This window comes from Tachysurus vachellii, chromosome 2, assembly GCF_030014155.1.
Source record: "Tachysurus vachellii isolate PV-2020 chromosome 2, HZAU_Pvac_v1, whole genome shotgun sequence".
In the NCBI taxonomy this organism is placed as follows: domain Eukaryota; kingdom Metazoa; phylum Chordata; class Actinopteri; order Siluriformes; family Bagridae; genus Tachysurus; species Tachysurus vachellii.
This window is the reverse complement of record NC_083461.1, coordinates 26,475,497-26,543,492: the sequence shown is the minus strand read 5'-3', so window position 1 is coordinate 26,543,492 and position 67,996 is coordinate 26,475,497. Positions and strand designations below refer to the sequence as shown.

The window sequence follows — 67,996 nt, the reverse complement described above, 5'->3', positions numbered from 1 at the left end:
ACTCGCACACTTGCTCACACTCGCACACTCATTCACATACTCACAAACACCTTCACTGACTCACACACTCACACTCACTCACAGACACTCACACACACACTCACTCACACACACACACACATACACACACTTACACACACACTTACACAAACACTTACACACACACTCACACTTACACACACACTCACACTTACACACACACTCACACACTCACACTTACATACACACTCACACACACACTCACACTTACACACACTCACTTACACACACACACCTACACACACACATTTTGAATTTTCACGTCAAGTTCAGTATTTTACCAATACAATGCCATATAGCTACGAAGCTATATTTATTATTATTATTCTTCCGTCTTCTGCCATTGAAGTCAATGGCAGCCCATAGAACTGTACATAGGAAAGTTATGAAATTTAGCACAAATGTAGAGGCCAGTCTTAGAAGTTACTGTAGTTGTAACTTTGGTGTGTCTAGCTCAAGCCGTCTAGCGCCACCAACAGTCCAAAAACCCAATTTTGTGCTGAATCGTAAGGCCTAGAGGCAAAATTCTTGCAACATCAGAATCAGAATCACAAAGGTCTTTATTGCCAAGTATGTTTAGGCAAAATTCTTGCAAAATCAGAATCAGAACCAGAATCAGAAAGGTCTTTATGAGGAACACACACACACTTACACACACATTTACTCACACACACTTACTCACACACACACACTCTCACACACACACACACACACAGACACACACAGACACTCACACACACACTCACACACATGCACTCACACTCACACACAGACACACACAGACACTCACACACACTCACACTCACACACACTCTCTCACACAAACACACACACACTCTCACACACACTCTCTCACACACACACACTCACACACACACACACACATACTCACACACACACACACACACACACACACACACACACACACACGGGGTCAAGCCGATCAGATGCGCTCAGAACATGTCGCTGATGAAACATACCAAGTTTCCACACTCGCACACTCACATACTCACTCGCACACTTACATTCTCACACACATACTCACACACACACAGACACACACACACACACATACACACTCACACAGACACAGTCACACACACACTTTATTGCCAAGTATGTTTTCACATACGAGGAACACACACACACTTACACACACATTTACACACAAACACACTCATTCACACTCGCACACTCACATACTCACTCGCACACGCACATACACACTCACACTCACATACACACACTCACAGTTACACACTCACTCACACTCGCACACACTCACACTTTCACACACTCACACTCGCACACTTGCTCACACTCGCACACTCATTCACATACTCACAAACACCTTCACTGACTCTCACACTCACTCACAGACACTCACACACACTCACTCACACACACACACACTCACACTTACACACACACTCACACTTACACACACTCACACTTACACACACTCACACACTTACACACAGACTCACACACTCACACTTACACACACACTTATTATTATTATTATTATTATTATTATTATGTTGGCTTTGTAGAAGCCAACATTCTGTTTTCCTTTATAAGCTTATTAATGGTGCTTGCAAAGCAACATTATTACTATTGTATTGTATTTTCTATTAAAGCATCATTATTGTTATTCTGCATACTTATTATCATTCTTCCGGACACTTTTTCGGCACGTAACTTTTGTCCTAGACCCATGAATGAGGTGTCAAATCGACCGGCTCATTGAGGACAGGTGTGCTATGACTTTTGTAAGCGATCGGAATTCCGGAATTCCCGCTACGGAAGCTCAAACGGTTTTTTTTTTCCCATAGACTTGAATGGGGAATTCTTAAAATTCTTTTGTTCTCTCTGTAGATGTAAAGCACACTCTCAATACATGTAACTATCAACTCCACACTATCAATCCAATGTTTCCACAAGTAAAATACAATACACTTTTGTCCAAAAGTATTAGCACCCCACCGGGTATTCACGTGACATCACGTGACATCACGTGACACCCGCCCCCAAAATACTGTTCTATGCAGTATAATAATAAGTAGAATTCCATAATGACTGGATGAGGGGAACTGCCTCACGCGTGTTTTGGTCACGTCACGTGACGTCACGTGTAGCCCCGCCCCCAAAATAAGCGAAATCAAAAAGTTAGCACAACATGGACATGTCATATATCAAAACACTCAGCCCGATGAGGGGAACTGCCTCACGCCCAATGAGGGGAAATGCCTCACGTGTGTTTTGGTCACGTCACGTGTCGTCACGTGAAAATAAAAAATTAGCACAACATGGACATGTGACATATCAAAACACTCAGCACAATGAGGGGAACTGCCCCACGTGTATTTTGGTCACGTCACGTGACGTCACGTGTAGCCCCGCCCCCAAAATAAGCGAAATCAAAAATTTGCACAACATGGACATTTTTTGCCAAAAGTATTGGCACCCCACCGGGTATACTGGTGACGTCACGTGTAGCCCTGCCCCCAGAATAAGCGAAATCAAAAATGAGCACAATATGGACATGTCATATATCAAAACACTCAGCCCAATGAGGGGAAGTGCCTCACGTGTATTTTGGTCACGTCACGTGACGTCACGTGTATAGCCTCGCCCCAAAATAAGCGAAATCAAAAATTTGCACAACATGGACATGTGACATATCAAAACACTCAGCACAATGAGGGGAACTGCCCCACGTGTATTTTGTTCACGTCACGTGACGTCACGTGTAGCCCCGCCCCCAAAATAAGCGAAATCAAAAATTAGCACAACATGGACATGTCATATATCAAAACACTCAGCCCAATGAGGGGAAGTGCCTCACGTGTGTTATGGTCACGTCACGTCACGTGTATAGCCCCGCCCCCAAAATAAGCGAAATCAAAAATTTGCACAACATGGACATTTTTTGCCAAAAGTATTGGCACCCCACCGGGTATACTGGTGACGTCACGTGTAGCCCCGCCCCCAGAATAAGCGACATCAAAAATGAGCACAATATGGACATGTCATCTATCAAAACACTCAGCCCAATGAGGGGAAGTGCCTCACGTGTATTTTGGTCACGTCACGTGACGTCACGTGTATAGCCCCGCCCCAAAATAAGCGAAATCAAAAATTTGCACAACATGGACATGTGACATATCAAAACACTCAGCACAATGAGGGGAACTGCCCCACGTGTATTTTGGTCACGTCACGTGACGTCACATGTAGCCCCGCCCCCAAAATAAGCGAAATCAAAAATTAGCACAACATGGACATGTCATATATCAAAACACTCAGCCCAATGAGGGGAAGTGCCTCACGTGTGTTATGGTCACGTCACGTCACGTGTCGTCACGTGTCGTCACATGAAAATAAAAGATTAGCACAACATGGACATATGACATATCAAAACACTCAGCACAATGAGGGGAACTGCCCCACGTGTATTTTGGTCACGTCACGTGACGTCACGTGTAGCCCCGCCCCCAGAATAAGCGAAATCAAAAATTTGCACAACATGGACATGTGACATATCAAAATACTCAGCACAATGAGAGGAACTGCCTCATGGGTATTCGGATCACGTCACATGCTCATGTCCGCTTGCCTCCAAACGTATTGGCACCCTAGCGGTCCAGTAGCTTTCACAATCTTTCTGTCCACTTGCCTCCAAAAGTAACACTGACCCTTATGTCCACTCGCCTCCAAAAAGCACCGGCCTTTGCGAATACTTGCACCGTCAAAGCCAACATCAAAGTTTGTCTCGACAAACTTTACAAATCTAGTTATTATTATTATTCTTAGCCAAAAATTTATCAAGAGTAACTCCTCCTAGGGCTTTCGAGTCACATGCACCAAAGTCGGATATGTCGTAGAACTTGGTCTGAAGTTTGTTGCTATTACTTTTCTAAGCGATCAGAATTCCGGCATTCCCGGTACGGAAGCTCAAAGTGGCCTTTTTTCGTATCCACTTCCATTATAAATTTTGGAGGTTTATAACTTGGCAAGTTTTCGAGCGATTTACACCAAACTCGGACAGGTTCTTTAGGACGTTACCCTGGACGAAGTTTTTGTTTCGGCGTTCCGACTGAACTTTCGGTTTTCCCGTAGTCGACGATTTAACATACCATAGACTTGAATAGGGAATTCCTAAAATTCCTCTAAGCTCTCACACACGCAGCATGCGCAGAGCTCAGGCACGGCTTCTCTCCTGTGTTCTATCCAGTATAATAATAAGTAGAATCCCATAATGACTGCAGTATTGACATGAAATGTTCAAACCCTCAGTAGCCACTTTTTGCCAAAAGTATTGGCACCCTACCGGGTATTCTGGTGACATCACGTGACGTCACGTGTAGCCCCGCCCCCAAAATAAGCGAAATAAAAAATTTGCACAACATGGACATGTGACATATCAAAACACTCAGCACAATAAGGGGAACTGCCTCACGTGTATTCTGGTGACATCACGTGACGTCACGTGACGTCACGTGTAGCCCCGCCCCCAGAATAAGCGAAATCAAAAATTAGCACAATATGGACATGTCATATATCAAAATACTCAGCCCAATGAGGGGAAGTGCCTCACGTGTATTTTGGTCACGTCACGTGACGTCACGTGTAGCCCCGCCCCCAAAATAAGCGAAATAAAAAATTTGCACAACATGAACATGTGACATATCAAAACACTCAGCACAATAAGGGGAACTGCCTCACGTGTATTCTGGCCACGTCACATGCTCATGTCCGCTTGCCTCCAAAAGTATTGGCACCCTAGCGGTCCAGTAGCTTTCACAATCTTTCTGTCCACTTGCTTCCAAAAGTAACGCTGACCCTTATGTCCACTCGTCTCCAAAAAGCACCGGCCTTTACGAATACTTGCACCTTCAAAGCCAACATCAAAGTTTGTCTCGACGAACTTTACAAATCTAGTTATTATTAGGGTTCAAGCGCGAAGCACTGGAAACCTATTGTTTTTGTTAGGATTTTTATTATCATTATTATTATTATTAGGGTTCAAGCGCGAAGCGCTGGAAACCTATTGTTTTTGTTAGGATTTTTATTATTATTGGGGTTCAAGTTCGAAGCACTGGAAACCTATTGTTTTTGTTAGGATTTTTATTATAATTAGGGTTCAAGCACGAAGCGCTGGAACACTATTGTATTTGCTCTGATTTTTATTAGGGTTCAAGCGCGAAGCGCTGGAAACCTAATGTTTTTGTTAGGATTTTTATTATTATTAGGGTTCAAGCGCGAAGCGCTGGAACACTATTGTATTTGCTCTGATTTTTATTATTAGGGTTCAAGCGCGAAGCGCTGGAACACTATTGTATTTGATTTGTTTTGTATTTCTGATTTTTTTTATCATTAGGGTTCAAGCGCGAAGCGCTGGAACACTTGACTTTGCTCAGATTTTTAGGGTTCAAGCGCGAAGCGCTGGAAACCTATTGTTTTTGTTAGGATTATTAGGGTTCAAGCGCGAAGCGCTGGAAACCTATTGTTTTTGTTAGGATTTTTATTATTATTATTATTATTATTATTACTATTATTATTATTATTATTATTCCGCCCTAGAAACGATCGTGCAGCCCAAACCATAAGGCCTAGAGAGCTCAAACTTGGTCAGATGGTAGTACTGGTCACAGTTACTTAGGGCCAAGGTCTCAGCGGAATCGGACAATTTGGGGCGCGTCAGCGTTTGTCCCCATAACCCCTAAACCACTAAAACCCCTATGTTCAAATCTTAAGTGCTTTATATCATTGGAATCCTTAGCTCATGACTTAAAAAACGTATATCTCCAATTTCATTCCCGCATTTAAATTTTTTCGCTATAGCGCATTTTATCCGAAATCTACTTTTGCTAACTAGTCCTAGGTTTTTCGCCTGATCGAGACCAATCCAGTGCAGTAATATTCTTTGGAGTCTCAATGACAATAATTTTCGAAAAAAAGTCGAAATTGTGATTCAGGGTCCTTAAGGGGCCCCAAAACGTTTGGACTGTGAGGAGCCAGTTTTACTAAATTGTCAATAACTCAAGAACTAAATGAGCTATCAACACCAAACTTGGGATAGATGTGAAAGAGGTCTAACTGAGGTCACAGTTTAAAAACCGCGGTGATTGTTTGTTCTTGTTCTCTCTCTCTCTCTCTTTGCTCCACTATCTATCTTTTCAGATCCCTACCATTGGACATCTCCTGTCAATCTTCATTATCCTGTGTGACATCACAGTCCGAACACAGTTCTAGAATCAGTGCTCTCAGTGTTCTAGAATTAGTGCTCTCCTCCAAGCACATTCAGCTTCAATTAGAGGGCTCTATTGTTGTTCATTCGGTTTTAGTATGTCAGACTGTTCATGTATCCCAATTTCTTAGTTATTTTGTGTATGTGACTTGTGGGTCACTTTGTGTACGTGACTTGCGGGTCACTTTGTGTATGTGACTTGCCGGTCACTTTGTGTATGTGACTTGAGGGTCACTTTGTGTATGTGACTTGAGGGTCACTTTGTGTACGTGACTTGCGGGTCACTTTGTGTATGTGACTTGCCGGTCACTTTGTGTATGTGACTTGAGGGTCACTTTGTGTATGTGACTTGAGGGTCACTTTGTGTATGTGACTTGCCGGTCACTTTGTGTATGTGACTTGCGGGTCACTCGTTCTGCATCTGGATGCTTGTGTTTCTTCGCTTTATGGATATGGCTTTGTTTATTTTAGGGAAAACTGGACAGGTGAGTACTTCACATGACATATATTGTGGCACCCTCTGTAGCATGACATATGTAACATGACATGACATATATTGTGGCACCCTCTGTAACTTGCGGGTCACTTTGTGTATGTGAAAATCCTTTAAGGCCTTAAACTCCCTAAAGGCCTTAAACGCTTGAACCCGGGAAATGCTGCTTGCAGCTTTAATTTTTTTTGTTATTTAATGTCTAAACAATCCAATCTCGAAACGAATTTTGATTAGCATTTGCATTGAACTGATAACACTTTGCTGGATAATACTTAGCGCTCTCTTTCAGTTAGTCTATTCTTTCAGTTTACTGCAATTATGGATACACAAACACACTGTGTAGCAAGTGCAATGTTCGCCTGTGCTTCTCAGTAGAAAACAACTGTCTTAGGGACTATCACTGCAATTAATCACAGCCACACTTCTAGCCACACTATAAGCGACAGAATTTTTTTTTAATATATATCTTCTTCCACTACTTATATTAATAAATGCTTATTTATACAAAATATGATTATGTGATTATTACTTATGATATATACTGTTATGGGGCAAAGTAAGCAATCAACCCTGCAAATGAATGCTTAAATGCTCTGTATATCTGATCAGACAAAGTGAGTACAAATACAGAAATTCTGCCCAACGTTGCAATATTACACCATTTCCCTAAAAACATACTAAAATTAAAAAAAATAACAGCAACTACTTTGTTTTCACAAGACAAAAAATCAAATGAACCACAAACTGATCCACAACTCTAGAGGTTTTTGCATAGAGTTTACTTGTACTTTAGAGGTATCAAACTTCACAATGCTAATGTTAAATTCAACAGAATTATAAATACCTACAATTTCAGGAATTAATGTCACTATATTCTGTAGTAATATAGATTACCAACATAATCCCTCATACATTGTATGTTGATTTAAATGTATAAATAGGATTTGTCTTCCAACTAAAATGAAAATCAGACTACATCTGGAAATGCAGAACAGGTTTGCTGAAGAGATTATGTACTATAAAAGTTCAGGAGCTAATGAAAAAAAGCAGCCTTCCAATTTAACATTGTGGGGTATTGTACAGCTCCCTCTCAGGAAAATCCATGGCCAATGAGTATAGACATGCCACATGTGGCCACGCCTATTCTTAATTGCCTCACTTTGTGTGCCAACTTCATTTGTCTGCAGTGGTGCTTTTGTGTTTAGCTGCAGGCAAAGAAACCCTGTGCTTTTCTGCAGATAAAGCTGAAACTGGTGGAAAATGGTCTGTTGAAGAACACCACAGTGACCTAGAGGGTGAAGCTCTGTAACATCTCAAAGCTCACCTTTATGCCAACAAGATTAAAAAGTGACCAAATCATTTTTTTAACCTACAACATTTAAACTCGGTATAGCAGTGGAACTGACGATACTTTGTGTTGAAAAACTGCGTGTGACACTTAAATGTCCATAAACCCGGTAGTGGTTTCTAGATGTCTATGGGTTAGACATCCAAATATCTGGTAGAGATATTACAACAAACATAATGTGGACCACATTATGGCTGGATGCAATCAACAGGGGTCATTTGTGCATATTTATTACCTACATCGTTAGTGGTTTGTGACTGTTAGATGCAGGCCATTTTATTTCCTGTGGGAATTCACCACGGTTTTTGTTATCTGAGTGTACATTTCCCCCAACGCTAATGCTAATGGGGCTCTATGTGAACTCTATGGAGCTATTAGTGAGCTGCAGAATGTTCACCCTGACTGACTGTTTATCATCACCGGAGATTTCAATCAGGCAAATCTCAAATCAGTGCTCCCTAAATTCCATATTCCATCAGTATGAGGACTTTGCAATGAGAGGGGAAAACACGCTGGTTTAAACATCCTGTTTAAACAAACATTCCCGGCGCATATCATGCGGAACAACATAATGGCAAGGAAGACTATCCATCCCCACAACGATCAGGTACTGTGCATATACACGGCCGATGTGAGGAGAACTCTATGCAGAGTTAACCAACGGAAGGTTGATGTACCAGACAAAATTCCTGGCAGGGTGCTCAGTGAATGCACAGAACAGCTAGCGGATGTCTTCACTGACATCTTAAACATTTCCCTGAGCAGCGCTGTTGTTCCTACTGTATGTGCCTCAAGACAACCACCATTGTCCCCGTCCAAAATGTTTATGAGCTGTTCAGTTTCACATCATTTGAGGTTTCCTCAGCCACTTTTCTGGTTCAGTGTAGTGTTGAGGATTTCCTGTGATAAGTCCTAATATGTGATAAGTATAATAATTACAAAAATCTACAATAATTACAAACATTACAGGAGTCAGTAGACTTAACTTACATGTGAATCCAATGCTGGTTAATCCAACACTGCTGCTTTGTATTTGGCCAGAGATTGTATTCAAATTATTCAAATAATCACAACACAATTTTTAACCTTTAATATATCAAACATATGTCACTTTATAATTACAATACTCTGTAGCTCCTATCGTAGTTTCATCATTTTAAAAAATATTATGATTAAGATTGTGCTACAGGCCTTCACTTAAAAATGTAAACTTTTGTTTAAATAAATTATGTAATATTTTGGCTAACTAGTGACACTAGTTCCCCTGCATACACTTTAGGATAGGAAAGCTGATGCAGATATTTAATTCACATAAATAGCAATATAATTACTTAATACAATATAAATACAGGATAAGGCTGATATGGCCCAAATGATAATTTTCTAACAGCAGTTCATAATTTAATACATAGACAACATTTCATTCATTCATTCATCTTCTACCGCTTATCCAAACTACCTCGGGTCACGGGGAGCCTGTGCCTATCTCTGGCGTCATTGGGCATCAAGGCAGGATACACCCTGGACGGACTGCCAACCCATCGCAGGGCACACACACACTCTCATTCACTCACGCAATCACACACTAGGGACAATTTTCCAGAGATGCCAATCAACCTACCATGCATGTCTTTGGACCGGGGGAGGAAACCCCCGAGGCACGGGGAGAACATGCAAACTCCACACACACAAGGTGGAGGCGGGAATCGAACCCCGACCCTGGAGGTGTGAGGCGAACGTGCTAACCACTAAACCACCGTGCCCCCTAGACAACATTTATTAATTATAAAGAATTTAAAAAACCTTTTACAGACAATTTCAAACCATCCCACATTCCTGCCCACTCAAGTACTTTACATTGTGGAAGTTTACTTAGCAAAGTTCGTTTGGTTTCAAAACTCACTCAAAATGTTGTCTTGAGCTTTCATTACTCTTTATATATACACATCAGAGATGGGGGACTCGAGTCATATGACTTGACTCGAGTCGGACTTAAGTCGCAAATTTGAGACTTGAGACTTGCTTGACAAATATTAAAAAAAGACTCGACTTGACTTTGACTTGACATTCATGACTTGAGACTTGACTCGGACTTGAGTTAAATGACTTGAAATAACTTGTTTTTCGTTTTTGTTTTATCTTTTTTGTCTATTTTGTTTTTAAATCTGTTTTTAAACGCACACAAGAGCGTAATCTAACCACGTGACGCAGCAGGCCTTAACAAACCTTAATAAACCTTAACAGTCGTGACGAAACATGGAAGGCGCTACACCAAAAATAATTAAGTTCGGATACCGGGATTTTGTGCAAGATGAGAAGAGAAGAACAGCAGTATGCGACCTCATCGCTCACAATTGAATGGCAAAGTTCTATTAAATAAATTTTTTTGCAAGCGCAATGTAGTGTAAATGGTTGGTCACTGTTTATGTGGAAATGTCAGCTTTTTTGCAATAGCACTTCTAATTGGTCTTCAGTGTTAGGCTTTGAGTGAAAAGCGTATGGATCGTTTATGGGGATGCACATATATATAAAAAACATAAATATAAATATAAAAATAAAAAACTTCAGAGTTGCAAGCAGAGCCATATTCTTGTCTCGCATGCACATGCACACACATTCAATTTAAAGGGATAGTTCACCCAAAAAGAAAAACATGTGAAACTGACAAACAGTCCTCAAAATGTCTACATGTGTGTTCATCAAAACAAAGAAATTTATTCAGGTTTGTAACATCACGAGGGTGAGAAAAAGATAACAGAATTTTCATTTTTAGGTGAACTATCCCTTTAATTAATAAATTACACTCACTCCAATCATCTCTCTCTCTCTCTCTCTCTCTCTCTCTCTCTCTCTCTCTCTCTCTCTCCATTAGTTAATTCACTTCAAGGTTTGTGGGATTCAATAATTTACATTTTTTGATTGACGTTTGATTGATTGTTGTTGTTATTCTGTTGTTAAAAAGGAAGGATCTAATTTAAGGATGTATTCATGTCCCATTAAAACGGAATGCCTGTTCAAAAAATGCCATTTGGTTGCATAGAAACCATTGAACTTTTTTCATAAATATATATACTTTTCCATGGTCTTCCGTCATGTTTGAGGCATATTGAAACTTTTCATGCTTTTATGTTGGCCTTATTTCAGTTACATTTACATCTTATTCTTTGTAGTTTTGATTTTTATTCATTTTTAGATTTTTATTATATTTACAACTCACCTGTATGTGGACACCTTTTAAAAATAAATGCATATAATCATTTTTGTTGCAAATAAAACTCATAGTCCATAAATACTGTAGATTTAACTTTGTTTAATATATACATTTAGTTAAATCATCAAACATCTGTATGACTTGCCAGTGACTTGCTTGACTCATGCTACGACTTGACTTGACTTGCTTGACATAAAGCAGTGACTTGACTTGACTTGACTTGACTCACAAAAAATGACTCGGACTTGCTTGAGACTTGAAGGTTAAGACTTGAGACTTACTTGTGACTTGCACATGTGTGACTTACTCCCACTTCTGATACACATAGTTTAGCTTTAGGACTAAAGTTCTTTTTAAATACCAGGTATGTCTTTGATGATCATCAATGTAACATCTACGTCAAAGGACCATTTGCATTCAATTGATTTACCTCAGAACCTTCAAGTCCTGGACAAACACGATGCAAATAAAAGTTTCAACAGAGATGTGGAAAATTCAAGAAATGACTAAGCATTTACAGATTCTCTTCTACTGAATATTAAAAACAAAAAACTAATTAGGGTAAAAGAACTTTGCAGGCAAATTTTAGAACTCTTTCTAAATGAATTTCATACATTGTCATTTTTCCACAGTATCTGTTTCTGTCCTAATTTTATATTTATTACTCTGTATTTGTTTTGAGATGTGTGTTAATTTATTATATTCTATTATAAAATGGGATGTCATTCTGTGTAATATCTTTTGTTAAGATTTGCTAATTAACTAAGTGCCCAAAAATGAGTCTACACAATGATGTACTACTTGTTGGGCATGCTACTGTATATTGTACAAAACAAAATCTGCACCTTTTGAACAGCAAACATATTAATGATGAACTACATTTCTATGAACATTTATGTCATCAAGAAACTTTCTCAAGCAAATTAAACTTTCTCAAGAATTTACCAGGAAGAGAGTTCTAAGAAGATAAACATAATTTTGTCATGGGATAAAGCTTTTTTTTTTTAGATATATCAGGTCACCATCGTCCCAAACAATGACATCCCACAGTGCACCAGTAAATCCATCATTTAAAAAAATATAAAAATAGCTCAGGCTTGACCATGACTATGACAGGAGAAAGCTGTCCACTTAAAGACTATGATCAGGTAAAGAGAATATTAGACAGAGTCAAAGCCATAAGGCCAAGGGTAATTCTGAAGGTACTGGAGAGATCCACATCTCTGAGGGAAGCTGCTGTTCACAGGACAAGCATAGCTTTTAAAAAAGTTCCAAAATGGGAGAATACTTACCCAAGGGTTAAATTAAATGAAATTAAATTTCTGCAAGATTTTCCGTAAACATTCCATTTAAAGGAAAGGTTTTAGCAGCCAGGAGGAGGAGACATTTTATGTCCTTTTGCATTTATTCTACTGTATATATCCTTCATTCGTTTTCTTTATTAAGTCACCTAAACTCAAAGCAGCCTATATTTTGATTCAAATGCATACACACACTCAAAGTTACCTTATAATATCTTCCTTACCGATTAAAGGGGATCCCATACACATTAGGTCAGACACATGCTCAGTTAGCTGAGTGCAAAAGATGAGCAGTAAACTTTAAGGGGGTTACAGAACATCTAATGCAGAATTCAGAAGTTTAGAAATGCAGGATGAGGTCATGGAACTAAAATCAAGACTCAAACATCAGTATAAAACCTGTCATTCACATTTTCATAGTCACTCTCCTGTCATAGCCCTTATACCTACAGGGCCTGCTTGTCTGATGATATCAAAGGTAGGCTAAGGACAATCAATGGGTATTTCCATGTTCTACTTTTGTTTAAATAAGCAGACTCATACCCTATGCAAATAGGTTTTCCACACTGTAAATTCCTGCCATTCTTTCATCTCTGTGGATGCTCAAGAAAGGTTTGCATAAGAAATCAGAAATTTCAAGAGTGCACGCCCAAGTCAAGACTTATACAAAGTCGGATGCTGACAGCAAAGATCAGAAACAAAAAGAAGCAACAGACTTAAAATCTTCCCTTCACAGGTATGAGAACTCATCATTTAAAAATCTCATTTTGGTTATTTGCTAGTTTTTAACCTATTTACAGTTTAATCATATGTAAAAAAAAAAAAAATAAGAATGGGGGGGGCGCAAATTTCCTACTGGCACCTTTAAAAATATTAATGGTAAATGTTAAAAACTGTAAGGCAGATGCCATTAATTACTAAAGGAAAATCAGGTTATTTACAATAATTGTACTGTGTTCTCAATTTATACTATTAATAGGTAGTTGTACTTTAAATATATACTTTATATTATATTTCACTCTTAATTTTATATTGCTGGCAAATTAAGATACACATATTTATGGAAAAACTCAGACTTTTTTAAAAGCTATTTATTCTGTTTTCTGCATTACCGTAAACTGCAAACCTGTTTTTTTTTTTTACTCTCACAGTTACTTGTCCATCATGAAGCTAAATCTTTTCATTTTGTGTCTCACGGGTGAGTTGATTTTTATCCCCATCATTTAAAAAAATATCTTCAAAATATCAAATTCAGTTCAAAATATCGTGAGCATCTTGAAAGTTATCTTTCTAATTCTGATATTAAAACAAATAAGACCATGAAGCCTATTTCAGCACACACATATAGTACCTTTCAGCTTAAAATGGGCTTCTGAATTGTGGTTCGTTTTAAAAATATAAATATTTAAAATAAGCTAAATTATGTCACAATAAAATAATTTGAATGTAATACAAAAAATATTTTCTGAATTGCCACGAATGAAAAGACATTTGTCCTTGCTGAGATATGTTAACAGTGCTATTTTGATGATTTTAAATATATATATATATATATATATATATATATATATATATATATATAAACATCTGTATGACTTGCCAGTATAATTTATATATATATATATATATATATATATATATATATATATATATATATATATACATATATATATATATATGTATATATATATATATATATATATATATATGTATATATATATATACTCAAGGTATCATTAAGCATTCATTTGACATAGGGATTAAAATAGAAAAATTAAAATAGAAAAAAGGGTTTTTAAGTCCACAGAGTTTCATTCATTTATGTCATGAGCTGCTTGGTCAATCATTACAGATCAACAAATCTCTGATTGAACATTCTTGGTTATTTGCCTGTCTAGAGGCAGCGACATGCCAGCGCAGGTTGATTGAGTCTTGTGATGACAAGAGTTTATCATTTTTGTCTATTCTCTGCTCATCCTGTTTAAAAATGGAACTGTCTGTAGGGAAGTGTAGGGCATCATTGTGACGCAAGCGCTCTGTCTGAATAAAATAATACACTACTGCCAACAGGTATTGTGCCAATCACCCTGTCCACTGTCCCTCACGCGTACCATCTGATCCAGACACCAATGACCTATTCAGGGGCACAGAATTACTGCAGAACTACATATAATGACCTGGCTGCAATTGAAAGTGTAAATGACTGGTTAAGAATAGCAGCAGAAGCACTGAGAAATTTTATGATTTTTCCTGCCTGGATCGGACTGTATAACAACGTTGACAACTGGCTTTGGTCTTATACTGACCTCCCACTGAAGAATACAACCCTGATCAACTGGCACTCTGAGCCTGCTAGTGGGATTGCAAAATGCGCTGCAATTGAATGGACTGGATACTGGGTGGATCTTCCGTGCACAGATCTGAAATCATTTATCTGCTACGATTGTGAGTAACAATTATTTACATTTCCTTTGTTTCATTTTACTGACTAGATTTGCAACAATTTATTAAATTTAGGATTTAAGCTAGTTTATTAAAATTTCCCAGGTGCATTAATATGCCTGGGACACATAAGGTGTAATGTTCCCTTCTTATTAACATTATTATTAACATAGAATTTAAGTATTTTTCAATTTCATGCATGTTTTTCTATAAGACATTATTAATATAAATGTCTAAATTTTCACAATGTCCATTTTAACTGTTTATGGGAGTTTTATAGTGTTTTATGGCAGCTTTATAGTGTTTTATGGCAGTTTTATAGTGTTTCCCATGTGACTTGCTATGATATAGCTGTCTATCTGTTAATCTGGGAAGTGTACAAATGTTTAGCAGGTGTTCAGTTTTTGTTTATTTATTCAAAGTCCTTGTGTGTTCTAGGAAACTTAATATATAAAATAATTTATACATATTGTCATATAAGTAATCTATTTTATTATTATTACTATTTCACAGCTAGAATCAGTGGTTCAGGCAGATTCATCTCCTATCCCCTTCCTATTCTGAACTGGTTTGGAGCTCAGGCTTTCTGCAGAACATTTCACACTGATTTGGCCAGTGCAACCAACTCAATGGACAACAATGCTTTAAAGAACCAAGTGATAATGTTTACCAGTTTTTGGTTTGGCCTATATAGGGGCACTTGGACTTGGATAGATGGGACCATAGCTTCAAACATTCCATGGGTGCCTTTCCAGCCAGATAATCTATTAGGCACACAGAATTGCGGAGTGTTTGCTCTCGGAATGATCAGTGACGAAACCTGCACCAGTCAATATGCTTTCTATTGTCACTCCAGTGAGTACTTTGTAGTTGCTATTCCTAATACAAAAAATATTTATCAGGAAAAGCAGTACCATCATTACGGCTTTAGCTTTCATGCTTTAATTTTTTTTCATGCTTCCATCACATAGTTCACAGCAGAAAATGAACAACAGGAAAAAGGAGAGTTCTGTTGTTTTATTTCTCAAATGTGTCACACAAATAAGCTTTATGCATTATAGATTGAACTTTATTATAAATAAAAAATATATACATTTACATTTACAGCTTTTAGCAGACATTCTTATCCAGAGCAACGTACAAAAGTGCGTTTAAGTGTTCCTCTCAAGGTTTCTTCCTTTACCATCTAAGGGAGTTTTTCCTCCCCACAGTCACCTGTGTCACCTCAGACCTCATTGGGGATAAATACAAACACATTTAAATATATCTAATATTAATCTTGAATTTTGTATTATATTAATCTTTATATTACTCTTTATATTAACCTTTTGTTTCATGTTTATGTTCCATAAAGCATGCTTGAGACAATGTCAATTGTTTAAAGCGCTATACAAATAAACTTGAATTAAATTTAATATTACATCAGCTACTGTAATATGATTAAAATAAACCTGTAATCTGTGTGTGTGTAAACCTGTGTGTGTGTGTGTGTGTGTGTGTGTGTGTGTGTGTGTGTGTGTGTGTGTGTGTGTGTGTGTGTGTGCGCGCTCCAAAGCTCCACCAGTGAAGCATCAGCAGATAGTGAGGCTGCAGGTGAAGACTGATGGGAGTGTGTTAGATCAGTCATCCATTTTGGAGAAGGTGAGTCTCACAGTAACAAATCCATAACAAATAATAATAATAATAAGAGACTGCAGGCTTTTATTATGAAGTGTCTTCTCTCTAAATCACATACTACTACCACCACTACTGAGATTTACTACTCAGAAATTTGATGATGAAGAAAAAAAAACTTTTTAATTATATCACTAAATACTATAACAACACAAATACTAATCTAAAAAAATAATAATACTCAATAAAATCCTAATTGTTCACTGAATATAGAACAACAATATTCTGCAATAAAAACCTGTTGTTTGTTTGTTTTTTTCAGGTGAAACAGACGATGAAAGAAAATGGCATGACAATGGAGAACATCACAGTTAACTGGAGGGTGCAATCAGATGGAAACTTATTCAACAAGGAAAACAAAGATGGTCTGTAATGACTAAATGCTCACTCTCTAACATAACCTTTACTCTAAAAATATAATTATGTCAACTAGAATCTAAATGAAGCTAGAAAATAATTAGTTCTGTGTACGTGGTTATGAGTGTCTAATTGCTTTATTTGAATAGATGAATTATAACTACATTATTGTGTTGTGATGTTTTTGTAGGTCGATAGATTTTTTTTTTTATATTCTGGAAGAGGGACCTGTACATTCTGAGAACTAATGCAGTAATTATCATTAAATAAAATACAATTACATTTTATGTCACTTTTTAATAATATGCTAAATGTTATTATTTATTTGTAGCTGGTTATGTCAATAAATAAAACATATTTTAACTGAGCATTGTTTTAAGAGTGATTCGATTAATTTACTTAGGAAATGTAATCATTTCTGTCTGTGGTGAAATCACATCTGTATCATTTTAAATGCTTTATGTGCAATACACACTTTAATTACATGTTGGGAGCAGAACACAAACCAAGAACTGGTTGGTCAAGAATTGTGCTATAGTCGTTTGTTTCTTTGTTTTTTATTGTTGAAAATGAATTATTAATTATTTAATATTTGCACCCAGTAACTGTCACTGGTTCCCTTTCGCCCGGTCTCTGCTATGAAAATATATAAGACTCTCTACTTCATAGCTCACAGATAAACTGTAATATACATCCCGAATGATCATTTTCTAATAGGAACAGTTCATAAATTACAGAAATTTCTTTCGTACAGTTTTGTCATAGAGCTAATATTCATTTCCAGATGAAAAAACTTAAGGAGATGATATTTAATTAATGTTCAGATGATACTGTTCATAGTTCTTATTACATTAACTAACTAAAATACTACAAATCAGATGTATAATCAGACTTACCATCAGCACCAGTTTTACACACTACTAAAAAATTTTTAATTAATTGCACAACACTGCAGACACAAAGCTGAATGTGTTTCTAAAATTCTATTTGTATTACGTGTAGATGAGACAACACAAGATGAAATAACACAAGAAACAAACAAACCAAACCAAATGATCCATAAATTTAGAATGTTGACATTATCATTGCAGTCATTCCATAATTCCACTGAACAAATGTTGCCCTTTCACAATGATGGATTGTAGAAGCAACACTGAACTGAATTACAATAGGGGGGCACGGTGGCTTAGTGATTAGCACGTTCGCCTCACACCTCCAGGGTTGGGGGTTTAATTCCCGCCTCTGCCTTGTGTGTGTGGAGTTTGCATGTTCTCCCCGTGCCTCGGGTGTTTCCTCCGGGTACTCCGGTTTCCTCCCCCGGTCCAAAGACATGCATGGTAGGTTGATTGGCATCTCTGTTTGTCTGTAGTGTGTGATTGCTTGAGTGAATGAGAGTGTGTGTGCCCTGTGATGGGTTGGCAATCCGTCCAGGGTGTATCCTGCCTTGATGCCCAATGACGCCTGAGATGCACAGGGGGCACAGGAGACGGAGGCACAGGCTCCCTGTGACTCGAGGTAGTTCGGATAAGCGGTAGAAAATGAATGAATGAATGAATGAATTACAATAACTGCTTACAGCGTTATTGTGTGACGTCATTTCCGCACAATGGTAAGTGACATAAGTGAAGGACCTTCGCTGACCAATCAGAGCGCCCAAAAATATTCAAATAAGTTTCTTATAGCAACCGACAGCTAAAAATATGAAACTGAATTATTTTATTATCTGAGTGTTAATGTTAAACTAAAACAATAATAATTTATCATTCTCAATTAAAGCATGTGAAAAACAACCCGTAAACAAAAGGAGACACTATTAGTGTTAACATTATTAAATATATATTAATGTCCACTTTACCAGAGAGACAGTTGTGGACTAGCGGTTAGCTTTCTGACAGGAAAACTCAACATAATATAACTATAAATCTATACATTTTATTTCAGTGTTTCTCTCATCAAACTGTTCTATATTAAGTAGAAGATTTGTTATAAATTATGCTGTTAAATGTAAATGTACCTGTAGACCAACACATCCTGACATTTTACTCAGGCTGGTCCTGTCACAATCTTCTAGATCTTTCTAGTCACGCGCTGTGTAACCGGAAACTAAAAAAAACTGTGACACTAGTGTTAGTGAGAAGGTACAAAAACATGTCCAAACTCAGGGATATATATATATATTTTTTTTTTTTTTTTTTTTTTTTTTTTTTCATAATGACAAACACAAAATACATATATTGTTTAATGTCACATGAACAAGAGGTATCAGTCACATAGGTTACCAGAGAAGAAAGGAAAAGAAAGAAAAAATTACAAAAAATTGAATTCTTTTAAAATATTGCATGTTTTCTGAGCTTTTTTGTTTTTTTACTTTTTCCAAAAGAGTACTGCATAACTTAAAATCATTTATAAAATTGGACAGATTTGGTTTACAAAAGGCCCACTTTGTTTTGTGTATATGGTACTTTGCTAATACAATAAATAGCTGTATAAAATATTGTTCATTATTTTCCAAATTATCTCTCTCAAAATAAAAAAAAAATCACATGAAATACACCAGTTTCTACCACACAACCCAATTTTCCAAACTCAGGGATCATAAACAGACACAATTTAGGTCAGGTACCAACTCCTTTCAAGAGAGCAAGGGTTATTCCCATCCTGAAGAAACCTGCTCTGGATCCATCAGACATCAGTAACTACAGACCGGTATCACTTCTCTCGTTTCTTTCAAAAATTCTTGAACGCATTGTCTTTAATCAACTGTCTGACTATCTCTCACAGAACAACCTCCAAGACCCCAACCAGTCTGGCTTTAAAGCAGCTCATTCCACAGAGACAGCCCTTTTGGATGTCTCTGAGAAACTACATGCTGCTAGATCAGCCAAACTCTCATCCGTCCTTATCCTCCTTGACCTTTCAGCAGCGTTTGATACGGTCAACCATAAGACTCTCTTAGCCACCCTCAGGAGTCTTGGGATTTGCGGATCAGCTTGGGAATGGTTCGCTTCCTACCTGGAAGGACGCTCATATCAGGTAACATGGAGGGGAGTGACATCTGCGCCACGCGCACTTGGTCCTCTTCTTTTCTCAGTGTATACTCACTCTCTTGGTGAAGTCATTTCCTCACATGGGTTCTCTTTCCACTGCTATGCTGATGATACACAACTTACAGTATCTTCTCTTTCCCACCCGCAGATGCCACAGCTTCTGACCGGATCTCTGCATGTCTGGCAGAAATTTCATCATGGATGACTGCTCATCAGTTAAAGCTTAATCCTAGCAAAACTGAGCTGCTCTTCATCCCAGGTGATTCATCCCCAGGTCATGATCTTGCTATATCCTTGCACAACGATCTGATCTCCCCTTCAGCCACAGCTCGCAACCTTGGGGTTACCATGGACAATCAACTGTCCTTTTCCTCTCATGTTGCTAATGTGACTCGCTCATGTCGGTTTCTTCTCTACAACATTAGAAGGATTCAGCCATTTCTGTCCACACAGGCTGCTCAGGTACTTGTTCAGTCTCTTGTCATTTCTAGACTGGATTACTGCAATGCACTGCTGGCAGGTCTACCTATGAATGCAATCCGTCCTCTGCAAATGATCCAAAATGCAGCTGCCCGGCTTGTTTTCAACCTGCCAAAGTTCTCGCATACCACCCCGCTGCTGCGATCCCTCCACTGGCTTCCGGTAGCTGCACGCATCAGATTCAAAACACTGATGCTGGCCTACAAAGCCAAAAATGGACCAGCTCCCGCTTACCTCAAAGCCCTCATCACTCCTTGCACTGCACCTACTTATCCTCGCACTGCACCTACTTACCTCCTTGAAGACCTACTTATTCAGGAAACACTTCAACTAGCACTTCTTTCCTTATCTTTCGCATTTAAAAAAAAAAAAAAAAAAAAACACACCTTTGACACTTTTTCATTGTAACTTTGAACAAATGTTTTAAACTCATGGTATCTTAAGTATGTAACTTAGTGAGCCAGCATTAATGTATTCAATGTTAGAGATTTAAGCACTTATGTACGTCGCTCTGGATAAGGGCATCTGCCAAATGCTGTAAATGTAAATGTAAATGTAAATTTATCAACATCATCAATGTGGCAGGAATATATATGGAATTTATATATAGGGGAATATCTTCTTCTAATACTCCTGACACTTTTCTTCACCTACTCCACTCCTCACACTTTTCCAAACTTCTGCACCTTCTTGACCTCAGAATCCTGTAACCTTACTGTTCGTCTTCCCTCCCTCCCATTCATACACATGTATTCTGTCTTAAAACAACTGACTTTCATTCATTTTAGTGTGTTTTCAGTAATTATAATATCAAACTTCTTCAAAGGAATTCCCATCCAGATTTAGCAAGTTTGTTAAAGACTTTAGCCAGAAGAGGGCGCACACAGCAAATTAACACCAATTCACTTTAGACAAAACACAGAAGGCTTTAGTTTATTGAAATAATAATAACTTGTTACTTTAATTTTTTTCTCTAGGCAATTTAATTAAACAGCTAATATTCATTCTATCTGAAGCTATGAATTCTAGATTAATAAACATTGTGTATTTGACATTTGGTATACACAGTAAACTATATTAGATAACAATCACCAGCACACAGGTTTGTCTTGTGTACAGAACCATTTGTAAATCTACACCTCAGTTCAAAAGAATGGAAAAAATGCTGAATGTCAGTTTTAGACACCTGAGACCTGATTTTCTTCTTCAAAACAATCAGTGCAGACGTTAATGGTTATGGCTGAAACCTGTCGTTGATTTATTTAATAGTCGTCTGGAGCTCAGTGGATATAAAGTGGGTTTAACTTTTAATATGTAAATTTAACTTTAAATCAGTTCTTCATACAGTTCTCTATTAAATTTAGAGTGATTAAATTAAATAATGTCCACACACATTGTTGTCATTTATTAGGTTTAAATAATTTAACCAGCATGTGGTCACTAAAGACTTCCTGTGATAGTGTTCACACTTCTCTTATTTTGTGTTTTATACACACACTGTTACTGGAAGTCAAATCTCACAGTGAACAGGCTCCAAATGACAACATTTACTCTCTCCTGTAATGTGGAGATTAAGTTAAAGTTGATTCCTTATTATACAGAAATCAACAACTTTTACCCTGGAAGATAAAATACTTCCATTTAAACATGAATAAAAGCCAAAAGCCAGAGGACAAGAATGGGAATATTAGATTTCCTGAATGAATGAATGAATGAATGAATGAATGAATGAATGAATGAAAAGATTTTAACAGATGTTTAAAGATAATGTTCTTTATCTTCTGCACCTGTCCACACTGGTTATCATATAAAAGATCATGAAACCCATCAGTGATATAAAACTCTCTCCATTGTGAAAGTGTTAAATGTGAGAATGGAGAAGTGAATAAGACATTGTTTTACTGAATGTCAGTTTTATCCCTCACGTGATCTACTACACAAATTTATGGAAATGGATCAGGATAGTGACCTTTTCTCATCAGTTCTGAGCTCAGGACTGTCTGTCTCACTGCTTAATCTGTACTTTAATCCTTTTCCATCCTGAAATTCCATCTTTATATTCAGAATATCTGATCCTTTTAAATGTCCAGGATGTTTCCTGTGTGATGTGATGAAATATCTTCCTGGTTTTACACTCAGGCTTCTGAAAGAGAACCGATTTACCTGCAGGAACTTTCTAGACTCACATCGATGATGTCTAGTGTTTTCGGTCTGTAAAGAATTTAGATATCTATATCTACATGTAAATCAGCTCGAAAGCGTCAGTGTCATCGTCACGTCTTCGTCACGTTGTAGCACCGCCCCACGTAGAGACAAAAACTATTCACTTCCTTCATGTCCACCATTAGAAGAATGCAGGCGGCGGCTCCTGAAGGTCAAATAGAATTAAGGTAATGTTGATAAACAATTAGAAACATTCCTGTAACCTGAGAACAATGCTAATTGTTGACCATGTCAATATATTTGTCCTCATGTGGATGTGTTTTAAAAGGACATCGTCATCATCAGACCCGGACACTTTACTGAGCACTTTACGGTAAGAGAAACTTTCCATCAACTTTCTTTTCTCACTGAAAATCACATTATTCACCTTCTTTAAACTGTTTAATGCTCTATTTAAATGTACAGAGATGAAAAGGAAAATCCTGATAATAATATACATGTTTAGTAGCTGATATGTGAATAGATTCTTATTTATTGAGATTATTTTATTATCCTGACACTTTATCACATCTCTTTATGATTCTGTGATTAAAATACAAAACTAGTAAACATTAATATCTTTTATAAATGACATGTCACATTACTAGTGGTTTTGTGTTTAACTATATTAAGAAAAGAAAAGTTAGATCCTGTTAAAAGCTCTTGGAGATCAGTTCTTGTCTTATGGTTTGGTAAAAACAGTTTATATAAAAAAAATATTTATTCAGGTGACAGTAAAAGAACATGATTGTTGTTGGCTGATTGTTTTAAATGATCAGATTTGATATTTATTCTTTTAGTAACACTAATAGACTACAGTATTGTGCAAAAGGCTTCAAATATAATAAAATGTTTAATAAATTAATTATAATAATAAAATAACAGAATCTACACACTGAAAATGTGGAACATGAAACACAAACTGTGGAGATTTGAGAACAGAAGTATGTAAAAGAAATGATATAATAAGAAGGACATAGTGATGTGTTGAATTTTTTGGATCTCCTCACGTCTGAATACACCACAGGGTCTCTCTCTACTTCAACATCCGTTACTGTGGAGTTTTCTTCCTGTAACACAGCAGTATATTTCACTATCTGAATCAGGAGGAGACTTTATCACTCCTGTGATTTTATACCAAATCATTTTCCCCACAACTTTACCTCTTTCTCTCTGCACTGTGAACTTCAGCGTAAGTCAGTACATCAGGATTTTCTGAAAATAAAGAAAAAATAATCAGATTAAATGTTACTGAACTGAACAAATATAAAAACTGAACTAAACACATGAACAGAAAGATTCATTACTTGCCTTGTGTTTTTTTCTTTTTCAGCCAAAGTAAATAATATTATAATTAATAACACAAAAAGTCCAGCAGATATCAGAGCAGGATGCGGTGAAAGGCGAGGATCAGTTTTAACTGTAAAGATTAAGATATAATCATAAATGTAGAGAAATAATAATTAATGACAGAAATATTATATGATCATATCAGCAGATCTACATCAGACACAAAGTTCATGTTATTTCGATTTTCCCTCAAATCCATGAGAAACCTGTAACATGACGCTACACTGGATTAATATTCCATTAATATTCCAGTGCAGTTAGTGAAATGTGAATCCTCAATGTATTTTAAATGACTTTTCATTAACCAGACAGATGATCAGTAATGAGTTTAGACTCAGTGACGTACCTGAGACGTCACAGTGCTGTGTGATGTTCAGAGAAGTTAACACAGATGTAAGTGTTAGTGTCATTGTGTTGTATTTGAAGTGAGAGTAAACACTAAGAATGAGGGGAACACTGAGATCTGTGTTATTGGTGATGGAGATTTTCTCATTCTCTCTGAACCAGGATAACTTCACATCTTCTCCATTCTCCACAGAACACAGGAGGAAACATGACTCTGGAGAACACACTTCGCTTTCCTCTTTCATTTATTATTACTGGAGTTGATACTGGAGCTAAAAACACAAACACATTATAGGAGGATTAAAAACAACAAGTATCCTCTGTACAAGTCCCAGTGAATGAGCTGTTATGATAGAAACATTAATGTATTAGAGTAAAGTTTTACTGAAATGTTACAGCTGAAGCCTCCAGAGTTCTTCAGTGACAGACACCAGAAGCTGGTTTCAGACAACTCATGTTAATGTGCGTAGAATCTCAGTGGCTGATAGTTTCAGGATATTTCAGGCTTGTTCTCATGTCCAGTTTTTTTCTTTGATTGGATTAAATATATAATGACTTGTTTCTTAATGGTGAATATTTATCCTGATAATCAGGAAAATAAAAGTTTAATTATTTCTGAGCAGATTTATTTTAAATGATTTAATGATGCAGTTTGACTTGACTGAGCTCTGATTGGACGTTTTATTTTGAAATTTAGAATAAACACAGACATGAAGGAGACATGAAACACTTTTACTCACCATAAACACTGACACTGAAAGTCTTAAATGAGACACGTTCAGTGACGACTTGTAATAAATAAACTCCAGAATCATTTCTGCTGATGTTCCTGATGGTTAAAGCTCCACTGCTTCTGTCCAGCTGCAGTCGCTCTTTAAATCTCTCTCTGATTTTTGTAACAATTTTTCCTTCAAACACAAAACTGTACAATATCATTCTCTTTGCTTTCTCAGGTAGCAAAGAGCATCACTCTGAATCCCAGTTATCCCAGGATGAAGAGTTATAGTGGTTCCTTCCACTTCCTGCAGTGTGACCGTCTCGTCTCCAGCTTCACACAGTAAACCTGCATCACAGCTTCAGCTTCATCATTTCACTCACAAACATCATCACATCCTCATCACATGAAGTCCATTAAAACTACACTGTGATACAGATCTGTGAGTGCAGATGATGCTGCATTTAGACCTGAAAATGCATTTACATTTAAACTTTACATTTCATAGAATCAGATTTGTTCTGTAGAAAATATATTATTATTTACTACAGTAGTGCATCTAAGACCAGATATGGTATATTATGATATACATTGCCTTGCAAAAGTATTCACTCCCTTAAACCTCATGAGATTTTAATGATAAAGTACATTTTAATTTAAAAAATCATTTATTGTTTTGGGACATTTGTTCTGCTAAAAGGAGAAATGTCCAAATATCTGGGTTTTTCTTAGCAGATTGAAGGTTTTTATTCTAAAAATTCATTCTTTCTTCAGTTTTGACATCCTAACTCCTTCAGGGTGACTTTGGCCTCACTGTGGCCTCCATCACAGTCCTTGTCTAGTTAATGCTTGTGTATGTGGTGTGGATGTAGCTTCCACTTCCTCACTACTAATGTCAGTGGGATGTCCAACCAATTGGATATAATTTTACACCCTGTTCCATCCTATTAACTGATCTTTTGTTCTTCCTTAGAAAGCTCCTTCATTTTCACTTCTTTCACTCAGACTGACTGTGTCTTCAATGGAAACTCAATAAAAGTGGTTTTTATTCTGTTTTTATTCTGATTTTATTCAGAAGTGTTGTTGTGTCATGAAAACCTCGAAATAAAAAGAATCTACAAGAGCTGTGACCCAGATCACTCACACCACACAGATGAAACAATTAAAAGAACCGGGTTTGAGCTTTTCCTGTAACGCTCATTTACACAAAGTCAGAAGTCTTTATCAGATCAATCAACAATTAAACCAAGACTTTAAAGTGATAACTCAGTTCATTTGAATATGTTAGTTATGAACTGAACAAACAGATGTTCTGGTTCCATTGAATTTCTGCTTTTGATGTGAATCAGCAGCATTAATGTGTCAGTGTGTAGAACAGACCTTTATCTTTGTATTTTAAATAAATGTGTGGTGTTTATTAGGATTTATCGATTGTCAGTAATTATTTATGGAGTCTGTTGTACAGTAGGAAGTTCAACACTGGACTGGATTAGACATTACATTATATTCAGGTAATGTGTCATTTTCACTTCAGTCTGTAATATAACATGAACTGTCAGGCTGACGAGTGTAAACATTTAATAAAAAACTTTTACGTAATTTCTGACCACGCTTCATTTTTATATGTGACATTTTAAAATAAGTGCAATGAGAAAAAAACGACTCAATTGGTTCTCAATAAACACATGAACACTTGTGTATAATGAACAGATGGATCATTTCAGGGGAAATTTCATATCTTCACAGGTCACATGTTAAAGAATAAAGCTGGTGAGTTTTGCAATCTGGTGGTCCATCACCACTTCCCCTTTACTGTGTGTGAGACGGAGAGATGAACACTGAACCAACCACAAACGTCTGCAGTTACTATAACAAATGTCACTGTTTGTCATCTTTTTCTCAATGATTATAACATGTTTTTGAGCTTTATAAAGATGGGGATAATGAAGAGTTGTCAGTATTTTTGTGAAACATCAGCTGAGTATTGGAGATCTCACTGTTCATTTCCTCTGTGATTCCTGTCATGCTGGAGAACCTAATGCACCATTTCTCCATTTCCCAAATCAATACAACTAACATATCAATTGTCTCAGTGAACTAAAAGTCTGTGTGTCTGCAAGTGATAAAAACACACTGCAGCAGAATATCCAGGGTTCTGTAAGGAGGGACACAAAACTGTAGTCAGCTGAGATTACCTAGAGCAGTGGTCCCCAACCTTTTTTTCGCCGTGGACCGGTCAATGTTTGATCATTTTATCATAATATTATATATTTTGAATATTCATTCATTCATTCATCTTCTACCGCTTATCCGAACTACCTCGGGTCACGGGCCTATCTCAGGCGTCATCGGGCATCAAGGCAGGATACACCCTGGACAGAGTGCCAACCCATCGCAGGGCACACACACACACACTCTCATTCACTCACGCAATCACACACTAGGGACAATTTTCCAGATGCCAATCAACCTACCATGCATGTCTTTGGACCGGGGGAGGAAACCGGAGTACCCGGAGGAAACCCCCAAAGCACAGGGAGAACATGCAAACTCCACACACACAAGGTGGAGGCGGGAATCGAACCCCGACCCTGGAGGTGTGAGGCGAACGTGCTAACCACTAAGCCACCGTGCCCCCCTATTTTGAATATTAAATATTAATATTATTATTATTATTCATCATAATAATTTAAATTTAATTGTATTTAAACATGCCTTTTTAACTCACTACAATGCTAAATCAATGAGAACCCTGAGTTTGTTTCTTTGCAACGAGACGGTTCCATCTGGGGTAATAGGAGACAATGACACCCGAAGTGTGTTGCTTCTGTCCAGTTTATTCCGTTGTTTTGTTTTGGTTGCTGTCACTGCAGAAAACCCCGTTTCACACAGATAGGATGTCGGAAATGGCAATAGGGATTTAAGTGCTGTGGTGGCAATCTCAGGGTATTCCGCCATGACTTTAATCCAGAACACCGGCAGAGTTTCTAACTTTCTAACGACGTCTGTTTCGTACTCATTTTTGCTAATTTGTGGGTTAAATTTGAGCAAAAACAATATACACGTACCCCAAGCACTGTTAAACATGAGAAAGTACCGGTGAACAGAGAGAAGAGCGATACACACCTTCTCTCCACCAAAGATACAACGCCACTGCCGCTTGCAGCTGCTCAGCTCCAGACGTCACCTAAACCCGACCCGATATCACGATATTTTGCACATGCGCGGTATTGGTGCGGCTTTAGGTGACGTCTCTCAGCCCCCGGTACCGGTCCGCGGCCTGGGGGTTGGGGACCACTGACCTAGAGAACTAGTTATGAGTTCAGTTCACAACTAGAGAACAAAGTAACTGGATGGAGGGCCATGAGGTGGAATGACTCTTTAAGTGGATTAGACTCTGAATCTTTCATTCTATTTGGTCCACGTTTATCTCGTCTTGTCTTCAGAGATCAGGAACTGCATTGGGTTGTTTTTTCATGCACAAATTTCACTTCTTGGTTTTTGTGCTTTCTCTTTTTTCATTTCTAATGAATAATAGAAGCAGAAAAACACCTTTTTGCAGAGAGCCACATTAACATGTGATTTAGGTTCAGAAGATGAGCTCAAGTATTTTACTTACACAGAAAAAACAGTGTTATTACATCACTAGTGCATGACCAGACCAGGTCAGGGGTGTCCAACCGGTCAGAGACCAAGAGCCACACTTTTTACCGTGTTACAGCAAAGAGCCACATCATACACATGGGCACACTTGAACATCACCTTTTTTTCCCCTACATCTGTATGGCTTTCTTCTGAAAATGGTCCAGCAGATAAGATAAGATAAGATAAGATAAGATAAGATATACCTTTATTCATCCCACAATGGGGAAATGTCTCTGTTACAGCAGCAAAAATATATATAAAGAATAAAGACATAATATACAGTATATACAGAAACAAAAATGTGTAAAAAGAGTAGTGGTTACACTGAAGACATATTGCACACAGGAAATATTGCACATTTATCAAAATTTGTTATTGCACATGTTTAAAATACTTTGTTTTTGTTATTATTGCAGTTAAACAGCAATAACTGTGTGTATTATGGTGACTGGTTCACTGGGAGCAGCTTTGATTGTAAAGTCTAATAGCAGCAGGGAGAAAGGACCATCTGTATTGCTCCTTCAGACACTTAGGATGTAACAGTCTGTCACTGAAGGAGCTGCTCAGAGCTGACACCGTTACATACAGGGGGTGAGAGTCGTTCTCCAGCAATGATGATAGTTTTGCTACCATCCTCCTTTCTCCCACCTCCTGTACAGTGTCCAGAGGAATCCCCAGGACTGAGCTGGCCTTCCTGATCAGCTTGTCCAGTCTCTTCCTTTCTGCAGTAGAGATGCTGCTGCACCAGCAGACCACACCATAGAATATGGCTGAGGCCACCACAGAGTCAACAAAGATCTTCAGTAGCTCTCCCTGCACTCCAAAAGACCTTTGTCTCCTCAGCAGAAAGAGTCTGCTCTGCCCTTTCTTATAGATTGCCTCAGTGTTGTCTGTCCAGTCCAGTTTGCTGTTCAGATGAACACCCAGGTATCTGTAAGAGACCACTCTCACAATGTCCTTTCCCTGAACGATCACTGCTGGTAATGAAGTTTGTCTGTGCCTATGGAAATCCACCACCAGTTCTTTGGTTTTCCCCACATTTAACTGGAGGCAGCTCCATTGGCACCAGTCCACAAAGTTCTGGATCAGTCCTCTGTACTCCCTGCCATCATCATCTGTGATCAGATCGATGATGGCAGAGTCATCAGAGAACTTCTGCAGGTGACAGGCTGCTGAGCTGAACATGAAGTCTGCAGTGTAGATGGAGAAGAGGAACGGGGCCAGAACCGTTCCCTGCGGGGCTCCAGTGTTGCAGACAACCATGTCAGACTCACAGTCACAAGTCCTCACATACTGTGGTCAGTCTGTGAGGTAGTCCAATATCCAAGCACACAGATGATGGTCCACTCCCATGTACACCATCTTATCCCTCAGGAGCACAGGTTGGATGGTGTTAAAAGCACTGGAAATATCAAAAAACATGACGCTCACTGTGCTCCCAGCCTTTTCCAGATGGGAAATAGCCCGATTCAGGAGGAAGATGACAGTGTCTTCCACTCCAATGCCAGGTTGGTAGGCAAACTGAAGTGGATCCATTGATGTGCTCACCAGAGGTCGCAGATGAGTTAGCACCAACCTCTCCAATCATGTCTTCATCAGATGCAAGGTCATTGCTACTGGTCGATAGTCCCCAAGGTATTTTGGCCGCGACATCTTTGGTACGCTGGTCTGCACAGGTCTTAAGGAGCCTGGAGCTGATGCCCTCTGCTTTGGGTTTTGGGTAATGCAGGGGTCTGAGACCCTCAGGTTTTATACTGTAGGTGAAGCTCCATAACTGTATGACTCTATATCTGTATGGCTTTTCTTCTGAAAATGGTCCAGCAGATGTGTGTGGATAAACAATGACTGAGTCACTTACAGACAATGGCTGGGTCTTTTCACCAGCTTTCTTTTTTCCAAACAACAAGCTGGAACATGTTGAGAGATCGTTTTCCCGGTCCTGTACTTTCAGTCCTGTACTTTCGGTTTGTAATGTTCCTGCACTAACACTCTGTTCTGACTGTAAGCCTCAGTGTGGGTCTGGGCTTAATGTGTTCATGTTAGAATTAAAGAAATGAGACACAGGATCTACCCAAAAATTATTTTATTTAGAATTGCAAAAGAACAAGATAATAAACACTTTAAACAAAAATGAACACAAAACAATTTTGTGCCGAGTAACACCACCACGTGACGCATCAGCAAAGACATCTGGCCAGAGGGCAGTGATGTCATTTTCTAGTCTGTCTGTTCTTCCTCATATAACCACCAGCTTTACACGAATCTAATCCTAATTTGTTTTTTGCAAATAAGAAATATTTAAATCATCTGCTGCTTTTCAAAATCACCTTTAAACAATTCAAATTCTCTAATTGTTCAGTAACAGGAAACATGAGCCGTAGCTAAAAACCTGGTTCATGTGCTATAAATTACTAATAAGGATAGAGGCTAGTTCAGGCAAAGTGCTACCAGGATGGTGTGCCCATTAAAACACAGAAGCTCCAAATAATTTAGTTCCTTAACATTTTATTGTCAAGCAATCATGAGACCAGAGTTGTATGGTATAAATTCAAGCACTCATCAACTCTGAATCTCCCCATGAGCTGTTGGATTCCACACTGAACAAAGAGCCACTAATTAACAATTTAATGCAGCTGTGGAGACAAAGCTCCTCCCACCCTGCTACAAAGAATTCTCAACATGTGGTTTACTGGTCATAAGGACTGGATTTTACAGAATTGTATAGAATGTCGTTTTAAAAAGGCGGGAGATGAAGATTCTCACTAAACAAGTCTGTTCATGTGGAGCTGCAGTGTTTACAGAGACGCAGCATTTTAACTGCGGAGAATGAAACTGTTCTAGAAATGAGGAAGGATCACAGGAGACAATCTTCAGAAAAGCTTCAATCTAAGTTCTACAAAGTTTCTTGTTCATATTAAATTCTATACGAGAGAAGAGATATCACATAAGATATCACTCCATAATGGATGTCTGTAGGTTGTGGAGCTGAGGCAGATTATCACTTTATCTCATCTACTGTACTGTAATGTGTATGGAATTTAAACACAAAGCCCAGAGTGTCAGGAAGAGCACGTCAGGACAAGCTGAAAGAAGATTGCTTTAACAACAGAGTCTTAATGTACCACAGAACATTCAGCTTTATATCTGACTGCACACAAAACTCCAGATCTACTGACTGAATGTCCTGCTAGATTTAATCCTCATCACTACCACTAATTTCTGCTTCTTATAAACTCATGAACCACAGAACCAGGTAGAAAGACTCAGAGTCCTCTTTCACTCCATCTTAGAGAATTTTTAATGGGTTTCTCCTGAATGATGTTTGGGGAGATTTGTGTAGAATTTGTCTAGTTTTGTTTGATTATGTGGAAGTAACAGAATTCCTGAGTGACACCAGTTTAAATTTATACTTGGCCATGTGCTTGAAGTGGGCAGGGTTACGTGTGTCTTACCCTTTGTCTGGGTGGGCGGGGCTTAGCGTCGCCCACCCTTTGTCTGACTGGGCGGGGCTTAGTGTCGCTCACCCTTTGTCTGGGTGGGAGTGGCTTAGTGTCTCACGTTTCATCTGAGTTTGCAGGGTCTTAGCAAAATGAGTTTCTGTAAATTTACTAGATTAATTATAAATGACTGTGCAATTCGGTTCCTTGGACAATTCCATTCCAGTGTTTAAGCAGCTCAGCTTTCACATTTAGCTGGCAAACAAACACCTCAGTCACTCAAGTTAACTCAGACTTTAGGGATCTTTCACTGGCATGTGTGCAGAACTTCTGAGTAAACAGGAAGATTCGATGGTCAGCTCGTGTGAGGTCTGAAGGAAGTGTCTGAGGGCAGTGGCACGTCTGTGAAAAGTCTAAACTTTATTTTAACAAAATAAAATGTGCACAAAGGCTAAATGTCTCTGATCTCCTCAAGTTTTGTATTTTATTCATATTTATTTGTGTCGTCTTTCCATGTGTCTGTTGGAAGGTTTTGGTCTTTTCTAAACAAAGTCTTGTGTATAAATGTGTACAAGTTCATGCATGACTTCTTTGATATTTTGGGCTGTGGAGTTTTTCATTTCCTGTCTCTCAGACTGTAAGACCCTCTTTGTAAACTCATCACACTTCTTGTTGAAGAATCACGTGAGTAAAACCCTGAATGTGTGCAGTGTTTTTATTCTAAAATGGAAATAACTGTTTCTATAGTTACAAATTTTGTCAATATAAGAACTGTCCAGTTAAATAAAGGTTCATGTTGCAGTTTATTTTTATTGTCCTCTGATCTGTGACTGTGATGGTAATTTATCCGTCTGTACGTCACACGTCCTTTCCAGATCTCTGGTCTCACTAAACTTTTCAGACTCTGTAACACGTTTAATGCAGGATGAAGACTAGATGTTCCACAAGCCAGATTTTTAAAGTGAACAGCAGCTGGTCTGTAATTACTGATCACATGAGTTCCTTTTGTTAGTGGACGACTCAGTGTGGAAGCTATCAGGACTTTCTTTGTTCGCTGTGCATGTGTGTTCATCTGGAGACGAGAAGGAGTTAAATATGATCTAAAACAGTTTGATGCTTGAGAATGGTTGTTATGGCAACACATTGCTGAGTCGCACAATAAATAAAAAATGTTCAGACGCTGCAGTTTATCCGTCTTCACTTTGAATAGTTAATGGTGTTAAATTACAAACTGCCTTTGTTTTGTAACATAATGACTTTAACACAACAGAAATTAAATGAATTTTCTTTTTCAAATGAATTAAAGTTGAATTGTTTTATGGAGGTCAGAGATGCTCTGTGAGGTGGTTAGACCTTTTTATGCTAACATCTAGCATTTGTGAGTGTTTATTCACCTCAGTGGTGTGTTCTGCTTTTAAGGTACTTTTGAGACTCTGAACTAAAGAGGAACTTCATACTGTAGCTTTGATGATTCTACACAGACCACTGAACCACAAACTGCCCAAGGACATGATGATGCAAAGCATGCTGGGAACTACACAATAGAACTGAGTGTAACACAAAGAGAGAGACAGTCCCAGACCTACAGGATCATCAGAATCAGAATCAGAATCAGCTTTATTGCCAGACACGTTTTCACATGCGAGGAATTTGTTTTAGTGACAGAAGCTCCACAGTGTAACAGAATGACATATACAGTATAGACGAAATTGTACAGTATGTACACATTTAAAGGTGTGAAATTTGCAGTTGAAATATACATATACAATATAGGCAATTTATATGTACAAATTTGCAAGTGTGAGAAATGTGCAATTGAAGTATACAATATATACAATTTGTATGTACACATGTGCAATTGTGAAATGTGCAATTGAAGTAAACAGTAAACAGTATAGACAATATGTATGTATATATGTATGTACAGGTGTGCAAGTATGAAATGTGCAAATTGAGGTATACATAGTACAAATGTGCAAGTGTGAAATGTGCAGTTAGGTGTTGTGTGTTCCATGGTGTTAATTGTTCATCAGATGGATTGCATGAGGGAAGAAACTGTTCCTATGTCTGGTCGTTTTGGTGCTCAGGGCTCTGTACCGTCGGACAGATGGCAACAGTTCAAAGAGGGAGTGTGCTGGATGTGAGGGGTCCAGAGTGATTGACTTTGCCCTTTTGCTCACTCTGGAGAAGTACAGGTCTTGAAGAGTGGGGAGAGTTGTGCCAATGATTCGCTCGGCAGTCCGGACTACCCTCTGTAGTCTCCTGAGGTCGGATTGGGTAGCTGAGCTGAACCAAACAGTTACTGAAGTGCAGAGGATGGATTCGATGATTGCAGTGTAGAACTGTTTCAGCAGATCCTGTGGCAGGTTGAACTTCCTCAGCTGACGAAGGAAGTACAACCCCTGCTGAGCCTTTTTCACAATGGAGTCAATCTGAATGTCCCACTTCAGGTCCTGGGAGATTGTGATTCCCAGGAATCTGAATGACTCCACTGCTGTCACAATTCTGTCCATGTTGGTAAGTGGGGGGAGAGCAGGGGGGTTTCTCCTGAAGTCCACTGTCATCTCCACTGTCTTGAGCGTGTTCAGCTCCAGGTTGTTAAGGCTGCACCAGACAGCCAGCCGTTCAACCTCCAGTCTGTAAGCAGACTCGTCACCGTCCTGGATGAGGCCGATCAGTGTGGTGCCGTCTGCAAACTTCAGGAGCTTGACAGAGGGGTAATTAGAGGTGCAGTCATTCGTGTACAGGGAGAAGAGCAGTGGGGAGAGAACACAGCCCTGGGGGGCGCCAGTGCTGATGGTGCGGGTGCTGGATTTGAGTTTTCCCAGTCGCACTAGCTGCTGCCTGTCTGTGAGAAAGCTGGTTATCCACTGACAGACAGAGGAGGGCACGGAGAGCTGGGTTAATTTGGGCTGAAGGAGTGATGGGTTGATGGTGTTGAAAGCAGTGCTGAAGTCCACAAACAGGATCCTCACATAAGTCCCTGGTCTGTCCAGATGCTGCAGAACATAATGCAGTCCCATATTGACTGCATCATTCAGACCTGTTTGCTCTATAGGCAAACTGCAGAGGGTACAGTAATGTCCTTCAGATAAGCCAGAATCAGTCTTTCAAATGATTTCATGACCACAGATGTTAGAGCCACAGGTCTATAGTCATTAAGTCCGGTAATTTTGGGTTTCTTTGGGACGGGAATGATGGTGGAGCTTTTGAAGCAAGAGGGTACTTCACACAGCTCCAGTGACGTGTTGAATATCCGCGTGAAGATTGGGGCCAGCTAATCAGCACAGGCTTTCAGACAGGCTGGTGAAACGCTGTCTGGGCCTGGAGCCTTTCTTCTCTTGATCTTTCTGAAACCTGACACACATCATCTTCACTGAACTGAATTGAAGGTGTGGCTGATTCGGGGTTACAGAAGGTGAGAATTGGGCTTTTTCAAACCTGCAGTAGAACTCATTCAGGTCGTCTGCCAGTTGTTGATTCACCACAGTACAGGGGGATGTTGTCGTGTAGTTGGTGATTGCTTTCAGACCTTTACACACTGAAGCTAAGTCACTAGAGGAAAACTGAATCCGTATTTTTTCCGAATAATTCCTCTTTGCCACTCTGATCTCCTTTTACAATGTGTATTTGGCTTGTTTGTACAAGACTCTATCCCCATTCCTGTGAACCATGGCTTGTCATTGTTGTAGGTTAAGTGAATCCTGGTGGGAATGCACAAATCCTCACAAAAACTGATGTATGATGTTACAGGATCATATTTTTGACAATAGGTATCACTAACAGAAGAGAAATAAGAAACATTCGAATGTTATTAATAATTCTCTAATTAAATTTATTGACCGCTGAAATAAAGCTGTAGAAACTCACAATGAATCACACGATGGAAAACTTAGTGTTATTGTAAAAACGAGCGACATCTAGTGGTCATATGTCACATTACGTTAAAATACTCTACGTTTATTTTTATCAGGTTCATCTGTCATGTGCTTTAATAATATTTGTAGTGGTTGATCCAATGTACATTGTGCTGATACACGAGCTAAACTTTATAAAATACTTTATAAATGAGACATTGTGGTGTTTAATACTGAACCTTTTTAGAAAAACATTGAAACTTATCTCTGTTAGTTGTTGTCCCCAGAGGGCGTAGCACCATGAGAGGCCATCGACGTTCCCTTCTTGGTTCCCAGTTTTGTCCTGGACCTGGAATGAGAAATCTTGCAACGAGAGGAAGCACGAGTTACCCTGGAGTTCGTGTCATTCACCGTTGCCATCCATAGCAGGGGAGCATGGTCTGTGATGAGGGTGAAGTGTCACCTGCCAGGTAATAGCAGAGCTCCTTGATGGCCCACTTAATTGCAAGAGCTTCTCATTCCAAGGGGAGGGTGAAGTCAGGGTTGCTCAGGGTGGGATGGCAAATGAGGGGGTCCTTGAGACACCCGGTTCAAACTCCCTTGTCTGGGTGGGCCGGTTGTAGGCTCTGTGTTGGGCTCACTGGGCCACTTCACGATGTTCTTTTATAATTGGGCGATATTCCAGGATGTGGCCTTCTGAAGCGGGATCACCTCGGGCTATTGGGTGGCATAGTCAACAGTCACCAGGATGTATTCATGGCCCCGAGCTGACTTCGATAGCAGTGCAACGAGAGCCATGCCCTTAAATGGCACAGCGATGATGGTAACAGCGTCCGCCGGCACAGGGGACAAGCTCAACAGATGGCTAGGGCTTCAGCATTCAATCTGTATGTAATGTAAACCAATTACAGAAAGTAAACCAATCCTGCACTTTTCCAGTGTGTTATGTGCCCCGAGGTGGCCCCCCCAGCGGATGTGAGTGGGCCAGGTGCATGAGGAGTGGGGTATAGGGTTAGGGTACTAACCCTAAACTTAACCCGGTCAGATCTGCACTACTTTATCAAACATTTGTTTACAACTGCTTGTAATTTATATTTGTATTTATATTAGTTTAATTAAACCCTAGACTGGACTCCCTTCTAGACTTAGCAAGTGTGTTACAGTCTTTGGCCACAAGAAGGCACACAGAATGCACAGCAACTCATGAACACAAGGTTTATTCATGGCTGCAGGGTGAAATATGATAATTTTCAGCAAATTTGTGCAATTTAATTTAACAGCAAATATTTATTTTAAAATCGTCCATTATTATTATAATTTTTTTTATTATTACTCTATCCAAAACCTTTTTTAGAAGATTCTCTATGCTTGAGTTGCCCACATCACTGTGATGCAGCCTACAAGTAACACACAGTGAGTTCTATAGACAAGAATACTGGTCATGTATTATGTGAAGCTATGAAATTCTAGATTAATAAACATTGTGTATTTGACATTTGGTTTACACAGTAAACTATATTAGATAACAATCACCAGCACACAGGTTTGTCTTGTGTACAGAACCATTTGTAAATCTACACCTCAGTTCAAAAGAATGGAAAAAATGCTGAATGTCAGTTTTAGACACCTGAGACCTGATTTTCTTCTTCAAAACAATCAGTGCAGACATCATTTAATGGTTATGGCTGAAACCTGTCGTTGATTTATTTAATAGTCATCTGGAGCTCAGTGGATATAAAGTGGGTTTAACTTTTAATATGTAAATTTAACATTAAATCAGTTCTTCATTCAATTCTCTATTAAATTTAGAGTGCTTAAATTAAATAATGTCCACACAAGATTTATTGTTGTCATTTATTAGGTTTTAATAATTTAACCAGCATGTGGTCATCATTTTAACATAAACACTTCCTGTGATAGTGTTCACACTTCTCTTATTTTGTGTGTTATACACACACTGTTCCTGGAAGTCAAATCTCACAGTGAACACACTCCAGATCACAACATTAATTCACTCACTCACTCTCACTCTCTCTCTCTCTCTCTCTCTCTCTCTCTCTCTCTCTCTCTCTCTCTCTCTCTCTCTCTCTCCATTGTGTGCACAAAATGTGCAGCAGCCAGAGGACAAGAATGGGAATATTACATTTCCTGAATGAAAGAAACCAAATTAAAAGTCAATAGGTGATGAACATATGATGTATTAACATTTTGGAGCTTTAACACAATAAAAGATTTTAAAAGATGTTTAAAGATGATGTTCTTTATCTTCCGCACCTGTCCACACTGGTTATCACATGAAAGATCATGATGAAACCCATCAGTGATATAAAACTCTCTCCATTGTGAAAGTGTTGAATGTGAGAATGGAGAAGTGAATAAGACATTGTTTTACTGAATGTCAGTTTTATCCCTCACGTGATCTACTACACAAATTTATGTAAATGGATCAGGATAGTGACCTTTTCTCATCAGTTCTGAGCTCAGGACTGTGTGTCTCACAGCTTAATCTGTACTTTAATCCTTTTTCATCCTGAAATTCCATCTTTATATTCAGAATATCTGATCAAGTCCTTTTAATTGTCCAGGATGTTTCCTGTGTGATGTGATGACACATCTTCCTGGTTTTACACTCAGGCTTCTGAAAGAGAACCGATTTACCTGCAGGAACTTTCTACACAGGTAAAACTCACATCGATGATGTCTAGTGTCTTCGCTCTGTAAAGAATTTGGATTTCTACATGTAAATCAGCTTGAAAGCGTCAGTGTCATTGTCACGTCTTCGTCATGTTATCGCACCGCCCCACGTAGAGACAAAAACTATTCACTTCCTTCATGTCCACCATTAGAAGAATGCACACGGCGGCTCCTGAAGGTCAAATAGAATGAAGGTAATGTTGATGAACAATTAGAAACATTCCTGTAACCTGATTTTCTGCTAGAGAACAATGCTAATTGTTGACCATGTCAATATATTTGCCCTCACATGGATGTGTTTTAAAAGGACATCGTCATCATCAGACCCGGACACTTTACTGAGCTCTTTACGGTAAGAGAAACTTTCCATCAACTTTCTCTTCTCACGGAAAATCACATTTTTCACCTTCTTTAAACTGTTTAATGCTCTATTTAAATGTACAGAGATGAAAAGGAAAATCCTGATAATAATATACATGTTTAGTAGCTGATATCTGAATAGATTCTTATTTATTGAGATTATTTTATTATCCTGACAAAAATACAAAACTAGTAAATATTAATATCTTTTATAAATGACATGACATTATTAGTGGTTTTGTGTTTAACTATTATTAAGAAAAGAAAAGTTAAATCCTGTTAAAAGCTCTTGGAGATCAGTTCTTGTCTTATGGTTTGGTAAAAACAGTTTATATAAAAAAATATTTATTCAGGTGATAGTAAAAGAACATGATTGTTGTTGGCTGATTGTTTTAAATGATCAGATTTGATATTTATTCTTTTAGTAACACTAATAGACTACAGTATTGTGCAAAAGTCTTCAAATATAATGAAATGTTTAATGAATGAATTATAATAATAAAATGACAGTAAACAAAAATAAACTAAATCACTTTAAGTCTTTAAAGCTGGATCAGTTCTCTCAGGTTTTCTGGGTCTTGGAGAAGTTCACACGTCTTCTGAACACTTGGTTAACACTTGATTTATCTGAACTTGACTCTATTACTGAACACCTTTAGGAACATTTTCATTTTCTCTGTAACTTTTAATGTTTCTTAATATTTGTTTGTGTCAGTAATAAAATATAGTTGTTTTTCTTTTCTCACAAATGAACTCAGAACACATCAAATAAACACCTCTAAATTTGTACAAAAAATAAAGGGTGTGTAGACATTTGCACTATGAGCAGCAGGGGGCAGAGTTGTAGTTGCGTATAATAAATATAATTTGTAATGTAATTCAAGGTCAACGCCCTTTAAAACCAGTGAACAGATCTGTGTGAGCTAAAATGAACAAAGTAATGATGAACTGCTGTGTGTCTGTGTGTATGTTTATTATCACTGAAATAAGCCAGAATTCATTTATTGTATTTAATGAGAAGAACTTATGGGTCTTATGGGTTTTAGTTTAATTTTTTATTTAAAAAAGCAAAAAATACACTACACACACACAGAAAGCTGTTTAAGCTCCACACATTAAACCAGAACAAGTCGTGATCCAGGAAGAAGATCAGACTATCAGGTTTTTCAGGAATTACAGCACATGTGTTAATGTGATGAGTAAATAAACGAGAACACTAACATCTTTAACTCTATCTTCTAGATCTTTCTCTCTCTGTGTCAGGATCTTTAACAGGATGATGTTCTGTTTTCAGGGTTTTTCTGCTTTACTCTGCAGTTTGTCTGTTAGTTTTCTTCTGTTTCTGTTCACAGCTCTGTGCTTTAACTCTAAATACATTTACTGTGTTTATTCATTCATCTGCACTACATGACCTATCATGACCTGGGTTCCAGTTTAGTAATAAACAGTGTAACTGGGTGGGGTTTAGTACCAGTCCCACACACTCCTCTAACACAGAGCTCTGTATCATGGATCTGATCTGAACAATACAGCTGTAACGTGAGAAGCGTAAACACTGAAGCTGGAAAACTGAAGTTGCTGATTCACTGAAGCTGGTTTTTAGCTTTAAGTTTAACATTCGGTTCTTTGTTCACTTTAATGCCGCTAGTCAGAGCATGTAAATGTGAAGCTATTAGACTCTGATCCCTGAAGACACGTCCTAACTGCTACAGGGTTTCTCAGCTCAGTTCAAAGGGATTAATGAGTTTGTAAATAGAGTGAGACGAGACAAACAGAAATACTCGTTCAGACACGACTCAGTTAACGACTCTGAAATCTACTTCCTGTAATCACATCAAGCTCTCGACTCAAATACTCACTAAAAGACGGAAAACACAACCGAGCTCACGCTTTAATGGTATTGTACAGAATGTACACACTGAAAATGTGGAACATGAAACACAAACTGTGGAGATTTGTGAACAGAAGTATGTAAAAGAAATGATATAATAAGAAGGACATAGTGATGTGTTGAATTATTTGGATCTCCTCACGTCTGAATACACCACAGGGTCTCTCTCTACTTCAACATCCGTTACTGTGGAGTTTTCTTCCTGTAACACAGCCGTATATTTCACTATCTGAATCAGGAGGAGACTTTACCTGTGATTTTATACCAAATCATTTTCATCACAACTTTACCTCTTTATCTCTCTCTGCACTGTGAGCTTTAATATTCACATCAGCGTAAGTCAGTACATCAGGAATTTCTGTAAATAAAGAAACTTTAATCAGATTAAATGTTACTGAACTGAACAAATACAAAAACTAAACTAAACACATGAACAGAAAGATTAATTACTTGCCTTGTGTTTTTTTCTTTTTCAGCAGAATCCCCCAAATTATTAATATTATAATTAATAACACAAAAAGTCCAGCAGATATCAGAGCAGGAAGCAGTAAAGGGGGACAATCAACTGTACAGATTAAGATATAATCAAATGTAGAGAAATAATAATTAATGACAGAAATATTATATTTACATTTACAGCATTTAGCAGAGGCCCTTATCCAGAGCGACTTTTTTTTTAATTATTGGCTATCATATTATATGATCATAGCAGCAGATCTACTTAGATTTTCCCTCAAATCCATGAGAAACCTGTAACATGACGCTACACTGGATTAATATTCCATTAATATTCCAGTGCAGTCAGTGAAATGTGAATCCTTGATGTATTTTAAATGACTTTTCATTAACCAGACAGATGATCAGTAATGAGTTTAGACTCAGTGACGTACCTGAGACTTCACAATGCTGTGTGATGTTGAGAGAAGTTGTTTTATTGCTGACAGAGTTTGCAGACACACAGATGTAAGTGTTAGTGTCGTTGTGTTGTATTTGAAGTGGGAGATTGAGGTGAACACTGACATCTGTGTTATTGGTGATGGAGATTTTCTCATTCTTTCTGTACCAGGATAACTTCACATCTTCTCCATTCTCCACAGAACACAGGAGGAAACACGACTCTGTGGAAATCACACTTTGCTTCGCTCTTTGATTTATTATTACTGGAGTTGATACTGGAGCTAAAAACACAAACACATTATAGGAGATTCAACTAGAAACAACAACTGAGTGTGTGTGTGTGTGTGTGTGTGTGCACGTGTGTGTGGTGTGTGTGTATGTGTGTGTCTGTAGCGGTTTGTAGGTTTGTAAGTATCCCTCTAACACTGTAAATAAGTGTCTAGTACTGTTTGATATATTCTACCACACCTTAAATCTCACTCTTGTTTGACTGCAGATATTTGCCTCAATCCCATCTCTATAGTCACTTGTGATTATAATTATTTAGTAATATTGATTTCCCTGTGATTATTTTGCCTGTATGTTTATCCTCTTTACAAGTCCCTGTAAATGAGCTGTTATGATAGAAACATTAATGTATTAGAGTAAAGTTTTACTGAAATGTTACAGCTGAAGCCTCCAGAGTTCTTCAGTGACAGACACCAGAAGCTGGTTAGGTTTCAGACAATAACTCATGTTAATGTAGGTAGAATCTCAGTGGCTGATAGTTTCAGGATATTTCAGGCTTGTTCTCATGTCCAGGTTTTTTCTTTGATTGGATTAAATATATAATGACTTATTTCTTCATGGTGAATATTTGTTCTGATAATCAGGAAAATAAAAGTCTAATTATTTCTGAGCAGATTTATTTTAAATGATTTAATGATGCAGTGTGACTTGACTGAGCTTTGATTGGACGTTTTATATTGAAGTTCAGAATAAACACAGACATGAAGGAGACACGAAACACTTTTACTCACCATAAACACTGACATTGAAAGTCCTAGATGAGAGATGGTCAGTGATGACATGTAATAAATAAACTCCAGAATCAGTTCTGCTGATGTTCCTGATGGTTAAAGCTCCACTGATTCTGTCCAGCTGCAGTCGCTCTTTAAATCTCTCACTGATGTCTGTAACATTTTCTCCTTTAAACACCTGACTGTTCAATATCTTTTCCTTTGCTTTCTCAGGTCCATAAATCCACATAATCTGAGCATCACTCTGAATCCCAGTTATTCCAGTATGGAGAGTTATAGTGGTTCCTTCCACTTCCTGCAGTGTGACCGTCTCGTCTCCAGCTTCACACAGTAAACCTGCATCACAGCTTCAGCTTCATCATTTCACTCACAAACATCATCACATCCTCATCACATGAAGTCCATTAAAACTACACTGTGATACAGATCTGTGAGTGCAGATGATGCTGCATTTAGACCTGAAAATGCACAAACTTTACATTTCATAGAATCAGATTTGTTCTGTAGAAAATATATTATTATTTACTACAGTAGTGCATCTAAGACCAGATATGGTATATTATGATATACATTGCCTTGCAAAAGTATTCACTCCCTTAAACCTCATGAGATTTTTATGATAAATGAAACACAGATTATTTGTCAGGGATTTTATTCCAAAAGCTTTTAAAGAACATTTAAAAAGTCAAAACTAATTTATTTGTTTTGTGACATTTGTTCTGCTAAAAGGAGAAATGTTGTCCAAATATCTGGGTTTTTCTTAGAAGACTGAAGGTATTTATTCTAAAAATTCCTTCTTTCTTCAGTTTTGACATCCTGACTCCTTCAGGTTGACTGTTGGCCTCACTGTTGGCCTCCATCACAGTCTTTGTCTAGATAATGCTTGTGTATGTGGTGTGGATGTAGCTTCCACTTCCTCACTACTGAGGTCAGTGGGATGTCCAGCAAATTGGATATAATTTTACACCCTGTTCCATCCTATTAACTGATCTTTTGTTCTTTCTTAGAAAGCTCCTTCATTTTCACTTCTTTCACTCAGACTGACTGTGTCTTCAATGGAAACTCAATAAAAGTGGTTTTTATTCAGAAAATTAGAGCTGTTTTAATATTTCAGAGGTGAAAGACAAATTTATGTAAAATGTTTTCTGGTTAAAACAATATCTTTTACCTGAACTTTAAGATACTTTGGCATCAGTAATTAATTGTGACTGAAAATAGACTGTAAGAGAACATGAGTGCAATGAAAATACTGAGAGGAATAGTAGATACATTATGAATAGATTCATCAAAAATTATTATGTGTAATTCTCACAAACCTGACCAATTCCATGGGGTAAATAATTTTGCAAGTACTTTTGACTGTATATTTAAAGTTATTTTTACTTAAAAATGAAAAGAGGATTTACAATTAAAAAATATCAAAAGTAAAACTGAGCCTGAAATGTTTGTGTCTGTTTTTTATGAGCCAGATGAATCAGTTTTAGGTTATAGCTGATTTTATAATTAAAAGTGTGAAATCTTCAGAGTGGAAAACAACATCATCATCACAGATCAGCACAATAATTACACCATGGATTTATAGTCTTAACAATATGAAATCAATAACCACATTAAGTCTTTATTAAACAGCCAAAACACTTAAACTGTAAACATTATTTTATCTGCTAAAGATATTAAACTGGACTGAAATCATCCAGAAAAGTCCTTCAGTACATTAATGTGTGCTTTTAAAACTCACTCTAGACTCTGATTAAAGTACAGCAGTGTTTCTTAATTATGGTCCTTAAATAAATTAAAAGTAAACACAACATTTATTATACGAAAAGTTCTAACAGTGTTGTAGAGTCTCCAGATCAGTGAGAATAAATATGAAGGTTTAGTATTTATTCAGAGTCTGTAACACAAACCAAATAACAGTTCCTGTGTTTGTGTCTTTCAGGGTTCCCACTCTTTTTCAGAGATCATTTTCCAGGACTTTTCCAGGACATTTCAAATTTAGCAAAAAAAGACAAGGATCACAGATTCACGGCCTAAAGTAATATGTTCTCTCCAGAAGTCTTAGAAACAACGTACACTTTATGGCTATTACTTAATTATACTTTTAAAGACAATTTATCATGTGAATGAAATTTCAACATTTATAAAATAAAAAGACCGCACATATTAATACCCTTTCCTTTCTCAGGCCAATGCCGTCATGCATGCTTTAGTTTGCTGTGCATTCCCCTTGCACATGATATTCAGATTAACAAGGTTAATATAACCTGCTTACCCGTCACCATTTGCTGAAAACATTCGAGCACTTAAACCATTCCTAGCAGCTGAAACCACCAACACAAGACAGCATCATCCGTCACAGCGAGATTAAACAGCATAACAATAAACCTGTCAAAACTCAGCGTCCCTGAACAGAGCGCTTTCTGTTACTAACGTTAATTGTTACGACCAGTTGTAGACTTCTTTAAATGATCAAGAACATTTATAATAATAATTTTCCAGGACAACAAGATTTTTTCCAGGACAGTTTATGTTTTCTCTCATTTTCCATGTGTTTTCCAGGACTGGAATATTGGTCATTAATTTTCCAGGTTTTCCAGGACGCGTGGGAACCCTGTCTTTGTGTGAAAAGTTAACGTGGTGTGAAGCGTGATCTAACACATAACTGCTGTATCAGTGTTCAGCTCAACACTGAGGAAAATTCATTACACCCAACACACTAACTATTAAAAATGACTTTCACAATCATCCTTCTGTTAGAGAACAGGGGGATTTGATTAAATATCCACTGAACTCTTTCTTCCTGAATTCTCTTTCTATATATTTACAGCTCCAGTGTGTTGTGTTTGCAGTAAACTTACAGCACAATAGGAGGAGAACAGACCGGAGAATCCACTTTCCTGCTAAAATGGTCACCATTTTTATAGTCCATAGTAAGCGTTTCTCAGACAAAACATTTTCCCGTCGTCCTGAACATCAGAGTCAGAGAAGAAGTTAATGAACATTTTCAGATAAGAGCCATGATGAAGGTTTCACGGTTTTCCAACACTGTTAGTTTAGCGTCTTTACGCATATCCATTAAAGCGCAGAAGCTCCTCCTGTCTAAACATGTTCACTACAGTTTCCCCTCGGAGTTAAACACCTTTTTAACTGTTTTCACATGGATTTAATGCTGATTCTGATGTTATAATACAAAAGGAAAAAACAATGATTAATTATATATATATATATATATATATATATATATATATATATATATATATATATATATATATATATATATATATATATATATAATTTAGAATTCTGTAATATTCTATCAGTGTTAAATGTTAAATAAGTGTATTGTAGTTAAAAGACTAGAATGTACATTTCCTGAAGAAAATGTGAATGGTGCTTGCGCGTGGCAAATCTCGGCAAAACATTTGGAGGTAAGTGGAGACGAGCATGTGACGTCATCCGAATACTCTTGAGGGAGTTTCTCTCATAGTGCTGAGTGTTTTGATATGTCACATGTCCATGTTGTGCTAATTATTGATTTTCACGTGACGTCACGTGACGTGCCCAGAATACACATGAGGCAGTTCCCCTCATGGGCTGAGTGTTTTGATATATGACATGTCCATGTTGTGCTAACTTTTTGATTTAGCTTATTTTGGGTGCGGGGCTACACGTGACGTCACGTGCCCTCACCAGAATACCCGGTGGGGTGCCAATACTTTTGGACAAAAGTGGCTACTGAGAGTTTGGACATTTCATGTGAATACTGCAGTCATTATGGGATTCTACTTATTATTATACTGCATAGAACAGTACATGTAATTCTTAATGTTGAATGAACAGTAGATTAAGAAGCCGTGCCTGAGCTCTGCGCGCTGCGTGTGTGAGAGCTTAAAGGAATTTTAGGAATTTCCCATTCATTTCTATGGGTTTTTTTGGCTGCTTTTTCATCCGCTGTGCGAACACCATTGGTTGGATCGCTTATAAAAGTCATAGCTCACCTCTCCTCAATGAGCCGGTCGATTTGACACCTCATTCATGGGTCTACGACAGGGGTGGCCAACCCGCGGCTCTTTGCCCGGTTTCATGCAGCTGTTACGTTCATAGCGAAGTTTATATTTGTGTCTTTTTAATGTGCGTGTTTGCTTCGCTTGAGTTCAATACGTTATTTTCGTCAAACGCGCATGTGAGTGGGATGAAAGTACCTCAAAGTTTCCCAGTAGGAGCAAGATCATTTGAATAAACAATTTGTGTCAAGTTCGCTCTCAAAATGGCAGGGAAAAAAAGGTGATGATCATGTGTGCCCATGTGTATGATGCGGCTCTTTGCGGTAACACAGTAACAAATGTGGCTCTTGGTCTCTGACTGGTTGGCCACCCCTGGTCTAGGACAAAAGCTGCAGGACAAGTTACGTGCCGAAGTTTTGTCCGGAAGAATAATAATAAGGAATAACGAATGTTGCTCTGCCAGAGGCAAGCACCATTAATAAGTGTTTTCCCTCTAATTGGTCAACAATAACAGGTGACATAAATCCAGTGGACACATGCAGTGTGAACTCTACAGTATAAACAGCTTGTGTTATGTAGAAGAAGGTAAATGTTCAGAGCCTTCAGTGTCTCACATTTAGTCATCAGTCTGCATCATAAACTCCAGTTTACATCACTCTTTTTTAAACTCTTGTGGTTGGAAGTCATTTGCATTTAAAATGAACTGGTTCTGTTTTTTTCCATGTAAATTTAAATCAGCTGTGAGAAATGATCCACATCAAAGATGTAATCTAAAGACTAACGATGAGATCAGTTCTGACTGGGATTGTTACAGGACTTTGTAGTGTGTGTGTGTGTGTGTGTGTGTGTGTGTGTGTGTGTTAGATCAAACACTGATACACAATAACAGTACCAGTGAATCTCTGTTTTTATCCTGATGACTGTGTTGTTTCTGAACTGAAGTGTTGTGAAAACCTTGAAATAAAAAGAATCTACAAGAGCTGTGACCCAGATCACTCACACCACACAGATGAAACGATTAAAAGAACCGGGTTTGAGCTTTTCCTGTAACGTTCATTTACACAAAGTCAGAAGTCTTTATCAGATCAATCAACAATTAAACCAAGACTTTAAAGTGATAACATTTGAACACGTTAGTGATGAACAGATGTTCTGGTTCCACTGAATTTCTGCTTTTGATGTGAATCAGCAGCATTAATGTGTCAGTGTGTAGAACAGACCTTTATCTTTGTATTTTAAATACATGTGTGGTGTTTATTAGCATTTATCGATTGTCAGTAATTATTTATGGAGTCTGTTGTAGGAAGTTCAACACTGGACTGGATTAGACATTACATTATTTTCAGGTAACGTGTCATTTTCACTTCAGTCTGTAATATAACATGAACTATCAGGCTCACGCTTGTAAACATTTAATAAAAAACTTTTTACGAAATGTCTGATCACGCTTTATTTTTATATGTGACATTTTAAAATGAGTGCAATGAGAAAAAAAGGACTCATTTGGTTCTCAATAAACACATGAAGTCTTGTGTAGAATGAACAGATGGATCATTTCAGGGTAAATTTCAGATCTTCACAGGTCACATGTTAAAGAATAAAGCTGGTGATTTTTGCAGTCTGGTGGTCCATCACCACTTCCCCTTTACTGTGTGTGTGAGACGGAGAGATGAACACTGAACCAACCACAAACTTCTGCAGTAACTATAACAAATGTCACTGTTTGTCATCTTTTTCCTCTCCTAATGATTACAGCATGTTTTTGTGCTTTATAAAGATGGGGATAATGAAGAGTTGTCAGTATTTTTGTGAAATATCAGCTGAGTATTGGAGATCTCACTGTTCATTTCCTCTGTGATTCTTGTCATGCTGGAGAACCTAATGCACCATCTCTCCATTTACCAAATCAATACAACTAACATATCAAATGTCTCAGTGAACTAAATGCCTGTGTGTCTGGAAGTGATAAAAACACACTGCAGCAGAATATCCAGGGTTCTGTAAGGAGGGACCCAAAACTGTAGTCAGCTGAGATTACCTAGAGAACTAGTTATGAGTTCAGTTCACAACTAGAGAACAAAGTAACTGGATGGAGGGTCATGAGGTGGAGCGACGCTAAGTGGATTAGACTCTGAATCTTTCATTCTATTTGGTCCACATTTATCTCGTCTTGTCTTCAGAGATCAGGAACTGCATTGGGTTGTTTTTTCATGCACAAATTTCACTTCTTGGTTTTTGTGGTTTGTCTTTTTTCATTTCTAATGAATAATAGAAGCAAAATAAACACCTTTTTGCAGAGAGCCACATTAACATGTGATTTAGGTTCAGAAGATGAGCTCAAGTATTTTACTTACACAGAAAAAACAGTGTTATTACATCACTAGTACATGACCAGACCCTGTAAGATTCTCTCTCTTAATGCAGGAGTCTGAGACCCTCAGGTTTTATACTGTAGGTGAAGCTCCATAGCTGTATGACTCTACATCTGTATGGCTTTTCTTCTGAAAATGGTCCAGCAGATGTGTGTGTGGATAAACAATGACTGAGTCACTTACAGACAACGGCTGGGTCTTTTCACCTGCTTTCTTTTTTCCAAACAACAAGCTGGAACATATTGAGAGATCGTTTCCCATCATCAGTCCTGTACTTTCGGTTTGTAATGTTCCTGTACTAACACTCTGGTCTGACTGTAAGACTCAGTGAGGGTTTGGGCTTAATGTGTTCATGTTAGAATTAAAGAAATGAGTCACACGATCTACCCAAAAATTATTTTATTCAGAATTGTAAAAGAACAAGATAATAAAAGCTTTAAACAAAACGTGACGCATCAGCAAAGACATCTGGCCAGAGGGCAGTGATGTGGTTTTCTAGTCTGTCTGTTCTTCCTCATATAACCACCAGCTTTACACGAATCAAATCCTAATTTGTTTTTTGCAAATAAGAAATATTTAAATCATCTGTTGCTTTTCAAAATCACCTTTAAACAATTCACATTCTCTAATAGAATTGTTCAGTAACAGGAAACATGAGCCGTAGCTAAAAACCTGGTTCATGTGCTATAAATTACTAATAAGGATAGAGGCTAGTTCAGGCAAAGTGCTATCAGGATGGTGTGCCCATTAAAACACAGAAGCTCCAAATAATCCAGTTCCTTAACATTTTATTGTCAAGTAATCATGAGACCAGAGTTGTATGGTATAAATTCAAGCACTCTTCAACTCTGAATCTCCCCATGAGCTGTTGGATTCCACACTGAACAAAGAGCCACTAATTAACAATTTAATGCAGCTGTGGAGACAAAGCTCCTCCCACCCTGCTACAAAGAATTCTCAACATGTGGTTTACTGGTCATAAGGACTGGATTTTACAGAATTGTATAGAATGTCGTTGTAAAAAGGCGGGAGATGAAGATTCTCACTAAACAAGTCTGTTCATGTGGAGCTGCAGTGTTTACAGAGACGCAGCATTTTAACTGCGGAGAATGAAACTGTTCTAGAAATGAGGAAGGATCACAGGAGACAATCTTCAGAAAAGCTTAAATATAAGTTATACAAAGTTTCTTGTTCATATTAAATTCTATACGAGAGAAGAGAAATCACATGGTCAAGCTTCAGACTCCATAATGGATGTCTGTAGGTTGTGGAGCTGAGGCAGATTATCACTTTATCTCATCTACTGTACTGTAATGTGTATGGAATTTAAACACAAAGCCCAGAGTGTCAGGAAGAGCAGGTCAGGACAAGCTGAAAGAAGAAGATTGCTTTAACAACAGAGTCTTAATGTGCCACAGAACATTCAGCTTTACAGTATATCTGACTGCACACAAAACTCCAGATCTACTGACTGAATGTCCTGCTAGATTTAATCCTCATCACTACCACTAACTTCTGCTTCTTATAAACTCATGATCCACATTCTTCTGGTTCACTCTTCTGGCTCTCAACGAAGGCGGTCACATTTTCTCTCCCTCTCCTCCCCCTTACTTTCCCTGCTTTGCTCCTCTCGTCTCGTCTATTGTCTTATACTTACCCCCATCCCACACCTTCGCCGATTTGCACCGCCAGTCTGACAAGTGGGTCTGTGACCAGCACTGAGAATGGCTGCAGGACTGGATGGCTGCTTGCCTGTGCTGGATTACCTCCACCCCCCACTACCCTCCCCTGTTGCAAGTCTTTTGTTTATGGCGTACTGATTATGTGCTTATGTTGATGAGGTGTTTTTTCTGTTCCCACACTGTACTCTACACAGGAGCATAGTCTGGGGGTTGTGTTTTTCTCCTCAGTTTCCCTCGTGTTATGCTGTATTTCTTTTTCAATCCCCTGTCTTCCTGTCTTGTCCCCCCCCTTATGGGCAGATTGATGGCTAATTTTGCTGGTACAGTCCAGTGACAATAAAGGCTAAATCTGAGTCTTTCTACCAGATTCTGTAGCAGTAGTACTTTGTCTTTCACTCCATCTTATGGAATTTTTACTGGGTTTCTCCTGAATGATGTTTAGGGGAATTTGTGTAGAATTTGTCTAGTTTTGTTTGATTATGTGGAAGTAACAGAGTTCCTGAGTGACAGCAGTTTAAATTTATACTTGAAGTGGGCGGGGTTTAGTGTGTCTCACTCTTTGTCTGGGTGGGAGGGGCTTAGTAAAATGAGTTTCTGTAAGTTTAAAAGTTCCTTGGACATTTTTATTCCAGTGTTTAAGCAGTCAGCTTTCACATTTAGCTGGCAAACAAACACCTGAGTCACAACTTAACTCAGACTTTAGGGATCTTTCACTGGCATGTGTGCAGAACTTCTGAGTAAACAGGATGTTTCGATGGTCAGCTTGTGTGAGGTTTGAAGGAAGTGTCTGAGGGCAGTGGCACGTCTGTGAAAAGGCTAAACTTTATTTTATTTTAAACATTTTTAAAATAAAATGTGCACAAAGGCTAAATGTCTCTGATCTCCTCAAGTTTTGTATTTTATTCATATTTATTTGTGTCGTCTTTCCATGTGTCTGTTGGAAGGTTTTGGTCTTTTCTAAACAGAGTCTCGTGTATAAATGTGTATGAGTTCATGCATGACTTCTTTGATATTTTGGGCTGTGGACTTTTTTCATTTCCTGTCTCTCAGACTGTAAGACCCTCTTTGTAAACTCATCACACTTTCTGTTGAAGAATCATGTGAGTAAAACCCTGAATGTGTGCAGTGTTTTTATTCTAAAATGGAAATAACTGTTTCTATAGTTACAAATTTTGTCAATATAAGAACTGTCCAGTTAAATAAAGGTTCATGTTGCAGTTTATTTTTATTGTCCTCTGATCTGTGACCTCAAATAAATAAATAATTTAAATAAATAATTGATGGTAATTTATCCGTCTGTACGTCACACGTCTTTTCCAGATCTCTGGTCTCACTAAACTTTTCAGACTCTGTAACACGTTTAATGCAGGATGAAGACCAGATGTTCCACAAGCCAGATGTTTGAAGTGAACAGCAGCTGGTTTGTATTTACTGATCACATGAGTTCCTTTTGTTATTGGATGACTCAGTGTGGAAGCTGTCAGGACTTTCTTTGTTTCTTTGTTCACTGTGCTTGTGTGTTCATCTGGAGACGAGAAGGAGTTAAATATGATCTGATATGTTTAACTGATGCTTGGGAACGGTTGTTATGGCAACACATTGCTGAGTCACACAGTAAATAAAAAAATGTTCAGACGCTGCAGTTTATCCATCTTCACTTCGAGCAGTTAATTGTGTTAAATTACAAACTGCCTTTGCTTTGTAATATAATGACTTTAACACATCAGAAATTAAATGAATTTTCTTTTTCAAATAAATTAAAGTTGAATTGTTTTATGGAGGTCAGAGATGCTCTGTGAGGTGCTCTGTGACTTTTTTATGCTAACATCCAGCATTTGTGAGTGTTTATTCACCTCAGTGGTGCGTTCTACTTTTAAAGTGCTCGTTTGATGCTTGTGTGAAGAAGTATTCCAGGCACCACACACACTTTCACACACAAACCTTCTACTTGTGTTCCATCAAACAGCACAAACCACATTCATACACATCGCTGTACTGCCCTACATACAGCTAGCCACAGGTTCTATTATGAGTTGCAGTGGCACGGAGATGCACGAGACCCTGCGCTGCTTTTCTTTTGAAATCATGCGTGCAAAAGTAATGACACATGCATTTGTGTCAAACCTTATTTATTATAAATGATTCCAACACGTACATGTAACAGAGGCCTGTCTTTTTGTCTCTAGTCTCTGAAGCACTACATCACACTGAGGTGAAGATCTGTCTACACGTCACACACCACTTCAACATCTCCACCTGTGAAAATACAGAGGTGAACCTCGTCAGCATCTTTTTACACCTTCTTTTAATTCTTTCACACGTTTGCCCACTGGTTGCTCACCACTTCCTTTAGAGCTCTGACAGAAATACTGCTTAAAAATAGGTTTGTGATCTGGTGTGATTTACCTGAAAGCCGCTTCCACGCTGGAAAACCAGATAAACCGCAAGACCGAGAGCTTCAAGCATCTGCAAAGATTAATTCTAGAAAAAAATTAAAGAATAAAAGTTTAGTAATGGGAGTAAACTGTGGTAGCATGAGGTACCGCAAGATGTTGAATCAGTCACAACACACAAGTGTGTATTTACTTCACAAAACACAAAGGGATAACTCGGGATGGATTACTGATACGTTCCATGGTGATTTGTCTGGTCCATGACTTTGGTACACATTTGTGCTAGGACACTAACACTGGGAGATGTTTTGTCAGTGGTCAGTGGTGTGTAAAGCCCAATAATTACATGAATCATCCAGTAAACACACCATTACTGTTGGTTAAGAAAGATTATATTTAATCCTATTTATGAAGTACAACATGTTACAACATTTACACTGATATCTGGTCAACGGTCAAAACATCATACTGCTGTTGTTGGTCATTTGGAGAAGTTGGAATATGAAGAACATGAGCTTAAAGACATGTTTTTAAAACCTGAACAGACTCACAACACAGACTCAGAACTAAAGAGGAACTTCATACTGTAGCTTTGATGATTCTCATGATACACAGACCACAAAGAACCACAAACTGCCCAAGGACATGATGACGCAAAGCATGCTGGGAACTACACAATAGAACTGAGTATAACACAAAGAGAGAGACAGTCCCAGAGCTACAGGAGAATATTTGTGATAATAGGTATCACGAACTGAAGAGAAACAAGAAACAGTCGAATGTTATTAATAATTCTCTAAATAATTATTTACCGCTGAAATAAAGCTGTAGAAACTCACGATTCACACCAGTCTTGTAACAAAGAGCGACATCTAGTGGTCATATATCACATTATGTTAAAATACTCTACGTTTATTTTTATCAAGTTCATCTGTCATGTGTCATGAACTTGGGTAGACAGGTGGCTACTGGCAGTAATGGTTCTACCTTTTCATCTGCATGGGGCATCAGCCACCATTCAGACCATCCTTTCGATTTGGGAAGGTCCTGGGAGCCCTCCGGAAGGCCGTCTGTACTGCAAACCTATGCAAATCCCACCCGGGGCTGTGGAAGGCACAGTATCTGAGATATATCATTGGCTGGGGGTTGTTGAAACCTGAAGAAAAGACAGTAAAGGCCATTATCAAGTTCATCTGTCATTATTCTTTAATAATATCTGTTGTGGTTGATCCAATGTACATTGTGCTGATACATGAGCTAAACTTTATAAAATACTTTATAAATGAGACATTGTGGTGTTTAATTCTGAACCTTTTTAGAGAAACATTGAAATTACTTATCTTTTTTTTCAATTCAATTTAAGTTTATGTGTTACAATTGACATTGTCTCAAAGCGGCTTTACAGAACATAGACATAGAACAAATGGTTAAAATAAAGAATAATATAAAGATTAATAGAGTACAAGATTCAAGATTAATATTAGATATATTTAGTGACGTGACATACGGCTAAGTACGGTGACCCATACTCAGAATTCGTTCTCTGCATTTAACCCATCTAAAGTGCACACACACAGCAGTGAACACACACACTCTGAACACACACCCGGAGCAGTGGGCAGCCGTTTATGCTGCGGCACCCGGGGAGCAGTTGGGGGGGTTCGGTGCCTTGCTCAAGGGCACCTCAGTCGTGGCCGGCCTGAGACTCGAACCCACAACCTTAGGGTTAGGAGTCAAACTCTGTAACCATTAGGCCATGACTTCCCCCATAGTTCACAATGTGTATGTATTTATTTATCCCCAGTGAACAAGTCTGAGGTGACTCAGGCAGCAGTGGCAAGGAAAAACTCCCTTAGATGGTAAAGGAAGAAACCTTTAGAGGAACCAGACTCAAAGGGGAACCTCATCCTCATATCGGTGACACTGGAGGGTCTGATTACAAATATACAGTCAAACAAATGTTGCATTGATGCAAAGGACCACATGGATTCCACATCTCCTCTCCAGCATTGCAGAGTCAAACTGGAGCTGGCAGATCTCCAGATGCCTCAGGATTCCCACAGTCGGCCTCATCTCAATGGAGGTCCAAAATCTTCATCGCACAGAAGACGATCGGAGCTGGTACAATGTCTGGATGCCTCAGGATGGGTAGAAAGAGAGAAGCAGTGGAGAGGGATTAACATGTCTGCTGTCCATAAAATGTGCAAGTCTGATGTAATAGTGTACAATATTATGGGATGTATTATGTTTACACCTGACTAAAGAGATGGGTTTTTAATCCTCATTTAAACTGGGAAAGTGTGTCTGAGCCCTGAACACTATCAGGAAGACTATTCCAATGTTTGGGAGCCAAATATGAAAACGCTCTACCACCTTTAGTAGACTTAGATATTCTGGGAACTAGCAGAAGTCCTGAGTTTTGTGATCTCAGAGAGCGTGAAGGATTGGAACATGTTAGAAGACTAGTTAGATCTAACTAGCTAAACCATTAAGAGCCTTGTACGTAAGTAGCAGCAGTTTGTAATCAATTCTAAACTTAACAGGTAGCCAGTGTAGAGATGATAAAATTGGGGTTATATGATTATACTTTCTTGTCCTAGTGAGAACTCTGGCAGCTGCATTTTGGGGTTTGTGTCTTTCACCATTGCCATCCATAGCAGGGGAGCATAGTCTGTGTTGAGGGTGAAGTGTCACCTGCCAGGTAATAGCAGAGCTCCTTGATGGCCCACTTAATTGCAAGAGACGGAGGAATGCTCGCTCGGGGTCACTCGTCCACTGCACCCAATCCACGGAAAGGTGGGAAGCTATAGGGAAGAGGTTAGGGACAAAGAGAAGTCACATACCTGTTTCTTGGTGGTGGGTCAGTGGTATCCTCTAATGGCCTTTACTGTCTTTTCTTCAGGTTTCAACAACCCCCAGCCAATGATATATCTCAGATACTGTGCCTTCCACAGCCCCGGGTGGGATTTGCATAGGTTTGCAGTACAGACGGCCTTCCGGAGGGCTCCCAGGACCTTCCCAAATCGAAAGGGTGGTCTGAATGGTGGCTGATGCCCCATGCAGATGAAAAGGTAGAACCATTACTGCCAGTAGCCATTCTACCCAGTTCAAACTCCCTTGTCTGGGCTGGCCGGTTGGAGGCTCTTTGGTGGGCTCACTGGGCCACATCAAGATGTTCTTTTATGATTGGGCGATATTCCAGAATGTGGCCTTCCCACTTGCGAGTGACGTACTTCCGTTTGGGAGGAGTATAGCGCTGACGTATGTGGCTTGAACAACCACATTCATTTACACCTTTCCAGTTTCATCTGAAATGAGTCCCAGACCACCTCCTGAAGTGGTTTGAATGATCGGATTTATATCCGTCTCAAAAACGTTTCGGAGGCATTTAAACCTGGTCTTTTTACGATCGGATAGCTATCGGATCTCAGAAAACGCATGAAGTGACCAGATGTAAAAACCCCCATAGATTTAACATGAAAGGGCCAGTCGGATTGGGTGCAGTGGACGAGTGACCCCGAGCGAGCGTTCCTCCGTCTCAAGGACCCCTCATTTGCCACCCTCCCCTTCACCCTCCAAATAGATGGGTCAGAGACAGGACTTTATAATATTTTTATATAGGTCGTTTATAATGTATTTTATAAAGTTTATCAGCACAATGTACATTGGATCAACCACAACAAAAATTATTAAAGCACATGACAGGTAAACCTGATAAAAATAAAAGTAGAGTATTTTAACGTAATTTGATATATGACCACTAGATATCGCTACAACAATAGCGATATCAAAAACGTTTGTTACAACAAGACTGTAAGTTTTCTATTGTGTAAATCATTGTGAGTTTCTACAGCTTTATTTCAGCAGTAAAAAATTTATTTAGAGAATTATTAATAACATCCGACTGTTTCTTATTTCTATTCAGTTAGTGATACCTATTATCAAAAATATTCTCCTGTAGCTCTGGGACTGTCTCTCTTTGTGTTACACTCAGTACTATTGTGTAGTTCCCAGCATGCTTTGGATCATCATGTCCTTGGGCAGTTTGTGGTTCTTTGTGGTCTGTGTATCGTAAGAATCATCAAAGCTACAGTATGAAGTTCCTCTTTAGTTCTGAGTCTGTGTTGTGAGTCTGTTTAGGTTTTAAAAACAGGTCTTTAAACGCATGTTCTTCATATTCATACTTCTTCATACTTCATACTTCTTCATACTTCATACTTCTCCAAATGACCAACAACAGCAGCATGATGTTTTGACCGTTGACCAGATATCAGTGTAAATGTTGTAACATGTTGTACTTCATTAATAGGATTAAATATAATCTTATTAACCAACAGTAAAGCTGTGTTTACTGGATGATTCATGTAATTATTGTGCTTTAATTACACACCACTGACCACTGACAAAACATCTCCCAGTGTTAGTGTCCTAGCACAAATGTGTACCAAAGTCATGGACCAGACAAATCATCATGGAACGTATCAGTAATCCACCCCGAGTTATCACTTTGTGTTTTATGAAGTAAATACACACTTGTGTGTTGTGTACGATTCAACATCTTGCGTTACCTGGGCGATGTCTTGCGTTGTGAGGGCGTGTTAAGGCTCTGGGTTCCTGATTAGAAGGTCGGGGTTCGAGCCCACAAGCTGCTGAGATATCAATGTTGGATCCTTGAGCAAGGTCCTTAACCTCACCTGCTCCAGGGGCACCGTACTATGGCTTGACCCTGCTCTCTGACCCCATAACCTGGGATATGCGAAAACTACTGCATTTCGTTGCCTTGTACTTGTAAATGTGTAATGACAATAAAGTTGAATCTTAATCTTACCTCATGCTACCACAGTTTACTCCCATTACTAACTTTTACTCTTTAATTTTTTTCTAGAATTAAACTTTGCAGATGCTTGAAGCTCTCGTCTTGCGGTTTATCTAGTTTTCCAGCGTGGAAGCGGCTTTCAGATAAATCACACCAGATCACAAACCTATTTTTAAGCAGTATTTCTGTCAGAGCTCTAAAGGAAGTGGTGAGCAACCAGTGGGCAAATGTGTGAAAGAATTAAAAGAAAGTGTAAAAAGATGCTGACGAGGTTCACCTCTGTATTTTCACAGGTGGAGATGTTGAAGTGGTGTGTGACGTGTAGACAGATCTTCACCTCAGTGTGATGTAGTGCTTCAGAGACTAGAGACAAAAAGACAGGCCTCTGTTACACGTACGTGTTGGAATCATTTATAATAAATAAGGTTTAACACAAATGCATGTGTCTACTTTTGCACACATGATTTCAAAAGAAAAGCTTGTGCATCTCCGTGCCACTGCAACTCATAATAGAACCTGTGGCTAGCTGTATGCAGGGCAGTGCAGCGGTGTGTATGAATGTGGTTTGTGCTGTTTGATGGAACACAAGTAGAAGGTTTGTGTGTGAAAGTGTGTGTGGTGCCTGGAATATTTCTTCACACGTGCATCAAACGAGCACTTTAAAAGTAGAACACACCACTAAGGTGAATAAACACTCACAAATGCTGGATGTTAGCATAAAAAAGTCTAACCACCTCACAGAGCATCTCTGACCTCCATAAAAAAATTTAATTTAAATTCATTTGAAAAAGAAAATTAATTTAATTTCTGATGTGTTAAAGTCATTATGTTACAAAACGAAGGCTGTTTGGAATTTAACACCATTAAGTGCTCGAAGTGAAGATGGATAAACTGCAGCGTCCGAACATTTTTTATTTACTGTGTGACTCAGCAATGTGTTGCCATAACAACCGTTCTCAAGCATTTTTAGATCATATTTAACTCTTTTTTAACAAGACACAAACACATATATAATATAGACAGTTGTATGTACAGTGGAAAAATCTAGCCATGGGGGTCACAGTCCAGTGACTTCTGTGCCGGTCCCAAGCCCGGATAAATAGAGAGGGTTGCGTCAGGAAGGGCATCCGGCATAAAACATTGCCAAATCTAACCATGCGAGTTGTCAGTAAGAATTTCATACCGGATCGGTCGAGGCCCGGGTTAACAACGACCGCCATCGGCGCCGTTGACCTACAGGGCGCCGGTGGAAATTGGGCTACTGTTGGTCGAAGGAGTAGAGGAGGGAGGAGAGTGCACAGACAGAGAGAGAAGAGGAAAGGTAAGAGTGTAGGACTGAGAATAGGGACTCTGAATGTTGGTACTATGACAGGGAAAGGTAGAGAGCTGGCTGATATGATGGAGAGAAGGAAGGTGGATATACTGTGTGTACAGGAGACCAAGTGGAAGGGTAGCAAGGCTCGTAGTATAGGAGCAGGATTCAAGCTGTTTTATTATGGTGTGGATAGTAAGAGAAATGGGGTAGGTGTGGTCCTGAAGGAGGAGTTTGTGAGGAATGTTCTGGAGGTGAAGAGAGTGTCAGACAGGGTGATGAGTCTGAAGTTAGAGATTGAAGGGGTGATGTTGAATGTTGTTAGTGGTTATGCCCCACAGGTAGGTTGTGAGTTAGAGGAGAAAGAGAGATTCTGGTGTGAATTCGGTGAGGTGATTGAGAGTATTCCCAAGGGTGAGAGAGTGGTGATAGGAGCGGATTTTAATGGACATGTTGGTGAGGGGAACACAGGTGATGAGGAGGTGATGGGCAAGTTTGGAGTTAAGGAAAGGAACCTTGAAGGACAGATGGTAGTAGACTTTGCTAAGAGGATGGACATGGCTGTGGTTAACACGTATTTTCAGAAGAGGGAGGAACATAGAGTGACTTACAAGAGTGGAGGTAGGAGAACACAGGTAGACTACATCCTTTGTAGAAGAGGCAATCTGAAAGAGATTAGTGACTGTAAAGTGGTAGTGGGAGAGAGTGTAGCCAGACAGCATAGGATGGTGGTGTGTAGGATGACTCTGATGGTCTGTAAGAGGAAGAGGTCGAAGATAGAGAAGAAAACTAAGTGGTGGAAGCTGAAAAAGGAGGAATGTTGTGAGGAATTTAGACAGAAGTTGAGGCAGGCTCTGGGTGGTCAGGTAGTGCTGCCGGATGACTGGGAAACTACAGCAGAAGTGATCAGGGAGACAGGGAGAAAGGTGCTGGGTGTGTCATCTGGAAGGAGGAAAGAAGATAAGGAGACTTGGTGGTGGAATGAGGAAGTTCAGGATAGTATACAGAGGAAGAAATTAGCCAAGAAGAAGTGGGATATGGACAGGACTGAAGAGAATAGACAGGAATACAAGGAGTTACAGCGCAGAGTGAAGAGGGAGGTGTCTAAGGCCAAGCAGAAGGCATATGACGAGTTGTACACTAGGTTAGACACTAGAGAAGGAGAGAAGGACTTGTACAGGTTAGCTAGACAGAGGGATCGAGATGGGAAGGATGTGCAGCAAGTTAGAATTATTAAGGATAGAGATGGAAGGGTGCTCACAAGTGAGGAGAGTGTACAGAGGAGATGGAAGGAATACTTTGAGGAGCTGATGAATGAGGAAAATCAGAGGGAAAAAAGAGTAGAAGGGGTGAACTCTGTGGAACAGGAAGTAGATAAGATTAGAAAGGATGAAGTCAGGAAGGCCTTGAAGAGGATGAAAAGTGGAAAGGCAGTTGGTCCTGACGACATCCCGGTAGAGGTCTGGAAGTGTCTAGGAGAGGCAGCAGTGGAATTTTTAACTAGTTTGTTCAACAGGGTATTAGAAAGTGAGAGGATGCCTGAGGAATGGAGAAGGAGTGTGTTAGTGCCGATCTTTAAGAATAAGGGTGACGTGCAGAGTTGCAGCAACTATAGGGGGATAAAGTTGATGAGCCATACAATGAAGTTGTGGGAAAGAGTAGTGGAAGCTAGGTTAAGGAAGGTGGTGGAAATTTGTGAGCAGCAGTATGGCTTCATGCCCAGAAAGAGCACAACAGATGCAATTTTTGCTCTGAGAATGTTGATGGAGAAGTATAGGGATGGTCAGAGGGAGTTGCACTGTGTGTTTGTAGACTTAGAGAAAGCGTATGACAGGGTGCCAAGAGAAGAGCTGTGGTACTGTATGAGGAAGTCAGGAGTAGCAGAGAAGTATGTCAGAGTGGTGCAGGACATGTATGAGAGGAGCAGGACAGTGGTGAGGTGTGCTGTAGGTCAGACAGAGGAGTTCACAGTGGAGGTGGGACTGCATCAGGGATCGGCTCTGAGCCCCTTCCTGTTTGCTATAGTGATGGACCAGTTGTCAGAGGAGGTCAGACAGAAGTCTCCTTGGACGATGATGTTTGCAGATGACATTGTGATCTGTAGTGAGAGCAGGGAGCAGGTGGAGGAAAACCTGGAGAGGTGGAGGTTTGCGCTGGAGAGAAGAGGAATGAAAGTCAGTCGTAGTAAGACTGAGTACATGTGTGTGAATGAAAGGGAGGGAAGTGGAACAGTAAGGTTACAGGGTGAAGAGGTGAAGAAGGTACAGGAGTTTAAGTACTTGGGGTCAACAGTCCAGAGTAATGGAGAGAGTGGGAAAGAAGTAAAGAAGCGAGTGCAGGCAGGTTGGAGTGGGTGGAGAAAGGTGTCAGGAGTTCTGTGTGATAGGAAAATATCAGCAAGAATCAAGGGGAAGGTGTACAGGACAGTGGTGAGACCGGCCGTGCTGTATGGTTTAGAGACAGTGTCACTGAAGAAGAGACAGGAGTCGGAGCTTGAGGTAGCCGAACTGAAGATGTTGAGGTTCTCTTTGGGTGTGACAAGATTGGACAGGATTAGGAACGAGTACATCAGAGGGACAGCCCATGTTGGACGTTTGGGGGACAAAGTTAGGGAGGCGAGATTAAGATGGTTTGGACATGTTCAGAGGAGGGAGAGTGAGTATATTGGTAGGAGAATGTTGGACATGGAGCTGCCAGGCAGGAGGCAAAGAGGAAGGCCAAAGAGGAGGTATATGGATGTAATTGATGAGGATTTGAAGCTAGTGGGTGCAAGTGTTGAGGATGCAGAAGATAGGGTTAGGTGGAGAGAGATGATTCGCTGTGGCGACCCCTGAAGGGAAAAGCCGAAAGAAGAAGAAGAAGTATGTACAGTGGAAAAATGTGCAAATTGAAATATAAATAAGTAAGTATGTGTTTTAAGTAAATAATGTAAAAATAGTGTTGTATATTCCGTGTATGCCATCTGATGAACACTTGACATACACGGAACACACAAGAATATTCTTACATTATTTCAATTTGCACATTTTTCCACTGTACATACAACTGTTTATATTATATATGTGTTTGTGTCTTGTCAATGTCATTCTGTTTACACTGTGGAGCTTCTGAACTAAAACAAATTCCTCATATGTGAAAACATACCTGGCAATAAAGATCTTTCTGATACTGATTCTCTTTCTCGTCTCCAGATGAACACACAAGCACAGCGAACAAAGAAATTATTTATTTCAATTATTTATTTATACTGGACAGTTCTTATATTGACAAAATTTGTAACCATAGAAATAGTTATTTCCAATTAAAAATAAAAACACACTGCACACATTCAGGGTTTTACTCACATGATTCTTCAACAGGAAGTGTGATGAGTTTACAAAGAGGGTCTTACTGTCAGAGACACAGGAAATGAAAAAACTCCACAACCCAAAATATCAAAGAAATCATTCATGAACTCGTACACATTTATACACGAGACTCTGTTTAGAAAGGAACAAAACCTTCCAAAAGACAGATGGAAAGATGACACAACTAAATATGAATAAAATACAAGACTTGAGGACATCAGAGTCATTTAGCCTTTGTGTTGTCATGGAGGTTTTGAGGTTTGAGAGAATTAAAGCATAAAATATCACACTGGTAGGCACGGGTAACAGTAAAAATGGTTTCACGTATTTATTGTGTTCAGCTGTGCAGCAGGACCTAACACTCCGCATGTAACATGAGAGAGGAAGGGCCCCGATCATTGATTACATCAGGAATTTATAGACAGGAAATAAATGAAACAGGATTTGTAAAAGCAAAACATCATCAACCATTGGCTTAGAAGCCTGCTCATCTTCTGACAAAGCTAATCTGTACCTACCAAGGTCCCACGGGAACGGTCTGCTGGAAGCTGTTTTAGGAAAACAACTGCAATCTCTAGTCACAATAACTACCAGCCATGAGAAATATAGAAGCATAGAAAGACAGGTTCTTATGAACATCTCTAATGTGAACATTTCCACTACAATTCCCCCCTTTTGTCCCTGGGACAATACACAAAAAATTTTACTAATCATTAGTCTGTAACAAAATCTAAAATCTAAATGATATATACCAGTATTGTTAATCAACTACTTAATCCACAACATTTTTAATCAATTGCTTAATCAGTATCAATTAATCAGCTAGAATATAATCACATATGCCTTAAGCTAAGCTTAATCATGTATAATCTTACATAAGCGTATCATTTCTCCTGTAAGGCTCTCATGAATGCTTCATAAAATACATGGTCTTCAGTGGACAATATGCTGTTTTTGTGGGGACAGGACCTGTACATAAAAAATGCAGTTAAAGGCTAAGCATTAATCTTGTAACTTCATTACAAGTCACAGTCTCTACCGTGGGGCGCATGGTGGCTTAGTGGTTAGCATGTTTGCCTCACACCTCCAGGGTTGGGGGTTCGATTCCCGCCTCCGCCTTGTGTGTGTGGAGTTTGCATGTTCTCCCCGTGCCTCGGGGGTTTCCTCCGGGTACTCCGGTTTCCTCCCCCAGTCCAAAGACATGCATGGTAGGTTGATTGGCATCTCTGGAAAATTGTCCGTAGTGTGTGATTGTGTGAGTGAATGAGAGTGTGTGTGTGTGCCCTGCGATGGGTTGGCACTCTGTTCAGGGTGTATCCTGCCTTGATGCCCGATGACGCCTGAGATAAGCACAGGCTCCCTATGACCCGAGGTAGTTCAGATAAGCGGTAGAACATGAGTGAGTGAGAGAGAGTGAGTCTCTACTGTCTGTATTCACCATTGTCTGTTTCTGGATCAGTGTGGGCAAATTCCGAGAAATAGTCACCGCTGAACGGAGAAATCCATTCAGTGTCATCGTCAATATCGTCCAGTTTCACAAGTTGTTTGGTCGTTAGATTGGACATTATGATGTAATGTAACGCATTTGTATACGCAAGGGACAAATAAACATAATAGTAATACCACACTCACTGGAATTATCAAGTCAAGTCAAGTCACTTTTATTGTCACATCACCACAGCACATGTGCCTTGGTGAGTGAAATTCTTTAGGAACAATTTAGGAAATTGCAGAACAATTTACATACATGCGAAGTTAAGAAACAGTTTAGGTGAAATTTGTGTGAAAATGTGCAAAATGCCTATTACCAGGAGAAAATGTGCAAATGTGAAAATGATGCAATATGCTCATACATAGTCAGTACACACAGTGTACTATTAGACATTCTTAAAATGCACTACACACATTATATATATATATATAATAAAAGTATAACTATAAATATAAATATTACATATATGTAATATGTTGTACAGATAGATATAGATTGTACAGATACAGAAATGTCCAGTGGTAACGGATGGATTATTATCAGATAGAACATTATAATAAATTAAATGCAGTGTGTATGTATAGTCCAGTGTGTATAAATGCAGTATAAATGCAGTGTGTATGTATAGTCCAGTGATGAGCTTTTGAAGTTAAAGTGCAGTGTGTGGCATACCATAGCTATCCCTCAGTCGGCTAGTGTGGGATCGGATGCTGCGGAGACGTCTTCCTGAGGGAAGCAGAGAGAGCGGTCTGTGGGACAGGTGGCTGGAGTCACTGATGATCCTTCGGGCTTTTCTCATACACCGCCATGTGTAGATATCCTGGAGGGAGGGAAGCTCACCTCCAACAATGTGGCTGGCAGTTCGCATGACTCTTTTCAGAGCTTTATGGTTGCCAGCAGTGCTGTTACCAAACCAGGCAGTGATGCAGCCCGTCAGGATACTCTCTATAGTGCAGGTGTAGAATGTTCTGAGGATTCTGGGGCTCATTCCAAACTTCCTCAGCTGTCTCAGGAAGAAGAGGTGTTGATGTGCCTTCTTCAGCACTGCGTCGGTGTGTATGGAACAGGTGAGATCCTCACTGATGTTAACACCCAGAAACTTAAAGCTGCTCACCCGCTCCACAGGTGTCTCGTCGATGGTGATTGGTTTGTGTTCTCTGCTCTGTCTCCTGAAATCCACCACCAGCTCCTTGGTCTTGTCAATGTTGAGTGAGAGGTGGTTCTCCTGACACCATTTAGTCAGGGTGCTCACCTCTTCTCTGTAGGCCGACTCATCGTTGTCGGTGATCAGGCCTATCACCATTGTGTCGTCAGCAAATTTGACAATGACGTTGGAGCTGTGTGTGGCTGTACAGTCATGTGTGTACAGGGAGTACAGGAGTGGGCTGAGGACACAGCCCTGAGGAGCACCAGTGTTGAGGGTCAGCGGGGATGAAGTGTTGCTGCCCATTCTTACCACCTGACTTCTGCCTGTCAGGAAGTCCAGGATCCAGTTGCACAGAGATCTGTTTAGTCCTAGAGTCTGGAGCTTCACAAGTGTGGCAGGCACTATGGTGTTAAATGCTGAGCTGTAGTCCAGGTGTTCTTATTTTCCAGGTGGGAGAGAGCAGTGTGTAGGGTGAGAGCAATAGCATCGTCTGTGGAACGGTTGCTACGATATGCAAATAGTAGCTGGTCCAGTGAGGCAGGCAGCACAGAGCAGATATAATCTCTGATAAGTCTCTCAAAACACTTGCTGAAGATGGGTGTGAAAGCAACTGGCCTCCAGTCATTAAGGCGTGTGATTCTGTTTTTCTTGGGTATGGGCACAATGGTGGATTTTTTGAAGCACGATGGAACCACAGACAGACAGAGGGAGAGGTTGAAAATGTCTGTGAAAACGCCAGCTAGTTAGGATGCGCATGCTCGGAGCACACGGCCTGGGATGCCATCAGGACCTGCAGCCTTGCGGATGTTTACCCGTCGGAAGGATCGGTTTACATCCGCGACAGAGACGGAGAGTGCACTCACATCTTCTGCAGCAGCCACGGGAGCGCTCTCTGTGTGGGCGGGGTTGTGAGCCTCGAAACGAGCATAAAAGTTATTTAGCTAATCCGGTAGAGATGCGGCAATGTTCACAGGAGCAGGTTTATTCCCTTTAAAGTCCGTGATGTTGTTGATGCCCTGCCACATGCTTCTTGCATTGTTGGTGTTGAATTGTTCTTCAACTTTATTTTTGTATTGTCTTTTTGCAGCTTTGATGGATTTTCTGAGATCATAACTAGCTTGTTTGCAATCATCAGGATCTAAAAGCGGATGTCCGCGCTGACAAGGCCGCTCGAACATCGCTATTAATCCACGTTTTTTGGTTGGGGTAGATGCGGATTGTTTTTGTCGGCACAACATCTTCTACACACTTCCTGATGAAACACGTTACAGAATCTGAGTACGCCTCTATGTCGTCCCAGTCCACGTGATCAAAACAGTCCTGTAGTATAGCATCTGATTGGTCCGACCAGCATTGGCTTGTCCTGAGGGTGGGTGCTTCCCGTTTCAGTTTCTGCCTATAAGCAGGCAGAAGCAGAATGGAAGAGTGATCTGATTTGCCGAAAGGTGGGCGGGGGAGGGATTTGTAGGCGTCCTGGAAGGGAGAGTAGCAGTGGTCCAGTACACGGTCACCACCTAGACAAAGGGCTCTGATGCGGTGTTTTTTTAAACAAATCGCCAGCGTTCAAGAACTCAAAGTCCGTTTTACGTTTCGCGACGTAGGAACCTATATTTAGAAGTGTGTGTCTGTCATAGACAGTTATACAAACAACATCCAACACGCAGAACAGCAGAATCCATTATTGATCATTATCATTGATAGATAGGGAGTCCACTGTCCAAACAGTGTATACCAAAGTCCACAACTATAATCTTCGTGTTCGTCTCGTTTCATTTGGTGATCGTCATCATTAGAGGGAATGAAGGTGCAACACTGATCTCCTATCACGGCACATACACCTCCTTCTTTAGCTAATAGAACATTTAAGGCTATTCTTTTATGTGTTGTAGTCAATCTGAGGGCAGAGAGTTCTTGTTTGATAGCTTCGGCTGCCGGAAAAGTGGAGTTAATATAAGTGGCAAGCCGATAATGTGAGACTTCTAGTTGATTCCGTACTGGAGCCATCCCATACTGTGAAAGAAGGAGTCAAAGAATTTATTCAGTTTATGTTTTAGTACATGTTCTGGCGGAGGAAAGTCATCATCAGACATGTCTCTGTGACTTTTACTAAAGGTGGGAGTCTTTTTTGCATTCCCTCCTATTAAAAGACAGATCATAAGGATGCCAATGATCCCTAGGACTCTAGGGTGATAATCAAAATGGCTCCTCATCTTACCACGAGCTTTTAACTTGTCTATGTTGATCGTCTCTAGAAATCAGATCTTGTGTGTGTGTATAAGAATCTGGGTGTTGTGGTCAGTATGTAATACTATACAGTCATCTACTGTCGTAAGTGTCTGTCACATTTACCTCTTTCACTTAGTTTATTCATTTC

At 39.0% G+C, this 67,996-nt stretch overlaps 1 protein-coding gene and 3 long non-coding RNA genes across 5 annotated transcripts; 2 read left to right on the top strand and 2 right to left on the bottom strand.

Annotated features, from left to right (window-relative positions):
* The first annotated feature begins 38,656 nt into the window (after positions 1 to 38,656).
* Positions 38,657 to 44,491, top strand: LOC132841672 (uncharacterized). Its single transcript, XR_009647952.1, has 2 exons — positions 38,657 to 39,242; positions 43,271 to 44,491. It is a non-coding gene; the product is annotated as an uncharacterized LOC132841672 (long non-coding RNA).
* LOC132841663 (natural killer cell receptor 2B4-like) lies at positions 41,118 to 46,228 on the bottom strand. Of its 2 annotated transcripts, XM_060864088.1 has the most exons (6): positions 45,916 to 46,228; positions 43,058 to 43,393; positions 42,032 to 42,319; positions 41,596 to 41,706; positions 41,432 to 41,499; positions 41,118 to 41,343 (listed from the first exon to the last, which is right to left on the bottom strand). In XM_060864088.1, exons 1-6 carry the CDS (start codon positions 45,971 to 45,973, stop codon positions 41,266 to 41,268), a joined length of 939 nt encoding a protein of 312 aa, XP_060720071.1. In that variant the 5' UTR covers positions 45,974 to 46,228; the 3' UTR covers positions 41,118 to 41,265. The 2 variants fall into 2 exon arrangements, with proteins under 2 accessions (XP_060720071.1, XP_060720072.1); XM_060864089.1 differs by lacking the exon at positions 41,596 to 41,706 and having other exon boundaries at positions 45,916 to 46,227.
* Positions 46,229 to 52,480: 6,252 nt separating this feature from the next.
* LOC132841653 (uncharacterized) lies at positions 52,481 to 54,680 on the top strand. The gene is made up of 3 exons (XR_009647946.1): positions 52,481 to 52,535; positions 53,302 to 53,387; positions 54,520 to 54,680. It is a non-coding gene; the product is annotated as an uncharacterized LOC132841653 (long non-coding RNA).
* On the bottom strand, positions 53,243 to 57,155 carry LOC132841655 (uncharacterized). The gene is made up of 3 exons (XR_009647947.1): positions 56,352 to 57,155; positions 53,522 to 53,596; positions 53,243 to 53,371 (listed from the first exon to the last, which is right to left on the bottom strand). It is a non-coding gene; the product is annotated as an uncharacterized LOC132841655 (long non-coding RNA).
* Between the last annotated feature and the right edge of the window lie 10,841 nt (positions 57,156 to 67,996).

Excerpts from the sequence above, each read along its gene's own strand:
- LOC132841663 (XM_060864088.1), bottom strand. The coding sequence starts at position 45,973 with ATGGTGACCATTTTAGCAGGAAAGTGGATTCTCCGGTCTGTTCTCCTC. Across the intron at positions 41,500-41,595 it reads GAAAAAGAAAAAAACACAAG|AAATTCCTGATGTACTGACT; the intron begins GCAAGTAATTAA and ends CTTTATTTACAG. Across the intron at positions 41,344-41,431 it reads GTGCAGAGAGAGATAAAGAG|GAAGAAAACTCCACAGTAAC; the intron begins GTAAAGTTGTGA and ends GCTGTGTTACAG.